We start from the raw sequence: 72089 nt of genomic DNA on the forward strand, positions 1-72089 counted from the left end.
ATATACTCGGGTCTATGTCAAAACTGTCACTCAAAAATTCAAAATGCCAACGCAATAACCATTATGAACTCATCTCACTGTCCCCAAACTCCCAAAGCTCTATTAAATCCCGCAACTTTGCTTACAACGTGATTGAGAGGTTCATGCGACATCTATCGGGGTGAATAGGCACTAAACAACTAGAGTACATCGGTCACACTTAATAAACGGTCTATATCGGCTCAGTGGGGTGACCACGCTCGAGTTAAGTTGCGGATAAGTCGGATAAGTGAAATAATTATTAGGATATTATGACAATATTTTTTGTCAAAAGGCTTTTGTTAAGAGTCCTGATAGCTGATGTGCTGTCCAGTGTCTGCCTCTACTATCCACGTGGACGCCTTGAATAGATCTTGTCGACAGCTTTGCCAAGAGCGAATCATTGGGAAAGAAGAAAAATCTAATTAATTATGTATAACTGCTTATTTTTTCTTGCAGAACCTCAAGGAAAGACTTCTGGTGCAGTTTCTGATGCAGTAAAAAGACAAGAAATATCAAGAAAAAACATAAGTGGAGACAGGCGTAAAACAAAATACATCACCAATAGAAAAATATGTAAAAAGACAGTGTTTTTAAAATGTTATTTTGTGTGGGCTTTTTAAAAATCTCTTTTACATGTCCCAGTATTATTTTTATGATTCTCCAATGCGTCTAAAACCATTGTCACCCTACTCAAGCGACATCTGCATCGACAATGGCAGTGATTAGCCGTCCGCGCTACATTGTCGCCTGTCGGCAGTCGTCTCGACATGGCGTGACATGATATCGTGTTTGGTGAGTGATGACTCTGTTATTGATAATGTAAAATGACGTCAACTTACCCATTGAAGGTAGAGATGAATAAAGAATAATGTATAAGTTTTGGTAAATGATGGGATGAAGTTGTCATGATTAAGTTCTTATTCTATTAAGATCTTGCAAAAGGTGTCCAGAACCAAATATCTCGGCATAATTGTAGACCAAAATCTGAGCTGGCAGCCTCATGTAGAAGCCACAATGAACAGAGTCAGGAAGCTGATCTGGATCTTTAAAACTCTAAGACATGTAATGTCGACTAAAGTCATAAACAACATCTACCTTGCCCTGGCTCAATCAGTCATTACCTCAGATCATAGAAGGGAATAGATGTGAAACGGGGGCGTGGCGCGTGTCTCCGCGATATGCCCAGAAACGAACATCGCCCGCGACGCCAGGTTAGTCGCGATTCAGTCGTACTGAGGAAATGTTATTGGATATTGTTGGATAATGCGTCGTAACGTGCAATAACATAAGTGAAACGAAGAACTACAGGAACAATGAAGTCATTTACCACATGTAAGTATTGCAAATCCATTGGTATTTTGCTTATAAATAAAAAAAACTAAACATTTTTACGAACGAATTCAGTGCCGTGACATTTACTGCGATATCGAAATTAGTGGTGATAAAAATTCAAACACGTTGTACATTGACGATTTAGTTAGCAACCACTTTATGTCATGCGTAACTACTGCGCAATGTATTTTATTTCTTCCGATATCCACTGACGCGTGAAAATACACAGTACGGCCGCATGTGCCGGTCGTAACATAGTGCAGGGCTCGTGTTCTAAAACGGTTTCCTATTATCGATAAATAGAAGTAAATTATTATTTTCTATTTTTAATTTTGAATGAAAAAATCATGAGTTGCTTGCGATTTTTAAGTTTTTACAAAAACAATAACAATAGTAGAAGGGATTAGTAACTGTCAACTATGTAATTACTATAAGAGCTAGTTGAAAGCCTAATATAGGCATTATTTTTGATAAACATAGGCGGTACGAATTTCGCCATAATTAAAAAGTTAATGCGCGATAGTAGTTAATAATAATTACAGTGATCCTGTTATTATTATTAAAGTAAATAATAATATATTACCAATATTGTAAATACTGGTAAAAATCGCAAGTACCTACTTAACCTATGACTTTTCATACAAACTTTGTCAGTCTATAACTTCTATACTCCATCGATAACGACATTGAGCTTTGGTTGGGGTAAATTAATATAAGGTAACTTCATTTAGTCCCAATAATTGATTCTGAGTTTTTCGTCCATACAAAATGGAACTGACTCCTTTATGCAAAAATCGTTAAAGAACTTAATAATAACGTATAATAATAAAAAGGTTTTCATACAAGCATTTTTTAAACCAATTTCGAGCCTTGCCCCCAGGATTTAAAGTATCGATATCTTATCGACTCCATTTTATCTTTCTTCTCTCTAATTGCTTTTTTCAAAGTGTGCGTTACGTCACGCGGCCATTGATTGGCCATAAGGCACGCCTTCTGGCCAATCACAGCACTTTTAAGCCGGATGCACATGTTGTCGTAGACTCTCAGTCGCTTTGTTTTTACACAGTTGAATGTGTGTGTGGGAGCTGTGGTGGGGGAAATGTGGGGACACTGGTTCTCGTTGTAGTTACGCGCGACTTCATATCTATTCTCTTTCTATGATCTGAGGTCATTACTTATTGCATCACGGTTTGGGGTGGCGCAAACAAAACCAACTTTTTGGAGATTGAACGAGCACAGCGGTCACTTATAAAGGTCATGTACTTTAAGCCATATCGATTCTCAACTTTTACTCTTTATAATATCAGCGGCCTCCTATCAGTGAGGAAACTTTATATCCTAAATCTAATCTTAAAACGACAAAAATTACTACCATACGACCACAAATCACAACAAAAGCGCAGAAATGACATTGTTGCCACCTCCACCCCTACACGCACTGCGTTTGCTAGAAGACAATTTGATAGTCAATCAACTTACGTTTACAATAATATTAATCGTATACTCAAAATCTACCCTATGCAACTATTTACATGTAAAAAAACGGTAACTGAGTGGTTAAAAACTTTATCATACGCAGAGACTGAAAGTTTACTAACTAGAATAACCTAACACACACACACTCACACACACACACACACACACGCACACTCATACACACACACTTGCATGCATTTACCTATCATAATTACAACACTCACTCTTTTGTACCTCTACAAATTGTATTTTGCATAAAGCTATGTAATTTTGTTTACCGTTTGGAAAGATGCGAGACATTCCCAACACAAGTATCTCCGATTACTTACTGGGAAGCCTCCGCTATTAATATTGTATAAAACTTTTTGTCAATAAATAATTTTTTTTTTAATTTAAGTTCAGCAATCAGCATGTTTTGATATCAACTGCTGGGTCTGGTGGATGACGTTTTAAAAGGTAGGTAGTTCAAGATTGGAATCCCAACATTGGTGTGAGAAAAAGAGAATGAATAGATTAATCTTTCACTAATTAATAAATAATAAACTGAAATAAAAAAGATCAACGAACAACATATTTTTTGTACATTCAATTTCCTCATTTTCAATTCTGTACTAAAATGCAAGAGGACAATGTTACTATAACTTCTAATTGAAAAAGTGTGTCCTCCCAAATATTTTTGTTACACCACAGCAAACAATTTTGAACAGTATCTTGGATTGAATGCTAATTTTCACGAGAAAACTTCAAAATATCATTTTTAAGGTCTCCCAAATATCATTATCAACAGTCAACAGAATTGAATACACATTATTGATGGGACCACCTTTTAGCGCCTCTGTATTTGGGTTCCTTTTGAACCCTTTTTTTAAATACATTAATCATTATCTACCTACTCCGAAAACGACCATCTTATAACAATTGCATAAGATTCAAAATAGAGTGTTAGATTGTTGTCCTTGTACAAAGACATCATCTGTCATCAATGGATGTCACATTAGGAAAGAACATATTAAAGGAGTCGTCTATTTTAAAGCAACAACTGAATTTTTGTATTGTCGGTACATTTTCGAAGTCCATTACTGAGTTTGCTTGAAAATGCTGGGCTTATTGTAAGGAAAACCGCAATGTAGTCAGTAATATATTACTCAACTGACAAGAAGTCGAATTCAAATCATTTGTATTGGTAGTATTTTTTAAGTTTACTTACCATTAAATAGAGTCCTAAATACTTACGTACTTAGTTGACTTAAGTACGAGTACAGAATCTATAACAGAATCTATACCTTAATTAAATTGTATTACTTAGTACGGGAATGCAGATAAATAATTTTAAGGTCCTTGGTCCACCTTGTGGGCAGATGTCCTACGTTGCGCTTGCAAGTAGGTACGTGGCCTCCCCTCCAGAAATTTTCTGCCCCATCGGCCATCAATTCTGCGTACTATGCGTCAATTGCCACTTCAGATGGCTAATCCGTCCTGTGGATAATAAAAAGATTCCAAATTCTATCTTCAATTGCATCGTACTGTATCACCGCAATATAAGGGCCCTCACTAACGTGCAGTGGGCGGAAATGTTCTTAAGCCTAAGCGGGGCCCGCGATTAGTGGTGGCTGTGTCGCTGCGCTCATTACGGCCTAATTGTGCCGCAATGCGCCCTCAAACGCGCCGCCTACTTTGATCTTGCCGACGCGGTGAGGCGCGGTGCCGAGCGGAGCGGTTTTGAGAGCGGAGCGATATAAGCGACTGCATTGACGTATCTAGGGATCTTTTTCAGTGGGTAAAAGTACCTATGGAAGCTGGAAACATTGAATTTATTGTGCTACAGCTAAAGATACCGTTTGAAAGAGCTCAAGAAGATTGGTAGATCTTTGTCAATAAATAAATAAAGAAGCACTCTCGGGATAAGTAACCATTTTTTCGGTATCTTGTATAGTTTAGAAATAATCAGTGAGATCACTTATCGTTTCCACCCTGTATACACGCCTGAGCGACTGTAGAGTCGATTTGAGAGCCCTCTGTGTTTACAGGTGAAGCTGGAAAAGCCGCCTATAGCCACCATCAAAGTTTTTCCGTAAATCACTGGATGCTTCGACTGTCGATATATTTTGTCGAACTTTACAGACAGCTCGAAGAAACTACAATCAAGTTGTAGAAACGAAGATTGGTGCACTACTCGTTGCATTACTCAACAAGTCATGGTCTTATTCACCATAGTTAGTGCCATCATCATACCAATAGATGGCGCTGTACGTACCCATACAAAAAGCTGCATCGCGGTGTCCAAGTTTTTTTTCCCGCCAAGACTACCCCGGCTCGAGTTCGACAAAGCATACTTACCTGGCATAGGGGACACCGTGATCACAAAGTCGGTTCCACCAGGGCGAGGCTCCTCCATTGCACTGCGGAGAGGTTGACCCCTGCGATTATCCCTAATGTGGATAACTCGGATGCGTAATTTTTGATAGTGGGGACTGCGTACTCGCCGTCCCCCCAGAGTGTTGAATAGTGCTTTTAAATAACACAGTTAAATATTTATAGGACCGATCATTGTTCAATTACCTTGTGAGACGCTTTTCTAGCAGTGGACGTCCTTTGGCTGAAACGATCGAACGTAACAAATCTAACCACGAGTTCAGGTTTTCGTTGTTACAAATAACAACATCTTCAGTCTCTTCCAATTCTAAAACATATTCCTTAATAATCTTTAACCAGGCTCTGGAAGCCATAGAGCCCACATCAATTTATAACTTTATGCTTTATGCTGTCAGATACGATTGAAAATCTTTGAAATTTTTTGAGCCTCTTTAAGGGATAAAATCGCTTCCGCTGCCGCTCTTACCCTCGCCTCTACTCACCTAAATACACAGACCATCTTTCATGCAAGCGAGATTTTTTCTCTCTCGACCTGCATCCAATTCTGGGCCTTATTACCCTTATGTTAGCATCTTCATTGGCATCCTACGTTTTGGTTGATTGCAAACGCAGTTTTGTGTTGTGGTAATTGTTTTTATTCATTTATGGCTCCCTATTGAGCCAGGAAGGTGGTCGTAATAGCAGATTTATTAGCATCTGAGGAGTTATCATCGTGTTATAGAGGATTTGTACTAATTTTATTATGTTAAAATCGGTTTTTAACTTTATTGGGTTAATCGGCGGACTCTGTCTTTAAAGTTGAGGGTATGAGGAAAAGTTGTAAAGGATTTAGTAATTTATTGTAATTTTAGTTTTTTGAAGTATGAGACTGATTAGTTTCTTGTTAGGTGGGTAGGGTAGGAGAGTTTTTTAAGTAAGTAGATATTTATTCCGAATTGGCTTCCTAACAACTTTGCGCGAATGTTATTTTCACAAAAAAAAAAACTATTATTTCTTACTAAAAGCATATATTTTTTGGAAAAATAGTTAAAAATTGAGGTGCTACTCTATCCTTTTACCAGTATAAATAAATTTTCGTTCAGTGGTTTAGTTTAGACCTGAAAAGTAACTACAAACAAAAGGACAGGCCTAGAGAGCTGTGCAAGAAACATTATTAATTATTGAAATATATTAAAATTAAATAGCCTTAGAAATAACATTTTGATTAAATGGATTTCTAATGAAATAAGCAGCCGCTGCAGAAAATGGTTTGACGTCGCGTAACCAGTAGTTAGATCATTCATCAACCTATTTTAGCCATGTTATGGTATACAGAGTGGAAACGATATAAGTAATCTTACTCGATTATTTCCAAACTATAAAAGATATCTAAAAACTATTTATTGATCTTGAAAGTGCTTCACGATCTCTATCAAACGGTATCAATAATAGGTTAAAAATAATTTAGAAATAATCGAGTGAGATCACTTATCGTTTCCACCCTGTATGTAAAAAATATCTATTTAATTTTAAGTTTCTATTCAATTTTATTCCATTACTCAAGAACTGAGTCCATCAACAAACATGAATGCTAAGAGCCCTCCACAAGAAAGGCTGTAAACCCACTACGAAACACTTTTCGTTATTACTCAACTGTGGATCCATTTCCACATCGGACCACCGTGGTGCTTCCACAAAATCGTGATATCACTAACATTAAGCTAGTGGTTACATGGGGCATGCACTCTGCTTCCTTCTGAATAGCCCATAGATCTTATGCCTTTGTAATAGAATTGAGAATTCAACTAGATTTCGGGAAAACAGGTCGCCTGTAGAGCGGTTCATAATTCATTAGATGTTGCACGTAGACATACTTTTCTGACTGCTGTGTGGTATTTTGGATAGGGAAGGAATGGAGGTAGAGTTAGTGAAAAACACACTTTTATATTCTGCTTTTTAGTGTTTTTTTTTTATTTAGGGAACGTTTGTCAAAGAAAATTAAATTACTTTAACGCACAGGTCTATCCTAAAATACTTCTCTTGGGTGAAAATTTTAGGGAATACTATACTTATTTTAAAGTTACATTCTTGTACGAAATTATCTATATCAGCTTCTTAAAAATAGACAAACCTTATAATTTTTAACATTACTTATGTAGGAGAGAACCAATTAAAGAATACTTACAGTGAAGACTGAATTCGTTGCGGCGCTCCTTCTCAGCACTTGCGTAATGCTTTCTCAAAGAGCTAGTAGGACTGAACATGGTGTATTAGATACATTTTCAGGTGAGGGTCGATAAGATTTTTCCTCATTAGTATCCGCTCCGATGTACTTGTTTTGACTTTTCTCGTATTTTCAGCGTGCATTGTAAAACGTCGCTTAAAGATAATCAAGTTTAAGCATGAATTGAACCAGTTCTTTTAGAAATCTATATATATAAAAATGAAACCCGTTTCGCGTTGTCACGGCATCACGTGTGAACGGCTGAACCGATTTCGATAATTCTTTTTTTTAAATGTTTGTGGAAGTCCAAGGATGGTTCTTACGGAAAAAAATATTAAGAAAATCTCTACGCTAAGGCGGTACGAAGTTCGCCGGGTCAGCTAGTAGTCTTATAAAAATCGAGGTAGTAAAAACGCGCTGGATGCAGGCCGCTACCAGTCGGCCAATCTGAAAATCATTGGGCTGCCCTCTGGCTGAAATGCTGATGATGATGATTTATTTCATGTTTTTATTGAATTGATTGAATATTTTCATAATAAAAATTTTGCTTTGTAGTAAAATCATGCTGCTCGAAAGCTAAGCGTAGGATTTAACGTATAACATTTTCAGTTAGCATTTCTAACAAAGGAATACCAAGGACCAAATGCGATATTGACAGCTTAGTATTACCATATTTCGTAGAGGCTGCGATCGCTATCTTGAAGCTGAATAGCAATCATAAAAAGATTCATTAAGACGTTTCCCACACGCTAGGGCGGGCGGGTTGTGCCTCTAATTGTATGAATGGGCTTGGACCACACACCCGTTGCTTAGTGAGGTACGTAGTCGATAAATGGCAGTAATATCGATAAATAAATATAAAAATCTACTGATTCAATGATAAATCTACAATTACATGCACATAGGCTCTGAGAAAATCCGTGCACACCAAACAACATCACAAACCAGTTACGTGTTATATTCTGACTTATTTTGGTTAATCTTAATCATACTCGTTCGTTTCAGCCAAATGACGTCCACTCCTGGACAAAGGCCTCCTCCAAGATTTTCCACATTGAATGGTCCTGCGCTGCCCGCATCCAGGCTCTTCCCGCAACCTTTACCAGATCGTCGGTCCACCTAGTAGGAGGCTAGAGCATATTATTGTTTTTTTAATTAGTCTAAGCTTTCTGCTCATAAGCTCTACATGATTGTTCATCTCCATTTCAGCTGTAAATTAGCTTTTAAGATCAACTAATTGAAGACTTGACCTAAATTAATATTACTGGTACATTTTGAAAAAAATAAGCGATTGTAGCATTCACTAAAGCGTATGTAGGTGGATAGATACTGTTAAATTGTCATTGTATTTTATTACAATGACTTCATTATCGATATTAAAGTACTAAACCCTGATAAACACCACTACACCACCGCATTCTTTGGCCTATTAACCATACACGTCTCTACATACCTGTAATAAATCATACATGCTAGAATTATGTACGAGTAGGTACACAAAATATCACTTACCTATGTACGTACGAGTGTTATTGCAGTGGTTGAATGAAAGAAGCGGATGTATGTACCTGCATGCGTTGAAATCTAAATATAACTCAAAGGTGACTGACTGACTGACTGACATAGTGATCTATCTAATAAAAGCATCAACATTATCAACGCACAGCCCAAACCACTGGACAGATCGGGCTGAAATTTGGCATGCAGGTAGATGTTATGACGTAGGCATCCGCTAAGTAAGGATTTTACGAAATCCACCCCTAAGGGGGTAAAATAAGATCCACGCGTACGAATTCGCGGGCGGCCGCTAGTGGTAGGATAAAAATTTCTGCAAACATGTATCTTGATCTGAATAAAAAATTCTAAATACCTGGGTTCGTTCCATCTTTTCAGCCAAATGACGTCCACTGCTGTACAAAGGCCTCCTCCAAGGATTTCCACAAAGACCGGTCCTGAGCCGCCTGCAACCAGGCACCTCCTGCGACCTTTACCAGATCCTAAACACCTGGGTAACATACCTTTAAGTCTTATCAATTTACAAAACATATAAAAAAACTACGTAGTGATTTATGACGCTCTATGTATCTGATAAGTAAGTATAAATAACAATTAGTGCATTATTTTACTTTCGAATTAATGTTGCCTCAATTGAAACCAATCTGTATAATCAATTAAAATCCAATTTTCAGTTCGTAACGGCAAAGGAATAACGTAAAAGCAAACAGTAATCAGACAATCCCGCCATGGAATCAAACCCACGAATTGATATTTCGAAATGGTATAATAGTTAATAGCGAAATAGTCGGCGTATCACTAAATAACTTAATGTTCTTTGCTCTATGGCCAGAATACGTTGCTTTATGATACCATATCGAAACTCCCTCTCTAAACCTTTTACAAAATTATGATTTCCCTACATCAAACAAAATTCTTCCTTATAGTAGCCCATGTAGAGTCTATCTAAACCGCATTTGTTAAACTGGTAGTTGTCTATAAAGGAGGTATGGGAGGTCAATTTACAGTGGCGTGTAATATCAAATCGCCCCCATTAAGTTCGCCTATTACCGCAATGATATTACCTACAATTTCGTATCATATCAGTAATAATACATTTAATGCGTTACCGTGTTGTTTTATAGCATTGTGGCGGTTTATGGACCTACCGTTTAGTTTGTAGGTGGTAGAGTCACGAATTTGTACCACGATTTACTTAGCTAATTCGATTGAGCTCAAAAGTGTAATCAAAATAATTTCGTTGTGCCATTAGATACGACAATTATCTTTCCAAATGCCAGCATTTTTGTTTAAGTATGGTTTTTCTGTACTATCAGAATCAGAATTACTGTTTTTATTTTTTTCGATGGCTTTAATTGTAAGATATTCCTTCGTGATGGAAAATATTATAGATTTACCTACAGTTCCAATAATTGTTATAATACTAACTCTACTAACATAGTCTCTAAGATCAAATTGTTACTAACCAAAATATGGACTGCTTTGTCTGATAATAAATTATTTTTATTTTATTTATTTAATAATAATTATCATACCATTTGGAAGACAAGATACCCACCTACATCCAATTTTAATTTCTTTTAAACCTGAAAAATAAGTTTGAGAAGCATTGGAATGCATGTCACCTTCGGTCATCTTAATATACCTACGAATGGTTTCATGCTTTTGCTAAATTGTATAGCCATACGTAGGCCCTATATTTTGTCCTATAATTACTCATTATGATTTTTGCATTTAAGAGTAAATGCATGAAACCATTCATAATTAAGATGACCAATGGTGACATGCATTCCAAACTGACTGATAATTTTTACATTTCAAAACGTGTCGTATTTTTATATAATAAAGCCGTAAAATTTATAATAACTGCTCTACCATGCAGTGCGCTATCTCTACTATCGTAGAAGAGTTGGTAGCTCGACCACTTTATTAATACTTGTGTAACACTTAGCTACAATTAAGTACCTACAGACCTGTTCAAGACCTGTAATTTCACTGTAGGAAAGACTGGATATGGACTGTCATTCCAATTAAAGTGTTTTTTTTTCGTAGCCAGATAACATCGGCTAAATGCAAATAATGTCACTTCGGAAAATATAAACGAAAAAAATACGTAGGTATGCTATGTATCATTGCTGATATAATTATATTTTTATTAAAGTCTCAAAACATTAATCGTGATATTCGTGAGTGATAAAGTGAAAACAAAAGAAAAAGCTATTTTAGGAGTGCCTCAGTCAATGAAAAGTCTCTAGTCAAAACTTTAGTTTTCTATGAAAAACAATTATATTCCACATACATTCCTACCCTGTATAATTTACACACATATTCATAAATCGATTTCAGAGCAAATAACTTTCGTCTCATTTTCTAATTTAAATCAATTAGTTGCAACACAGGGCCATGTGTCTTTATTTAGTCAAATTAAAACAACAAATGGGCTCTAGCATAGGCAACGCGTAGAGATGTTCCATAAATTGAAATACTGATAGCGAATAGTACCGATAAACAAATTTTAATGTTGTAAGCTATTTTTCAGTGGTTTATTAGGTAGAATATTATAATTGTTATGTTAATTATCTGACAAATAAATTGATCAATATAGCGACATTATTTTTCATTAAAAAAAGCTCTACTACTACTCCTTGCTCTTCTTCCATAATAATTTGATCTTACAGCCTTCGTGTTTTCCGATAAAAGCTTTAAATTTTTAGGCTTTCATGAAATTGAAAAACTGTATTTAACTGTAGTTTGAGCTTTTCATGGCATTCGTCTGTAAACAATGCGTCTGTATTCCTATTCACCCTTGACGAACTCGTCAAATAAGATTTTCCTTTTGCTAACGGCTACCAAAAAGCCAAGTCATACTATCAATTGTTTCTTTCCATCACTCATAAAACCGATATCCCAAAATAGCAAATAAATACCGATGCTAAATATACCGGTATCCACGTGTTACGGTAGTCACGGCGCGCGCGCAGCCATTAAAGATCGTTAAGGACGCCGACGTGGCGCGGTAATTAATCGTGCAATTTTAGAGACATGAATACCAAGCTTGCGCGCACGCAACATGCGTTACGATAAGTTCCTTTGCCTCATGTTTAATAATCTTTACTTAGTTAACAGTTAGTCCTGCTGTCTGTCCTGCTCACTGCATCGGATTTTAATGCAGTTTTCAGCATTTGATAGTAATTCAAGAAGAATAAGTAGGTAGAGGTTTTCTTGAGTAAAGTTGTTGCGTTTGAAAAGTATAGAATCAACACTTTTTGATCATCCACCAATGAGACACCCTGTATTGCCGGTTTTGTGTCTTACAAATTTTTGATTGTATAGGTTTTAAAAATCTATGACCATCCAATCCACCAATGAGACACCCTGTATAGTATTGCCGGTTTTGTGTCTTACAAATTTTAGATTTCATAAGTTTTTAAAACTCTAAAATCTAGTGATTTTTATGATCTGTTGCTTGCTTTGATCTTTAGAGCAAAGGACTACCTCATCCGTAGAAGCCTACCTCTTAACCAATTCCAACATAATGCAATAAACGCTTTTAAGACTATGAGTACGACTAAGGCCCAGTTTTTTGATTCGTAGTTAAAATAACAAATTGTTAAATTTTGCTACTAATGGTTAAATATTAACAAAATGTTAACTAGTAGTTAAAAAATGTACTAAAAGTCAAGCTAACCATTGTTCGAAAAACATTTTTTTCTGATATTTAACCACTTGTCATTTGACATCTGTCAAACTTGACCATTGGTTATTTTAACTACGAATCAAAAAACCGGGCCTAAGTAGTTAGATATTGAGAACCATTAGACAATGTCGTTGATGAACAGTTCAAAAGTGTTTAATTTATTTTGTTATGTACCAAGATACTTATAAAGTTTGTCATGTCCAGTTTATTACAGTAAATGCTTATTAATCTCCTCGGATATTAGTGGATTGGAATACCTCACGCTCTGATGGGAACTGCGACTAACTAATTAGCAATTAGCCTCTAAAATTAACGCGGGAATAGCGTTGATCTATGTTTAATTATAAACTTTGTAGCTGACATCTTGCTTTTATGTGATTTATTGGATATCTAAGTATTCCTTCTTTGAAGTAATAACGAAAGCTAAGGTTTAGTAATTTTGAAGGCACAATAAGTAAATAAATAAAACGAAAACAAATGAATACATACATAACTACGAATGTACCTAAGTACTCGTACCTATTTGGGATCGCGAAAACCGCGAAAGTTCTTCTTAACCAAAATGCAAATGGAAATGCAAATGGAAATGGAAATGGAAATCTTTGAAAATTAAAGAAAACTGTTTAATTCTATTTTTAGTACCAAATAAATATTTTTCTTTCTTCTCTCTTTCTTTCTAATTTGTGCTTTTTTTAATGAAATGCGATTGCTGTCAACTTTTCAATAAATTAATTCTACAAGTAATTTCTAAGTTAGACCTTAATACCTACCTGTTCCTACGCGTGGAAAAATATCCAATACAAACCTCGCTCTACTTCAATAATCTATCTAGAAAATCATTCATCACTATAATGACCTAGGAAACTAACTAGGTATGTGGGAATGTGGGTATTTAACTACAACCTTAGTTGCGCACGCGTCGCTGCCACCCGCGGGTAATGGAGTGGCGCTGGCTCGGACTAAGTAATTGGCCATTGGCGTGTGGCCAGCCGACTATGGAGCATTCAACACTATTAAAGTTAGTAATAAGTAAAAAAATCCCGTAAACATGCCTCTGAACCGGGCAGGGAAAGTATTAAATCTTGACAAAATCTCGCATTGCAGCAGTTAATAAAATCTTCTTGGTGAAGAAAATAAAAAACATTTGATTCAAGTACATAGGTAGCTAGCTAACAAGAACATTACATAGTAAAAAAATACAACTTGACTGAAGTCGTGTAAAAAAGCTTGCCTTCCATTAATAAGTTCAGCACAGCCTTATAACGCCATCTATTGCTAAATAATAGTAAGACTATTACTTGTACTTACTGCCATCTAGTGACAATATTTGAAACTTGCTATCATACAAAAAGCATGCTTCATATTTTGACAGATGTCACTCCTAAATGTGCTAAGATTATACGACTAAATTACATGGATTCACAAATTGAAAAACAAGAATAATGTTCAAAGCATAATGTATGGCTTCAAAGTAAAATGGAACACACCTTACGTACATTTGAAATTAGTCGGCTAGCACCAGAATTCGATTGACGTTTGGAATGTCATTTTTCATTGAAAGTTATCACAGCGGGAATGCAGAAATCTCGTTTGTTGATTCCAAGTGATTGTACCTGAGCGATACGCGCCCATATAAATAAATTTCGCGTTACAATGCCGCCAAGTAGCTTACGAGTCGTGTACGCGTTCGCCAGAGAAATGCACCCAAAAACTAGCGATGTTTTCATTCAATACGGAACGGCCGGATTTCGCACAAAGTGAGTAAAAATTTGACCATTTTTGGCTATTTTCGTCAGCTACTGCATATTGAGGTCGTTCTGAGGCAATTTATGTAATATTTGTGGCCCTTTCTCTAATATGTTGTAAATAGTGTCACGTAAGCAATTGATCTGTTACCAACGAATTGTCTTTAAATTATGAGTCATAAGATTTCCTACGTATTTGTAACGGGAAGTTGTTCGTCACAGCGACAGTGATTATGGTCAATGACTCCTGATAATGTTTTATTAGGCAAAACAATGACCTACGTCATAGGTTATGCTCACTTGCGGGCACGATAGCCGTTTTTGTCGCTTGGGACTTCACGAGTATAACCGTTGGGCGATGCCTACGACCTTGCATGCACAATTAAAATATGTCCACATAAATGCATGGCATTGTCATTAATTAAAAGTACTTACATTATTCATGGCTTGCTAGATTATCCATAATGAACAAGCATTTGATATTGTAATTTGTTCTTGCTAATAGATTAGAACTGCTGTACAGTTAACAGTTTAAAAACTTCGAACTCATATTTAAAAGTAAGTTTCATAACTAAAAAGATTTCTCTTAGATTCATAAATGACACCAATTCATCCCAACTAATATTATAAATGCGAAAGTAACTCTGTCTGTCTGTCTGTCTGTCTGTCTGTTACGCTTTCCCGCTTAAACCTCGCAACCGATTTTGATGAAATTTGGCATAGAGATAGTTTGAGTCCCGGGAAAGAACATAGGATAGTTTTTATCCCGGTTTTTGAAACAGGGACGCGCGCGATAAAGTTTTTCTGTGACAGACAAAATTCCACGCGGGCGAAGCCGCGGGCGGAAAGCTAGTGTTTAATATGCCAAATAACTTGCTCTACAAAAGATGTATTTAAAAATAAAGGTAAGCCCTACTATACTCTTTGATCTGGTCACTAATAAGTAACAGACTGACCTAATAACTGTGTCAACTGTAAAATATATTGCCGCATTTAAAAATACCACTTCGGAGCAACGGAAGTACCTTTCCATCGACCTGGCACCGAGCCAAGCTCTCCCAAACCAATACCCTTTATTGTTTGTTGTTCCGACTTTTATGTTTATTGGTTTTCCATTTATTATGATAATATTGATATTAAAACACTCTCATACACAAGATGCTTTAAATGAGTGTCTGTAAATCACTTTGAATGTGTTTATTATTTTACGATGATGCAGTTTCACCTTTATTATGTTCTACATGTAAATAGAAGAGATGTTTGCAACTAAAATGTTGTTACCTGATTGTAAATCTCATGCAAAATATAAAATAATGCATTTAATAAATTTCTGCAATGTTCAAATCAGGTAAGGGTAGTTAAACACATTCAATATTTACAAACATATTTAAATCATTATTTAGCCATTGCTTGATATCACTACAGGATAATACTATGATGTTTGACTAAACAAAACTTTAAATAGTGCATGAGTCTAAAAATATGAACCTACAATATAATATAGCTAATTATTAATTGCATAACAATAGTTGCTAATTGGCATGCCTAACGACCAGCGCATTGTTGCTATATTTAGCAATCATAATGGACTTGTTCTAATTTTTATATCCATTTATAAACAAAAATTGTTGTTACTAATAAAGTGATGAGTACTGGTTCTAGATCATTGGTTCCCAAAGTGGGGGGCGCAAAGACCTTTAAAGGGGAGAGCGGGCCATCTGTAAGAAACCGGCGACCGCTGAGAGAATGCATTCAAGACTTGATACGACTCTTGACTGGAGGCGGAATTTTTTGTATGGTCGAAAGGGGGCGCGTCTCAAATAAGTTTGGGAACCAATGTTCTAGATAATAGCTTTCTTATCACTTGCTATCAGTTCGGTTGTACAAACTAATTGAGGATCGATTGATAAGCAAGTAATCCCATTTTCTATATTAGATACTAGCGGACGCCCGCGACTTCGTACGCGTGGATCCCGTTTTACCCCCTTCATCTATCTTACGCGGTTTAGATTTTTTCATACAAATGTTTTTTCCCGCTAACTCCCGTTCCCGTTGGAATTTCGCAATATCCTGTTGTAACTAAGCTTTAAGTTTACTAAGGGACCTGCATGCCAAATTTCAAGCGTCTAACTTAAGCGGTTTAGATTTTTCATACAAATGTTTTTTCTCGCTAATTCCCGTTCCCGTAGGAATTTTGCAATATCCTGTTATAACTAAGCTTTAAGTTTACTAAGGTACCTGCTTGCCAAATTTCAAGCGTCTAACTTAAGCGGTTTAGATTTTTCATACAAAAGGATTTTCTCGCTAATGCCCGTTCCCGTGGGAATTCCTAAGTATCCTATAACCTGCCCAGGAGTATGAAGAATAATTGTACTAAGTTTCGTTAAAATCCGTCGAGTAGTTTTTGTTTCTATAAGGAACATACAGACAGACAGACAGACAGACAGACAGACAGACAAAAATTTTACTGATTGCATTTTTGGCATCAGTATCGATCACTAATCACCCCCTGATAGTTATTTTGAAAATATATTTCATGTACAGAATTGACCTCTCTACAGATTTATTATATAAGTATAGATGAAAGACAGGCAGTTTTGATTTTATTCATATTGCCATCCTATGCGAGTGACTTTTTATGTTTACGGAGAGCTCACAATATCATAAAATAATGTCTGGTTTATTTGCTGCAGATTTCAATCTAAATCTTTAAAAAATTCCTAAAACCATGGTGTCCATTGATAGCTATAGTAGTGTAGATAGCCTGTTTGCTATTCTTTTTAATAGAAATCCTCTTTGTACGTTACAGAGCCAATCTACTGGAACATGTAGTGTATCGCATGGGCCTGCTAGCGGTGATTCGCTCCCGCGTCAAAAATGGTAAGTTTCGATTAAATTCAAAATGAATGATCCATAGTCAAGCTGTTTTATATTAAAACTGTGCCGCAGCACTTTCTGTACTTTATTTTGTACTGTGGTCTGTTGTTGAACCTAAGTTAGACTTACGCCCAGAACAGCAATAAGTAGACCATTCACGCCAATTTATGAAACAGAGACAATGACATATTATTTAAAATAAAAAAATAAATCGTGATAGGTGTTCAAGATAGATCTTGATCGTTTCATCCACGAAAACGAGCCCCACAAATTTTTGGTCGAGAGAAGCGCAGGGTGCGGGGAGATTGATCCGATCAATCCGTGCGTCATAATTGTAGTGTGCGTGTGGTAAAAAATGCCCCTATAACAGGTGGTTTTTATTACTTTGTATTATTCTCTATCGTATTATCTTTGTAAAACCAAAAATCGCATGTCTCTATTTTTTTTTAGTATCGCCTGTTATTTAGCATTATTACTGTTTTTATTTTATCAGGATATACCGCTTAGTTTAAAAGTTATTACGTTTTCTTTACAATAAGTAATTGGAAGAAAAAAAAAATCTATAAAAATTAAAAAAAAAAACTTAAAAAAATGTTGACCTCTTTTTTGTCGATAAAAATAGGTCTAGTTTCATCTATTTTCATATGTACACTTTAACGTGACTCACACTGTATAACATTTCCGCAGGTCGCACAATAGGCATGATGATCACCGCCTCGCACAACCTGGAGCCTGACAACGGGGTGAAGCTGATCGACCCCGACGGCGAAATGCTGGAACAGAGCTGGGAGGAGATTGCCACCAGGCTCGCTAATGTCAGGTGAGCATATCTACAAAATTACCCCACTGTATGTTCATTTCTTCAACCAAAAGACGTCCAATGCTGGACTAAGACCTCTCCCAAAGATTTCTACAATCCAGGTGCTTTCTACGATCTTGCCCAGATCGTCGGTGAACAAGGTGAATAGATTACCTTATAAATGTTACAGAAAGGTTGTTGTTATGGGAATCGATCCCAAACCCATCCCCCGGACACGGCCTGAGCCGAGGTCTGAGCCTACCGTGGCGCCCTCAGGCCGCGTCCGTAGTCCCCTCGATCGGGCCCACTAGAGTGAGCCCGCGTAGGCTGGACTTTGGTCCAACACCGCGGTGGGCAACCCTCTATTTGGGTTCGCCACTGATCGGGAGCCTAGTTATGCTCTCGATACGGCCCGATCACGCGTACGAGCCTGGGCTTCGCACGCGCACCGACGATCGTCAAACGGCTAGAGTACCTTCTGTACTCGCCACTCTGCCCGGTGAAGCTGGAAAAGCTCTTCAAGCTACCAGCGCGCGTGCCTTCAAAAAAGAAATGAGAATCGACGTTCAGTAGCTGAAATGATGAAGTTAGCTGGGATTGGATGTTTCTGGCGGAGGCTTGGAAGACGGCCGATCATCTAAAGATAGCAGACCTTAGCTGAATGTAGATTGGATGCAATCTGAAACTCTAAAGGGAGGACAATTCCCGCCTATGGCAAAAGCCTTAAAAACAATTAAGTCCTCTTGAATGATTACATAAGATCAATACGAAACCCTGTACGAGGCCACAAGAAACAACGCGTGTTTGCTTTGCGGTCGGTAACAAATGTAGGTTTCCAGAACTTATTCCTTGAATCCATTGAAACCAGGGCGATGTGGTTGTTAAACTTTTATATGTGTAGACCTAGTTGAGCTTGACGATCTTTAGTCTGTGCTTTCCAAGACATTATGGTCACCTATATCCTGTATGTATTTTTAACCGAAATAAGGTCATAGCAGACTTATCAACTCGGAAAGGGATCAACACCGTATCGCCTTTCGCGTGCTGTCAACCGCGAGGCGTTTACGTTACGGTACGGATAAGTGTGCGTTGCAGTATGGAGTTTCATACAAAAACTACTGACTGCCTCGAGTTGATACGGTTGCGATCCCTTTCCGGGTTGATAAATGTGCGACGGCCTTTAAAATGGAGATTCTCAGTTTGACCCATATTAATGATTGTCCGTGACACGCGAGATGGTTCGTGTTTGGCTGAACCAATTTTAATGCGGTGTTCAGAACAGTATTTGTTATTTTTTGTGATAAAATAAATCCACAAACCACAATCGAAAAATCAACAACAAATCCTATCAATAGTACCATTAATGAGTGCAAGTGAATTAATAAATCTATACTAATTAGATGATAACAGTAGGAAAATTTACTATTTCAATTTGTATACGATAATGACTGAAATACCTAGTTGTCATTAAAAACATTAGTTCTATATTTATCCTATAAAATATTTCAAATACCGAAAATATTAATAAATTCAACACCTTTACACTGGCGGGTAGCCAAAATATGATTCTACGGCTGAACTCTTAACCCAAAATGACATAAGTCCCTATCTATGTCAATGGGGTGGAGGAATTTAGTTCTATTTCCAGTGCCTAGGCGATAAAACCGAACGGCCTAACTGACAGTAACGACTGCACCTACGGATAACAGACGATGGGTTAAAGTTAGGCGCCTGTCACACCGTCGACGGAAAAACGAATGACTATCACCATAGAGAGAGAGAGAGAGAGAGAGAGAGATGCCAACTAATGCGCAGAGTTCGAAAGCGAAACTCAGTATCGCATTAGAAATTCACACATACAAAGAAATCAAAATATGTGCTCATTATCCACTGCGGTATCAGTACTCAACGTTGGAATAATACGCAAGCAATTTAAGCTGTTTACATTATGACGTCACTACTGTCATCATTGCTTTCACGAGCAATGTGTTCTGTTTTTGGGCATATTGCTGCGACACCGGCCCCGCCTCCTTATCACATCTCCCTTTAGGTTTAGTTTCTGTGATCTGTGACTATCACTAATTTTTTGCTCATAAAATATCAGGCACATCAAATTGTCTAGGCTAATGTCAAGTTTCGATATAAGCGAGTGTGACGGGCGATTCCCACTGTATATTGACAGCTCTTGTCGCTGGAACAAGCTATAGTTCCAAAATACTGGACTGTCCTGTCGATGACATTGACAGTGGGGCGCCACCGTCAATACCGGATCGCTGGTTCAGATTTTTGCCATGTTGGAAACCATATAGTTGAACAATGGTAGCGCCCCCCTGTCATTGAGTTTGGTGGGACAGTTCAGCGTGGGTCATCTATAGAAGACTAATCACTGACACATAAATTCAAAGTATGATCCATAGTGTTTCGAATCAGATTTTAGCAACTGCATTAATTTTATCATCGTCTCGATTTACCAAACTTTACTGAAAAAAGTAATTTAGTATGTCTGCTACGTCCCTTATACAATATGGTTTTGCAATGTCCGTACGGTCATGCTATCAAGAACCAATGGATATGTAACTTTATATCTTTGGAATAAGGCTCAGAATCAATTCAGGCAACTTCTATGTAGACAGGTAGAATCCCGCGAGTCGGCCGGATATCTCGGTACCTATTTTTAGAAGCAGTTAAATAATTGCGCTGCGAAGACGGTGTTTAAACTATTAAAGGTATAAGACAAGACGTTTTATTTATAGATCTTTTAAATCTTGCAACTCTATGTAGGAAAAGTTGTGAGAATATTAGATTTTCAGCATTTATAAGAATCGAGAAAAAAGTTAATTTCTTTGTTGAATTAAATAAAACGGAGATAAAATTGTGTAAATTAGAATTGTTTGGGATTAAACGAAAGCCAATAAAAATCTTTTACGAAACTAGGTACAAAAATTCGAGCACCACAATCCCCGATTTTCGGATATAACAGTTCTTTTTTTCATGACAAATAATTCTGAAAAATGTAGAAGAAATGTTTTTATGGTTACCTAATATAACTGTTTTCTTTTTCACAGTGACAATGACTTAGAATCAACGACGGGCGAGGTGATCAAGCAGGTCGGCGCTGATATGTCTCTGAAGGCCAGCGTCTTCATCGGAATGGACACCAGGTGACAGTTTAATACATTATTATGATGTTTAATACATATTCTTTGTCTTGAAAGACTTCTCTTGCTTGAGGGATGCTTTGGATGCTCAATAATATACGAAATCTGGCAACCGTTACTTACTGATCTATCAACACATAGCTCTGAATGAATTGTGTTGAAATTTCTCACTCAGACAGATGGTTACTAAGATAGGATTTTCCAAAATTTGCCCACTAAAAGGATGAAAGGAAGGTCCAAAGTTTTTATGGAAACAAGAAATTGTATTCCACGTAAGCAGCTTATAGATATTACAGTCAAACTTAATGTACAAGTATTTTCAGTTGACGAGTTTAATAATAATTTTAAGTTACTCTCTATGATCTCTTTCTTTTTCATCTAACCCCTGCATATATGTATAAAGGTATAGTTTTGACAATGTGTAACACGTATTTACAGATACACAAGCCCTCGCTTAGCAGCAGCGGCGGCTAACGGCGTAATCGCCCTTAAAGGCACCCCCAAAGAATTCGGAATCGTCACCACTCCCATCCTTCACTTCTGTGTCAAGTGTCGCAATGACAATACGTACGGCACGCCCACCGAAGAAGGTAACCTTTTGCATTGTGTTATCTGGATGACCTTTTATTTGGCAACAATAAGCATTTAGATGCCAAGTAATCAAATGATATCTACAGACAACAGCATATCCGTCTAAACATTGTAGTATTTTAAGCAGTTGTGATAAGCGCTATTTTTCAACAAAACTATGTGCTGTCGACTATACCTACTTACTTTTCATTAGTATGAAAATCAGTGGCGTGACGTCATTTATTTTTAAAGTTACTAACACCCGTATTCACAAACGATACCTGCTTAAGTGAAGCAGGAAATCGAACGCACAGCGTTGAATACAGCTCTGTGGTTGTTCGAGTGTCACCCTGTGCGTCCACGCGCACTGTGAGACCTCATAGTAATGTTTGTGAATACGGGCGTGAATTTCGATCACTTGGTAAAAAAAATGTATTGAGATCATTTATTTTCTAGTCACAATAACTACATAAATGAAATAAACAATTTTATCTGGTGTCTTGACCCGTAGGTTTATATACGCGCCGCGATAAGCTTTTCTCGCATCGTTTTATCGATTTTACGTGATAACCCCTATGTTTGTCATCTAAAATCATCGATAGGATCTGAGTTTTCTACGCATGTAGCATAAATTATCTAAAAAAAAACTAGACAAAGAGCTGGTGACGCCAGACCTACGTCATTTTATAAAAGCTGAAAGTTTGTCAGCATATGCTCCCAATATAGGATAGAATGTTGTGGTGAATCATGAAGTTTGGGTCATCGTAACTTTGGCAGCTATCCTAAAAAAACTGTCTGGCAAGGAGTTGGTACTGTCAAAACTGTCTGGCTGATGTGGAAACAACTTCTAATCATTGCCCAAATATTATTCATAAAAATCTGATTTCATATAAGATTTGCTTAGTTAAGAACTAGATGCCGGTCTGTGAAATGTTCAAATAAGCTCTACATTCTATATTTATTTATAAATTTCACCTTACAGGCTACTACGAAAAAATAGTGGGCGCGTTCAAGAACATTCGCCAGAAGTTGCCAGTGTTCGGCGAATACAACACCACTCTATACGTGGACGGCGCCAACGGCGTGGGCGGGAAGAAGCTGAACATCATCAGGAAGAGCCTGGATGGCGAGCTGGATCTCAATCTCTACAACTTGGGCGGTAATGGAGGGAAACTCAACTTGAATGTGAGTAGACGACACAAAAGATTATTATAGCGCGCTCAACCAAAGTTGAGGCGAACACGCAACACATGGCCTCAACTCTCGTTGCGCGAACTATAATTAGTGGGCGCTTTCGAGAACATTCGCCAGTTTTTTTTTACCCACAACGAAGAAGCTCTTGGCCTGCATCTCACCTGGTGAATAGTGATGATCACGCTGAAGGTAGAAGCGAGCTTCACCCAGGATCCTCAACCACGGAGGAACTGGTTATCTTACCTCCAACTGCTGGTACACAACAATGCTGCTATCATTGTTGTTATGAGGGAAGTCGAACCTTAACTTCGGACTCCTCCTATGTTCTTCTGATTAATTTCGTTGCGGGTCCAATGACAGTTTAACTTTCCCCCGGAATAAACTTGACCTTCACTGGTTGGGTTTTTATTGGCAATCAAGCTGTAGATCCTGGCTACACAGGAGTTGCAGCGGTGGGAACGAGAGGTGGGAATAGTCCCGTATCATTGTTGTTATGGACAGACTTAGGTAAGATGGTGGTAGCTATAGCCTGGTAGTTACCAGTATTCGAGTATAACAGTTTATACTTGGACGGCGCCAACGGCGTGGGCGGGAAGAAGCTGAACATCATCAGGAAGAGCCTGGACGGCGAGCTGGATCTCAACCTCTACAACTTGGGCGGGAATGGAGGGAAACTCAATTTGAATGTGAGTAGACGAAACAAAACATTTATAGCTCGCTCAAGGAAAGTTGAGGCGAACACGCAACATATGGCTTCAACTCTCGTTGCGCGAACTATAATTAGTAGGCACGTTCGAGAACATTCGCCAAGTTTTAATACACAACAAGGAAGCTCTTGGTCTACATCTCACCTGGTGGAAAGTGATGATCAGGCTGAAGGTAGAAGCGAGCTTCGCCCAGAATCCTCAACCACAGAGAAACTGGCTATCTTACATCCAACTGCCGGAATACAGCAATGCTGCTATCATTGTTGTTATGGGGGAAGTCGAACCTTAACTTCGGACTCCTCCTATGTTCTTCTGATTAATTTCGTTGCGGGTCCAATGACAGTTTAACTTTCCCCCGGGATAAACTTGACCTTCACTGGTTGGGTTTTTATTGGCGGTCAAGCTTTAGATCCTGGCTACACAGGAGTTGCAGCGGTGGGAACGAGAGGTGGGAATAGTCCCGTATTATTGCTGTTATGGACAGACTTAGGTAAGATGGTGGTAGCTATAGCCTGGTAGTTACCAGTATTCGAGTATAACAGTTTATACGTGGACGGCGCCAACGGCGTGGGCGGGAAGAAGCTGAACATCATCAGGAAGAGCCTGGACGGCGAGCTGGATCTCAACCTCTACAACTTGGGCGGTAATGGAGGGAAACTCAATTTGAATGTGAGTAGACGAAATAAAAGAGTATTATAGCTCGCTCAAGGAAAGCTGTTGAGGCGAACACGCAACACATGGCCTCAACGCGATAGTTCGAGAGGAAATTACGTGGTTTGGTTTCGAGATCCTTTGCTAGCAAGGACGACAACGCTTAGTTATTTTCATAAATATAGTTATTTTTGTTATTATTATTTATTATTATATCTCAAAATTTTCATATTATGTCCCCAGTGCGGTGCAGACTTCGTAAAGGTGTCTCAGAAGCCCCCAGTGGGAGTCGAACACGCGCCTTTCCAGCGCGTGGCTTCCTTAGACGGAGATGGCGACCGGATCGTCTACTACTATCTCGATGACAAGTATGTGGCTACTTATTAACTTTTTATTTATTTTTATGGGGAAACCAAACCTCTTTATATTTCTGCCACTATCGAGTGTGAAAGGGTTTCCTTAGTAGCTGTTACCAGTTGGCGCCACTGGCGAGTTACGTAAATAGTAAGAAAAACAGTTACTTATTCTCAAAAGTCCACTAGTATAATAGCAACAACAGCTTCCAAAAAATCTGTTCCTAAAATTTTACAAATTTTTTGAACGCTCATAAAAAAGAAACTAAGCTTCATAAAAAAAAATGATGCACATCCATTCAGGTCATATAGCAGTACAATTAATCCAAATATGAACAAAATCCCAAACCTGACTTGATTTTCGCTGACCGCTTCAATAATTCAACAACCGTTTTTAGAGCAGTAGATAAGAGTTATCTGTCTTTGACCATCCCTAACATCTCACTTATCTTTAAACCATCATTTTCAGAGACAAAATGAACCTTCTAGACGGTGACCGCATAGCTACGTTATTAGCCAGCTATATCACCGAGCTACTAAAGGCGAGCGAGGCGACCGATCTGAAGTTGGGGCTGGTTCAGACTGCGTACGCTAACGGCGCTTCTACTAAATACATTACTGAGGAGTTGGTGAGTGTTCGTTCGTTCGTTCGTTTCAGCCAAATGACGTCCACTGCTGGTCAAAGGCCTCCCCCAAGGTTTTCCACAAGTGAGTGTGTTAGGCGATTATCACACTGCACCGCGCTCCGCCGCGGTCCGCGTGGCGACATATTATAACGAATCCCGCGCGCAAACGCGTTGTCAGTGTGTTGTGCCGCGCGTGTTTTCTATACAAACTGAGGTACTTGCATATAATGATTAAATCTGTCGTCCCGCGTACCGCAGCGGAACGCGGTGCAGTGTGATATTCGCCTTAGATTTACATTTCAAACGTAAATGAACTTAAGGATTCGTCGCTTGAAAGTAAAATAGAATATTTTAAATGTCAAGTAAATCTCTGTTCTGATCTGATCCAATTTTGGTGTAAAATAGATGGGTTCGATTCCCAGCTTAGGCAGTTCGATTTTTTAATTAATTTAATTTAGTTTGAGAAGTGAGTCTTAACACTAGGAAATATTAATACCTACAAGTTGTTTGCTAGTTAGTTAAGTTTTTACACCTAACTAAATACTCATCATGGTTAATCTTCCTCTAGAGATAGATGGGAAAAGTTAACTTTATGCCTTGTGGCAAAAAAGTTTAAAAGGCATGAGTGAAACTCCCCTACATAGATATTAAGATAAGCCAATATTCTTTATCTTTATTGTTTATTTATAATGATTTAAATTATTTTCCAGAAAGTCCCCGTGACGTGCGTAAAGACTGGTGTGAAACATCTTCACCACGCAGCTTTGTCTTACGACGTCGGCGTATATTTTGAGGCGAATGGTCACGGCACCGTGGTTTACAGTGCGCAAGCGAAGAGGACTATCGCAAAGATCGCTAGGGAGGGGTGAGTTAGTTATTTAGTTAACAGGTCACCCCAACCCAACCAGTTTATTTGCCTTTGGAGAGGAGATGATGATCACAATACCCTTAGCTATAGTTCGTTTCATCCACGAAAACACGCGGGGTCGAGGAAAGCGCGGGGTGCGGGGAGCCTGATCCGACCAAGCGCGTCTTCGTGGATGAAATTATCTCTATTAGCGAAATAACAGAATAATAAGAAGATTTTCTTCGCGAAGGTATTTAAAAAAAAAATATGCTCAATGTCGTTAACAATATGGTGTAATTTAGCTTGTCTCAAGAGTCGAGCACCATTTTGTTGACAAACGTCAGTGATCGGCACTGCGCCGAAGTCATAGGCACGGTAATATTATCTATACAGTATTCCAACTCGGCCATATTTTTGAAATAAATGTCAACAGCCGCGCGGTACGTCACGGTATGACAACATGCGATAGGGCTGCCCACCTGCAGACCCTATTTTCATTACATCTGCCTACTTAGAATTTCTATGTAGTTTTGTGAATACATTTTTTATTTTATTTTGACAAACAAAATACTTTATGAATGAAATAGGATAAAAATGCATGTTGTTTTATGATTACTAGATTAAATTAAAAAATATATTTGTGTTAGGATTTAGTTACAAATCTTATAAATTGCGACCATAAATGTATGCGCCTCGATTGAGGCCTACAAAATGCTTGATTATTATACAGGACTAGCTGTGCCCGCGACTTCGTACGCGTGAAAACCCGTTTTCGCAAGATTTTTCATTTTTGCTCTGCACCTATTACTGGTAGCGCGATGGTATATAGCCTACAGCCTTCCTCGATAAATGGGCTATCTAACACTGAAAGAAAATTTTCAAATCGGACCGGTAGTTCCTGAGATTAGCGCGTTCAAGTTAGGTAAATTGGTTTATAAGCCGACACTAGCCCATGTTAACATGTGCATATAAATAGTATGGTGAAGTCAGAAAATCGATATCATCATTTGAATAATGGACATGGCGCACAATTTTTGTTAAAGATGCCAAAAAAAACTACAAAAAATTAGAATGAATACTGTATTTTTACTTTTTTGATATCTTTAAAAATGACTGAAATATTCAAGCTCAAAGTGCGCTCTTCCGCTAGGAGCGATTTTCCGCGCGGATTTTGAAAATGTGACGTAGTAACATGAAAAGCTGCATGTAAGATATTATCTGTGTACAATGGTTAGAATGGTTAGTAGGGGAGCCGAAGCGGGGATTTCGGGACTTACTAAAGAGTGGCAGACTAACATACAAGGAAATACTTTGTACCTGGTTGAGTACCTCTAAGTATGAATTTTTGATATAAAATGGCATTAGTTCTTATGCCTCTCACCCAAAAAATACCTCAATTAAGCCCAAATTTGAGACCGCAGCCAAACTTTGAGGGACGATGGAAACTAGCCTAGATGGAGGACACATGAAATTGAACTTCTGCTTCTTCATTGATAAAGACTTATCATTTACCATACCTTATCATTTTGTATTCCATTTTCAAGTCAGTTTTTTTTCGCTTACTGTTTAAACAATACGTGAGATTTTTTTAAATCTCAGGTCTTTTGAACGCACATCTGAACGATGTCTGGTTTTAATTTCATCAGTTACTCCGTGACCATAGCGCTTGCAACAGTGCCGAAATATTGGAAACTCAAAACTAAGATACATGGTAGCAATCCCGTCAGTAATAATAATAGGAAAATGTCTTGAAAAATAAGTAAATCGTATATTACTTTATGTAACTAATTGTATTATGTATCATACTTATAACTAATCACTTCATTCAGAACTAGAAAACGAGATCATATGACAGAACTTATGACCAGACTATGTACATTGAATAAAATATTTTTCGTTTTATCATCAAGCTTAGCAGCCTAATAAGTTACTATGACACTCGAGTCAATCCACATTCAGCACCATAGCCTCCCCTTCTACAAGCCCCTTTACAAATGTCTAAACGTCACTTAACCCTTTTAGCACCAGTTCTTTTGTTTTTGAGAAGATCTACCCAAATTTTTATATCAATTAAATTATAGTCCAGTGTTCCGGGAGTTTTGAAAATTGGTGATTAAAATAGATTTCGCTATGCTCTCTGTTAGTCTGTTAGTTAAGTGTGATTGCCGCGCTCGTTGCGAAATTGGAAAAATGCTGCCTAAAAGAAGATTTTTGATAATTACATTCTTTCCTATTTTGTCGTTACAGCCAAATGACGTCCACTGCTGGACAAAGGCGAGAGGCCTTTGGGTTTTCCATGGGTTTTTCATAATTAAAAGTCCTGCGCTGCCCGCATTCAGGTACTTCTCGCGACCTTTACCAGATCGTCGGTCCACCTAGTAGGAGGCCTGCCCACGCTACGTCTTCCAGCCCGTGCCGTGGTCGCCACTCAAGAAATTTTCTGCCCCAATGGCCATCGTCTCTACGAGCTATGTGTCCCGCCCACTGCCACTTGATTTGAGCAATTCTGCGTGCTATGTCGGTCACTTTGGTTCTCCTGCGGATCTCCTCATTTCTGATTCGATCACGCAGGGAAACCCCGAGCATAGCCCGCTCCATCACCCTTTGGGTGACCTTGAGCCTTCTTATAAGGCCCATAGTAAGCGACCACGTTTCAGATCCTTAAACTTTCCTATTTATTTCACGACTAGCTTTTGCCTTTGGCTTCATCCGCGTGAAATTTAGTGTCACAGATCGGCATAAATAATTTATTATAGCCTATATGTTAATCTGGGTTACAAACAATAATATTGTACAGTTTCAACAAAATCCGTTGAGTACTTTTTGCGTGAAAGAGTAACAAACCTGAGACACAGGAATCTTCCTAGTTCAGGTATCAATCACCAACATTCTTATTTTTTGTTTTTCCTGATTGTTTGTTATCATAATATTATCTGTTATGTTGGTGAGAAATAAACATTACTTTACTTTATTTTAAACTTCCAGACATCCAGACATCCAAACTTTCGCATTTATAATATTAGTAGGATACAATTATGTAATGTAGAAACAAACAAGACAAAAAAAAATGTATACTTCAGCAACGCGATTTTTTTTATACTTACTTCAGCATATTTAGGACACCCGGCAGCGTGTCCTGCCATGATCAAAGAAAAAAGAACTCGCAATTTAGCAGGTACATTAAACGAGGTCACAAAATTCGGAAAAACAGCGAAATCTATTTATTCACCAATTTTCAAAAATTCCGGAAAACTTTCCAAGTAAAATTAACAAATAACTGGACTATTTACTCGTTATTGAGCACAGAGACACAAACTTGGTTATTTTTCCAGAAAATTTATATTTAAGTGCATAAATGTAAAAAGGCTTCATAGTGCACAAAATTGGCAATAGGTGGCATAATAATGGTTACATTTTAGCGCCTAGTTTGAAATGTGATTGAACGATGACAACTAACAATAGTTGTCAGATAGGTAAAATTTTATTTTAGTTGGAAAAAGACAAAAAGTGGTAAATGGGTTAACGTGCGGGGGCTGCAAAATCATGTTGTGACGTCACGCGCGAATATTGGAAATTTTTGAAAATTTTAAAATGTCCGTAAACTTCTCGAGGCTCTATCTTCGGTAATACTGGATGGATTGAGGTGAAATAAAAACTAGTGTAATGTGTGTGATCTAAACTTTAAATTAAGTCATAATTTAACTTAATATTACAACTTATGCGTGTTGTCCATTTGAATTTTCATACAAATCTGATTTTATAAACTTTATTTTGTATGAAAATTTAAAAAAATAAAATTATGATATCACTGACTTCACCATACCATTTATTTATATGCTTATGTTAATATGGGCTAGTGTCGGCTTATAAACCCATTTACCTAACACCCTGTACAAATAGGTAAAAACAACACATCGTCCGTTTATTACAGTGGCACATTCGCGACACCCCCGACTTTTGCATGTCGAGCGCATACCGAGATTTAAATTTCGAAGGAAAGCTTGCGTTTCGTCCGTTTATATTAAGTTACAATACTGTATGATAGTATTACCGTGTCATAGGGCTGACTTCGGTAAAATGATGTGACGTGAGGTGCCAAACTGCGGAAAATGGCGGAGGAAATACATGAATAAGCATGAATTATATTTTGTGTTTCTATTATTATTCATGCAGTTAAAATACTGCACAGTATTTATTACACCACCGTTTTTACAAAATATATTTTATTATCTTTACAACGCAATGGGTGAAGAAGACACGTGCGTGCGTCAACACTCGCTCGTGATTGTCCTGTCGATTAGGTATCTCAGGAGTGTTTTGTTTTCGATGCAAACTCGCGGAGATGAACAGGCCTGGCGAAACGATAGATGAATGTATCACTATGAAGTTTTAAATAAGTCATTCCCCAAGGATTTCCACAACGACCCGTCCTGCGCTGTCCACATCTAGTAGCTTCTCGCAATTTTCACTAGATCGTCAGTCCACCGATTAGCTATGGCCTGCTTACTACGTTTTCAGTTCCGTTGCCACTCAAGACCTTTTTTGCCCTAAGGATCAAGTCAAAATTATACTTATCCATATATTTTTCCTACAGCGAACCAGAACAGTGCAAAGCGGCGCAACTGCTACTAGACTTCATCGACATGACCAACGAGACGGTCGGCGACGCAATCTCCGACCTCTTCATGGTCGAAACAGTGCTATGTGCGCGAGGAATCAACGCCAGGCAGTGGATGGAGGCTTATACTGACCTGCCGTGCCGCCAGCTCAAGGTTACTGTTCAGGTGAGACTATTTAAACAATCTATTTACTCATTAATTCGTGCTTACGTCAGAAGATGAGCTCACTCATTCGTTCTTCACATGTCAGATGATGTGCTGATTATTCATTCTTCGGTCACGTGTCAGTTGTTCGCTGAAAGCATCACGTAAGTCAGGTTTAAGGCTTGATTTCCTCCTACGCTGACGTCGGTCGCGTACATCGGTCGAGCGTACGAATAAACACAATGTTCTATGAAGCACCGCACTGCAACGCCGTCGTCAGCGGCAGATGATTACATAGAACTAGTGTGTAATCGTGCACGCCGCTGACGTCGGTCTCCGATGTCAGCCTAAAAGGAAATCAAGCCTAAATATAGTCCATTCATTCATTCGTTCACATGTCAAAAGATGAGCTGATTGACCCTTTGATTTGACTTTTTCTTCGACGATACTCTTGGGTGTCTATACTGTCTATCCCAAGTAACTTTCACGCAAGCTTTGTGGTGTTACGAGGATTCTGGAGCGTTCTAAGCTTATGATGTTATCGCCCTTGCTCATCAATATAACATGACCAACGAGACGGTCGGCGACGCAATCTCCGACTTATTCCTGGTCGAAACAGTGCTATGTGCGAGAGGAATCAACGCCAGGCAGTGGATGGAGGCTTATACTGACCTGCCGTGCCGCCAGCTCAAGGTTACTGTTCAGGTGAGACTATTTAAACAATCTATTTACTCATTAATTCGTGCTTACGTCAGAAGATGAGCTCACTCATTCGTTCTTCACATGTCAGATGATGTGCTGATTATTCATTCTTCGGTCACGTGTCAGTTGTTCGCTGAAAGCATCACGTAAGTCAGGTTTAAGGCTTGATTTCCTCCTACGCTGACGTCGGTCGCGTACATCGGTCGAGCGTACGAATAAACACAATGTTCTATGAAGCACCGCACTGCAACGCCGTCGTCAGCGGCAGATGATTACATAGAACTAGTGTGTAATCGTGCACGCCGCTGACGTCGGTCTCCGATGTCAGCCTAAAAGGAAATCAAGCCTAAATATAGTCCATTCATTCATTCGTTCACATGTCAAAAGATGAGCTGATTGACCCTTTGATTTGACTTTTTCTTCGACGATACTCTTGGGTGTCTATACTGTCTATCCCAAGTAACTTTCACGCAAGCTTTGTGGTGTTACGAGGATTCTGGAGCGTTCTAAGCTTATGATGTTATCGCCCTTGCTCATCAATATAACATGACCAACGAGACGGTCGGCGACGCAATCTCCGACTTATTCCTGGTCGAAACAGTGCTATGTGCGAGAGGAATCAACGCCAGGCAGTGGATGGAGGCTTATACTGACCTGCCGTGCCGCCAGCTGAAGGTCACTGTACAGGTGAGAATAGTGTTCCTTTCTCGGACTTTCCCCCATTAGTTCATTCACAATTCACAAAATGAGCCGAATGATCCACTCACTCACTCATTCGTTCACAATATGTCAAAAGGTGAGTTAACTGGTCCGCTCATTCGGTCAAATGTCAAAAGGCGAGCTGAATGACCTATTCACTCGTTTGCCATACATCCATTCGAAAGGATAAAATGAGAAGTAAACCCCCCAGGTAACTTATGTAAACTATTAAGGTGCTACGAGGTTACTGGGGCGTTCTAAACTTCATCTCAAGCTCGCACTCTAAGATCGTTAATATATCATGACCAACGAGACGGTCGGTGACGCAATCTCCGACCTCTTCTTGGTCGAAACAGTGCTATGTGCGAGAGGAATCAATGCCAGGCAGTGGATGGAGGCTTATACTAACCTGCCTTGCCGCCAGCTGAAAGTCACTGTACAGGTGAGATGAGTTTCATCTACTATCGTAATGCCATAGTATAGAAACTGACCTGAAGGATCCATTCACTCTTTCGTTCGTCACTTGTCAAAAAATGAGTTGAATGACCCAGTAGTTCGTTCACGCACCAATTCTTCTTTGAAACCATCACACCGTACTATGCGCGCGTGGTATAAATGCACATGTCGAAAGATGAGCTGAAAACTTCACCAACAGATAAACTGATTAACCAGTTCATTCATTAATTCGTTCACGTGCTAACTCTTCGCTGAAAACGTCATTTAAGTCATGTATAGTCCTGTGGACAGAACTGAAGCACTGAAGTAGTGATCGTCCTGTATAGTCTGGTCTGCGAGCACGTAGAATTTTGTCCAATGACCCCAAGCTACCCATCCTCATCGCACACTCACTGCGGGCGCCCGTCGCACAGTCGCGACAGCAATATAATTACGCGCGAGCGATAAGGATGGGTAGCTTGGGGTCATTGGACAAAATTCTACGTGCTCGCAGACCAGACTATACAGGACGATCACTACTTCCAGGCTTTAGCTGAAATGATGATGAGCAATTTACAGCAGTTACATTGAGAGAGTCACCAGGCATTACCGCCCATTGTATGTTTATTTTAATTAACAATTCAATCTTATTCCAGGACCGCAACGCCATCTCAACAACGGATGCGGAGCGTATCTGCACGGCGCCCGAAGGCTTACAGACCAGAATCAACGAGCTTGTAGCAGGATACAAACATGGCCGCGCCTTCGTGAGGCCTTCAGGCACTGAAGACGTTGTACGGGTGTACTCGGAGGCTGATACACAAGAGGTATGTGTTTTTTTGACCATACCGAAGAAACTCTTGTAATGTTTTAAACTTTAACTTCCTTAGATTTTAAACGAATAGACAAAAAAGCTCTTGTCCTGCACCCCACCTAATAGAATAGAAAGTGATGATCAGACCGATAGAAGAAAATCGAATTGCTTCTTTTCTTCGCTCGTAATTATTAACCACAGAGGTATTACGTTCTTGCCTTCAGCTGCCGAAACAATGTTGCCAACATTGTTATTATGGCAACAGTATAGTTCCGATAGCTGCAACTCTGCTGCAGACAGGAATAAAGTAACGTTTGTGATGGCGGAGATCGAAACCGCGACATAGTCGTCCGGAAACGCGAACCACCAGGCTAATGGATGTCTTAAAAATAGAGTGTGAAGCCTAAGCTTGGCACAAACATTCTATAGGTCTAAACTCAAGCCAGTGAGGTATGAGAGCAGCATGGGAGCATGGGAGGGGTGACATTGACATATCAAGATGCATACAAATCTGAAGTCTCGATGACGTTTGACCGTCACAAAATCACCCTCCTGCCCCCCTAGACAAAACACACTTTTTGATCGAATCGAAAATCAAATCCGTCAAAACTCCATACAAAAAAGGGGCTTTTCGACTGGTTTGCGATTATAATTTGCACTTTGTCTAGACCCACTGTTATAGTTCCAAAATACTCCTATGCATGACATTGACAGTGGGGCGCCACCGTCAATACCGGATCGCTGGTTCCGATTTTTGCCATGTTGGAAACCATATAGTTGAACGATGGTAGCGCCCCCCTGTCATTGAGTTTGGTGGGACAGTTCAGCGTGGGTCATCTATAGTACCGCTCCCATACCTCAGGCACTGATCACCGTCTAAAATCTGTTATTTTTAGTCGTGTTTGAAGTTTATGAGTGTGTTGAGTGTATACTTATTTTACCATTTTCTTTGCAGTCAGCAGACAAGTTAGCTGCAGAAGTCGCGCAAGCAGTTTTCGACTTGGCCGGCGGCGCGGGCGAGCGGCCAGTGTTACCCGCATAAACGAACTGTGATCGCACTGAGTTTGGCCACGCAAATACACACCTTACCCCGTTGAGATAGGCCGCTGTTTAACCTGCATGAGTTACCTAATTTTATACTGGCGCAGTTACTTGAGAAATTGGCCGAGACAAAACGCGAGCACGCACTCTGAAGTATTGGCGATGTACTATCGGCAACAGCGTTAACTGCCCATTGCTTGTCATGTCATCTCGTTCTATCGCAAAGAATCACCATTTGATGACAGCGAGAGCAAAAACGGAAATGGATAGTTAACACTGTGGCCGTGTGTACGGCGAAACTAACTGGAGTCCGTGTTTACACTGTCTCGATCAATTTCCCGCATAATGTAACTACGTCGTTCATTGTAAACACAAAATAATACATAAAGAATAGTTACATTGATAAGATTAAGTTCATCGATCTTCTTATAACAACCAACTCAGTGCTGGAATCATAAAACAACGCACTTGCTAGTCCATTGGTTTTATATAAGTTTTATAACAAAATCTCAACTTTATATTTTTTATTATTCCCTTAATTTTGTTATCAATAAATATTTTAACAATAAATAATGGTTAACCAAAATAATATAATGGTCCAAATAAATTTCTAATCTAGATCTATCTTGTTTTTGCAAGACTCATTCACAAAATAAATATATAAATTAATAAATAATAAACTGTAGAAGCTTCAAAATCGATTGAATGCCCGCGTTTTTAATAATTGTACCTTCACACTGCCTGAATTAGTCTTAGGTAAACTAACAAATAATATTAGTCAATAATCATATTATTGAACCCTTTTATAGTAAAATTAACATAGTTATATTTTGAATGTTGTAATAAGGAAAAGTTAGGAGAGCGAAATATTTAGATGTGTTAAGTACAAGAATGAAGGTAAAGGGATATTTTATAACTTAGTAAAATGTGTATAAAAACTTCCAAAATTATATAAATTAGAGAATAACTTTGATAGGTAAGGAAATATTTAGATCGAATTTGATAAATATATTCTTAACTTTTTATCCCAAGGATATATTAGTTGGAAGAGCCAACATCTTAATAAATTTATATGATAAAATATTACTTAGCCTTTCAAATTACTCTCGTCCTCTCTACCATTAAAATTTATATGTTAATGGAAAAATTACTATGAAAATTCCAGTTGTTCGAAGTTTGTGATGCGAAATGACTTGTTCTTGTCACCCTTATAGGATAAGAGGGAGTAAGATATATTCGAGTGAGATGCATATTATGTAAGCGCCGTACCAACGTTATTGAGATTATATTAGTAACTATAAATGTAACAAAAAGGGAAAATATTGTATAAATAATAAATATACACAAATGTAGATATTTTTTCGGCTTTGGAACACAGCAATGCACCGAGTTTATGTAGTAAAGGGTGCAATGAAAAATTTACCAGAAAAGTGCTACTTTATGTTAAAACAAATTGCATACCTATAGGTGAGCCTCGATAGTGTAAAAACCATGACATTTTTATTATGATGTTTAGTGCATAAACAGATAATATTAATAAATAATGTGATAATACACGAATAAATTCCATATTGCATTTTCAGGTGTATATTAGTTTTATTTTAAACGAGTGTAATAATTATTGTGTGTAATCGCTCAAATTTTTATTCATATCGAAAGTTAATTTTACGTAATACGAATTTAGTTTTAACTTCGTCGAAAACTATGTATTTGGTGTTCGTTTTTACTTGTGACTTAATTTTACGCTGTTTTTTCGTGCAAATATCATTGTTTTCTTTTTCTGTAATCGTCATTTTTCGCAATACCATTGTTTGGATGTTGTAAATTGCTGAAATTATCTTATCTTACATCATGAGTAGGTACTTCATTGAGCGTCCAAATTGATACGCAAAAAATTTCAACATGCCCTGCCGGTCGACGAACTATTTCGTTCGAATCAAGAATTCAATAACCTAAATAAAATTACATAAGGCACACTTAAGTTTTTGTAATTATGTAGTTTTGCTATTATTTGTTTGCAAGGTGCCTAGAAATGTGAAAGTACTGTATTCTACTTTAGTGTGGACCTTATTTGTTGAGCTGTTTGAATTGAGATTAGCTGTTATGATAGGAGGGGCATGCAATACCACCTGCCATACAAACGTAAATTATGAATGGGTACCCCCTTGGCATAAATGACGCCACTGCTCGATAAAGTTCTTAATATACTTTCAAATCACAAGTTATCTAACTTACCTAGACTTCTTGACATCATGGTACGTGCATTTGATAACATATCAAAGTGAAAATGTTAAGATAATCGCAAGTGTGTTATTGTCAATAGTTTTTATTAAAGAAAACAAACGCAAACTATGTATTAAAGAACCTATAAGTTTTTTAATAAAATCTGTCTTCTAAGAGAAAAGTATCAAGGACTTTCAAGAGTTTTAGAATGCTTAAATTATTTAATATCATCATTAAAGCATCATCGCTAAAAAAAATCAATTAATAAGTCAAATCTCAAAAATATTGTCATCCATCGTCCTTGATAGATTTTGGTGCTGAATATAGTATGCCTTATCGGATCGAAATGGAGTAAATTGAATTAGAAAAGACAGCTATTTTAACTTGCTATTTTATTACTGCAATAAATAATCTATTAAATCATTATTATTTGTGCAATTACTGTTATGAATGTGTGAATTTCCTTTATGCTATTGTTATCTTCAATATATCATTAATCAATTACTAAGATGTTTTTTATTTTTGACCAACCTTTACCTACATCTGTAATAAGAAGTGTGTGTAAGCGTTTAAATAATATTCTAGAATTTTATAGACGAAAAGGTTTATGAGAAAAAAAGAAATATTTAACAAATTAAAGATTTTATTAACAAAAACATCAATACTATGCCCAGAAAATAATCTTAAACTAGGTAAATTCTTTCTTAAATAAAACAAAATTGTAAAAACACAGTAATTAAAACTAGAAAATTATGATTTGCAACAAAATAAAACACATAATTTAAAAACTTACCATCAATATAAGTTCAAAAATGTGGCAACAGCATTTTATGCTTATTTCATTAATTAATAGAGATCAAATTTGCTAATTTTAATTTTTTGTGCGCCACTTCATTACAATTTTATAAATTACGTAGCATTGATTGATGATCTTTAACAATATAATTGTGAAATTGGAATGTTCAAAATCTTTAGTAAAATTATTGTAATGTGAAAATGAGTCAAGAAAAAAAATAAAAAAATTATTTCATGGACATGGACATTTACATTCAGTAAAAAGTTGTTTGAATTAATTATTAATTAAACTGCCCAGTTTACAGGCATAATAGACATTTGAAAGTGTTCAATACAACATTATGCTGTCACACAATATTTTAAAATGTAATTGGTGAATAACAGAACACTTGAATTTTAATTATTTATTTAGGATTATTTTCCACCATTTAAACTTTCTAATACATGTACTCTTATCTACTTAATGTTATTTTAACATTCAATAGAAATACTTTATTTAATATAATTTAGGGCAAGTCAAATGTATTTTTTACACAATAGTAACTATTATCATAGAACTATTGAATTACATTAAATTGAATGGCAGAATAATACAGTAAAAGTGAGTATAACATAATTGTAACTAAATACTATGGTAACTACTTTTAGTGCATCAAAAACAGTATCGACACACTTATGAATAGAATATAATACATATTAGAATCTGTTGAAATGAAGGCACAAACCCATTTGAACTATAACAAACTTTACGGCAACTATTAACAATTATTAAATTCATATTTGTAAATACATTCCAATCATGTGACAATATGTATTTAGGTACTACTATTTTTCCAAAGAGCATTATTGTTTACTACATACAATAAAGGATCTATGTAATGATTTAAAACTACTATGGAATTTACTATTACACATTAACATTAGAACAATGTAGTCAATAAATTTATTTTAACACACATTAACAAGTTTTCACTAAGAACAGTATTAAAAATTTTAAGTGTGGATATAATTAACTATATTGCAACTGCTGGCATCAATAATCTTTGTCACATAACAGCTATTCTATTATAATCGTCTGATCCTCATTTTAATAAATGAAGCACAATTCCAGAACCAACATAGTTCCAAGCCTGTGATTGATTGAATTCAAATATGTAGACAAATCACAACTTTAAAAGTATTCTTGTGCATTTATGCATGTGTCATTTCATAATACTTAAGTTTCAAGTCAGGGAAATGTAGACATCAGTGACTGGTCAACACTGCCACATAATAATGTGGAAATTATGTACAGAAACAAATTCTCATAATTTAAAACAATATTACTATTAGCACTACCAATATTTGTACCTAAGCCAGTATCGGCCCTAAATACGGTGCTTGATCACAGTAAAAACATCTTGGTACATCGGTTTCTTGTAATTCAACTACATTAGTACTTATTTCATTAGCTACTTGGTAATAGCGGCATCTTCTAGGTCCAATGCCTTCGATTAATGTATCATAAGGCGGAGAGAGGATGTCAAAAAATGCTGCTGGCATATCTAAAGCTTCTATTTCGTGGTAGTTTGACACTGTCGGAGTCAGTGTGCAAGTTTCAGAATTAGCTCTACATACACTGTTGTTGGTTACTTTCGCGAACAATCGCCTACGTTTGTGAATACCTTGGGCTAGCCGCGCTGCTTCGTGCCTCGCGCGAACCACGAAGTCTATGGTGTCCACTGCCTCTTTCAGGGGATACTCCGTGAAACTTCTGATCTTCACAGCGCCAACAATCACTTTTAACAGTCCGTGCATGTGCGGGTGGTCGTGTAAAGGCATTCTGAATCCCGGTTGCAGCACAAATATACTCATGTTTATTTGACTATTCTGAAACACTTCTATGTATGTACACGGGGCCTTGTTCGGCCTGGACCATGTCGATGGATCACCGAGGCTAGCGTCGAAGCCCAGGTCCTCCGCTTTTAACGAATCCATCATAATTTTTAACTTGCTCAAGTTGGTCGACAATTCGTTTTTGAAATTGTCATCGAACGTCCGCAAGGCATGCCGGTATGTCGAAATGATTGGAGGTATGTTAACAATTTCCATTGAGGATTTTGCTTCATTCCTAATATCCATATGAAATCTAACTGCACTGATACACTGGAATTTTTGTCTAGTAAAAAAGGTGGAAAATAATCGGCTCGACGATAACAAAACGAACTTGTCAACAAACGTCATTTTTACTTTTTGTTTTTTAATTAAACCGTTTCTTTCCACAGAGCCTGTTATCGATAGTGTAACAACAAATTCCTAAACAATAAAACGATTAAATTAATTATGCTTTAAATAAGTAAATAACCATGAAATTCATGCAGCGTTAAAATAAAGGCTTTTTATGGCTATATTCTATATTTTTTTCATATTAAGCCGTTCCGTTTTGCACAATCAGGTACAGTGTAGGTAAAATGTTATGATTAGCGCCATCTAGCGTCTCAAATCTATCAAAGCAAAAGTGTGTCTAAGTTATAAATACTACAATAGATGGCGCTACACGCTTATTTGCAACCAATTTTTTTTTGCAACCAACTTTTCCCAACAGATTATGGTCTTGAAAAAAGAAGAGCTAAGAAGAAGTAATGACCTTGAATGAATACAATAGTCCCGCTAATCCTTCGTTGTAAGCTAAATAAATATTATTATGTTTGTGTTACGAGTGGGCAGGATTCGAACCCGCGTTCCTCGGATCTCGATTTGACCATTTCGACACAGATACCGTTGGGCTAATGTCAATTTAAACTAATTAATTATACAACCACGTTAAGGATGCCTCGTAGTAAGGAGCTGCAATGGGAACAGAGATACTGACTGAGCCATTCTACTCATAATAACTAAGTACTACCTACTTACTTACCAATATGGGAGCTATGGAAGTTGCAAGAAGACTTTCAGTCATAATACTGCCGAACATAGGCCTCTCTCAATTATTTGTATAATCCGATTGGTAGCAGTCTACATCCAGTGCCTAATCCTGCTACTTACCTTTATGAGGTCGTCAGTCCACCTTGTGGGTTGTGGGTGAACGCCATAAGCAGCGCAGCTACCGAAAAGCGCAGAATTGGAACATAATAGTAAATAATAACCCCCTTACTAATAAAAAGTTACACAGTTGTTGAACACTGTTTTAAAATGACATTTCCATACTAATAAGCGTCACTTTAAAACACTGTTCAACGAGCATGTAAGTTTTATTAGTAAGGGGGTTAGTATCTATCTACTGTGGTAACTAGGTAGGTACCTACCTTCCTATTTTACATTATTTATTGACAATACATTAACCTCAGCAATAACCTGATATTTGCCGCGTTTCCACACTTAAGTACACACACGGCGTTTCCACAAACAAACATTTTGTACAATGGCCAACGGATTCTATTTAAACAAACGTATCTACTGATGAATTTATCTATGTTTAGAGACGCGTTAATCTGTTAAACATTACTGTCAATAAAACGCAGACAGTTCTGTTGGAAGCTCAATAAAATGGGCTTGAAGCTAAGACTTCTATTGAACTACTAGACAGGCCGTGTTAAGCTTAGTTCAGGAAGCTGCTCCTCTCGTAAGTCGAGAAAGTAACATTAATGTTTAACTTTCATTATAACGTGCACATTATGCTAATCTGCTGGGTTGCACCATCTTACTCTAACTTTGACAAACGTCAAAAATCTGTCAAACTCCATACAAAAATCACATGGTTATCGTCATAGTTACCGTTAAAGTTAGGTAGTGCCTCAACAGCCCAATCTGTACTAAGTATTCCCACGACCTTCACCCAGTTGTCGGTCCACCAAGTAGGCTTGTCCACATAGTTTCACATTGGTTTTGTGGTACATACTTAGTTGGAAGATTTAGACAAAACCAGTTCTTAGTTCTTCTAAGCTTAATTAGTTCGGAACCAGATGGCGCAGTGTATGTCCAGGATAAATTTCTTTCTTCAGCCTGTCTAGTAGTTTCTTTAGAAGTCTTTGGATTAAACAGTTCAGTGTATGTGGTATTTGTGTAAGTGCCGCAGCCACCCAGGCCAGCCGACCACACCGCGACGTGGCCACCTTTATGGGACGATGGTTTGCGAAGAGTCGTTAGGATGGCATGAGGAAGCGTAGGAATGCTGCTTATTTTGGTCGATAGGAATCTTTAGATTTAGGAGTAGCAAGTAATGGGCATTGACGTAACGGAACAATCTTCTTGTGGTTGGGTTGGGTATAGCAACTGAGGTAACAAACAAACCGTGTAAATTAGAATGCTTAGGCATTACATAGTGCTTAGGTATGCGGCCTCCGTGGCACGGAATAGGCAATAGTCAAAGTATTTCTACCTTTTCGTGTCGAACTCAGAACCTCCAAGTCGAAACGATGAAGTTACTTAATCAAGTAAAACGCTAATTCCAAAGCTTTGAGATAACTACTTACTTGAGGTAAGGAACGTTCTAGTACTTAAAGGAACAGTACTTATGTTTCACTCCCAAAGTCCAGCCTTACGCTATCAGGGAGGCTTTAACAGAATAACGTTCGTGGCAGACAGTGAAGTATATAAAATGCACGTCGTATTAGGTATAATGTCCGGTGTTCCTTCATAGCTAACCCCTTTTGAGATATTTCGAACTCGAGTCGATGTCTCTCCGAAGGGATGCGCGATGCCACAACAAGGGCTCTCGCGGAAGACCAGTTTCTTGACATGCCCTTACGAGCATGTCATGATAAATGGGAGCCTATTGACGCAGTGGCCCCACTATTTTCTATATTCATTTTGTGTTGTTATTGTTTATAATTTGTGCTTACTGTGATCAATAAATTCTATTCTATTCTAGGTAATCTAGTAACATATCAAGGTCGTCGCACCGGAGCGAAGCGATTTCGGTATTCTGATATCTTCTATCCCTCATGCATCGTACAGTCAACAGCACATCCTAACCACATAAATATTGCAAAACAGCATCTATAGCAACTGCATACTACTGACACTGTTTAGGCTGTACTTTTATGGCAATTCCCAGCACTGCACACCGGTGAGTATCCAAGCGCTACCGGCGCTGGCGATCGTCAGCGCGCTGGGTGGCCGCACTTCCAAGAAATTGCTGGAAAAGTGCGCTGAAGCCCTCACGATAGGGTTGCCATACCACATAATTTCCTGCGTTAAAAGCTTTGAAACTTCATCATCATCATTGCAGCCACAGGACGTGTCCACTGCTAAAATGACCTCCACATCGCACGGTTAGCCTTCCTGCTACCTTTATCAGATCGTCGGTCCACCTTGTAGGTGGAATGCGTAAGGTGAAACTTCGCCTTACGCATATTATAAATTCGTACTTATTAGCAGATAAACTATGTTTTCACTTCTTCCTGAATGATGAAACCTTTGATGAATTTTAAGCCTAGTGACTTCATTACATTTTATCACAAAATTCACTTTAACTGGGAACTTTAAATAGGGAATGAAAGTTACAAGATGAAGTAATCAGTAACCTAAGAGATAGATGGATTGTAGTACCTACCTACCAAATAGGATGTAACATGAAAGGAATGCTTAGCAAAGTTTGGATAATTTTAATGTAAGATTATGTTTTCCACAGAAACTGCGAACCTAATAAATGAATTACACGAAGTAAAATAAAATAAAGTTAACAAAATACAAACTGCTGAAAATTAAATAATGCGACAGCCCTGAGATTTGTTTGAAAAATCCCACAAAAGTTCATTCCGCCAGAGTAGAGTCTGATACGTTTCGTTAGACGTGGACGTAAATACTTACTTAACGTTACGGCTTCCAGTTAATCTACGGGGTTTGGTTCTACTTAGTTTTAGTAGTTAATGTTTATAACATGTAAGGAAGGTACATTAGGAATATTAGTAAGGAAAAGTTTCAGTGAAGAAAGTAGAGTCCATAAAATTCCACATAATAGTTTAAAAAGGCAATAGTGACTGAGTTTTGCACTGACCCATTTATTGCCCTAAAGCAGTGGTAGGGTTAATATTGGGACATGTAAAAGTGCTTTTTGCCCTTGGTCTCCACCTCATGAGCATGACCCTCTTTAATTTATCAGACGCAAATGGAGGATAGCTATTATTATTATAGATTACTACAGGGTATTAGGTAAATGAGTGTATGAGCCAACACTAGCCCATGTTAACATGGTCATATTTATAAATGGTATGGTGAAGTCAGAAATTTGATATCATTATTTTAATTTTTTTTATTTTCAAAATAAATTAGATAAAATCCGATTAGTCCGAAAAAAATAGTGATACAGTGAGTATAACACTAGAAGAATAATATAACAGTGAGAAGAGACAAAAGTCGCCTCAAAAAAACTTGGTAGCGCACTGCAGCAGACGAGGCGAAGAAAATCAGCAAGACTTGGAGCGAGATCAAACGCGAAGCTCAAGACGGAATTCGATGGAGGACGGTTGTGGACGCCCTCTGCCCCATCTAGGGGACAAAGGACATTAAGTCAATTGGAGGATTTAGTTATTATTATTATTAACGACAGTGTGAAGAGGCGAAAGAGTGAGGGGTACCTAGTTGTAGTCTAATCTGCTGGAGTCACACGCTACAACAAGCTTAAAAAGTTTGCTGTTAAACTAAGTAGAGGTTGTTTCACGAGATCGTCGTGACCTCTTTTCTCAATAAGCTATAATATCCAATTTCAGTAAACATTATTAAAACGTCAATAGTATTTATTTGAAATCATTGATTTTAGTTCGGCCGACATCTGCAATTACAAGTGAGGTTCCGGTTACATGATGACGTGGACTGTGTTGGGCAACAAAGAACCAAATATCCCACCTAAATTTTCATGAAAAGTAATTTCAAGATGAGTACACATCTGGTCATAATTAACTCTCATCGTAGCGTATGCCTTCTGCTACGTGAAACCTAGCCTAGTTTTTTCAGTACAAACTCTACACCTTCGACAAAATGAGGGATTCGCTAACTAGGTGTAACTAAATGTTGAGTAAAAGTACAGGGATATTTTATTTTTAAATGGCAACTCTCAAGTCACGTCAAAAGTATAATACTTCTTCTTCTAATCAAAAAAGCGCCTAACTCATATCCAACTCAATTTTGTTATTGATATGCATAACGCAATCCAGTTCATCTGTCGAATCAAAAATTTGATGGAGTGTGGTCCGCAATAGCGAGTTTAATACCACCTACACAATCGCCATCAGTGCATTTCTTCTTCTTCTGCTTCTACAGCACTCGTACTGTCAGCATCCATGCTACGTAAAGTGGGAAAGTTTTCACGTCTAAAGCGCTGAAACAATTTTTAGACCTTGGGTATAGGATAGCCGATAGGTCGCGGGAGGAGCCTGGATGCGGGCAGCGCAGGACCGTTTATTGCGGAAAACCTTGGGGTAGGCCTTTGTCCAGCTGTGGACGTCGTTTGACTGAAACGAACGAACGATAGGATAGGCATTGAAAGACAAGGCATAATGGACACCAGTCCATCGGGTCTCTACTAGCCATCTTCTTGATGTCGTTGGTCTCAGGTGGGCGTTTAACTCTACATTTTTCGAGGCGTGTATGGCGATATGAAACAAACAGTGTCGCTATTTTATACTCACAGGAGAACTATTTAGAAGGCGAATTTAATAACTGAAAGTAAGAGGGTAAAGCAAAAAATACAGACATCGTTTTCAGAAGTTAGCCTCCTTTAAAACTGAAAGAAACCCCACTCCAAACCACCAATTTCTCGCTAATCTTGTACAGACGCAATTGAGAACCTGTTAAACCATTTCTTAGTACGAGTAGGTGCAGATATCCCGTGGGATGTGGAATAAACAGATTTTATGTCTTTACGAGCGCACAACGAGGCTTAGTGGGACATTAGCCGGGCCTTGTGATCCGAATGGCCTATTATTGCACCGTAACACAGTGAAAAGAGACGTCAGTAGTTCAGGTTACAAAAGTTCTTTGACTTGATAAGAAAAAACCTTCACCTCGAACTCCTCCTATGTCCTTCTAATTAATTTCGCTGCTTGTCCAAACAGTTACTTTAAAAACTTAGATCCGGGAAAAACTTGACCTTCACTGGTTGGGTTTTTGTTGGCGGTCAAGCTTTAGATCCTACACAGCTACACAGGAGTTGCAGCGGTGGAAATAGTCCCGTTTGATAAGATAAATCTGACAGCCACGCACAAAGTGAACAGTCGGCCTCATTAAAGGTTGCAGAAAGCCGCTGGATGCATGCCGCTGCTGACCGGCCATTCTGGAAATTGGGGGAGGTACTTCCTATGTTCAGCAGTGGATGTCCTGTGGCTGAAATAATGATGTCACTAACACGTATTAGCTCCAGAAAAAACTTGAAGTGACCTTTCAGCACATTACTTTTACTTCTTTCAAGATTTATTTGTTGTGTTTGTTATAGTTTTTGTTTAATGATAGATTGAATAATCTGTAGATTCTGACTACCCAGAATATTAAAATAGAGAAACACGGGTCTGAACGCGACATTTTTTTTTAATCCTATACCCTGAATATAACTACGAGAGGCGGGAATAGTTAGTTCCATAATGAGAGTCTAATTACTGATTGATTTTACTGTGACCATATTAAAACAACTCTAGAGGTAGTTGAAATAGAAATAAAGTGCGAATGAGAGCGTGCTATTTCCACCGGTGAGATCCACCATAACAATAAAATGGGTTCTTGTAGCGGGATTTGATGTTTAAGTGAAGCCATTTAGTCTTGTTTTCCACCAGAAAAGAGCTAATAGTCGTACCAGATTTATCATCAATCTAAAATACAACTGCAAAAAATTAGGTAAGTACTAATCATATCATCGTCATTTCAGCCATAGGACGTCCAACTTTCGCTGAACATAGGCTTTTCCCATAATTTCCACATTGCCCAGTTGGTACGGCGGGATCAAAGCAATAAAAAGTGCAGTATTCATTTATCAATTTTGGGGTTTAACCTGTAAGAACAAGATTTTTAATTTAATAATTAGTAAGATTTGATTTTTCGCAGCTTTGATGATTCAAGTGAAAAACCACTACCCCAAGCAAACTTTTAATTAAAAGGATTCGATACCTTACTGCTTCTGTATAGGTACCTAACTGCATATTATCAAACTGCAAATTGTGCTCTACTAAGCTTAAATCAAAACAACTGCATTGACTCAAAAGACGTTCTGCCAAAGCTAAACATAGTTTTCAAAGGCAACAACAACATCAAGACCAATCAAAAGAATTCTAAATACAAACGTCAAATCATAGAACACTTTAATCAGCAATTTGTGCGTAATCAGTGCGTGCGTGGGAGTTGAAACGGCCGGAAGTGCACGTAACACTATTATACTATTAACAGGTCGAACAAAGCCACTGTTTGCTTGCCGTTACCGAGAACACTGTATTACGGGGTGCAGAGCAGTTATGGACAGAGAGTACACAGGGAAAACTTAGTAGAACCCAAGGAATGAGCAGTTACGGGCGAAGAGTGCACAGGGAAAACAATGTTTAACTCAAGTAAAGGAAAGGTTTCGTATCAAAATCAAAAATTAAAGTTCTCCGAGTCTTTCGATGTATACAGGGTGTTAGGTAAATGGGTATATGAGCCGACACTAGCCTATGTTAACATGGTCATATGGTGAAGTCAGAAATTTGATATCATTATTTTTTTTTTTATTTTCATACAAAATAAATTTTATAAAATCCGATTTGTATGAAAATTAAAATAATTAAAATGAAGATATTAATTTTCTGACTTCACCATACCATTTATATGACCATGTTAACATGGGCTAGTGTCGGCTCATATACCCATTTACCTAGCACCCTGTATATCTGCAGGAGCTGCAGCAAAATCACCCATGAGGTTCTGAAATAAACAAGAATAACAGCTTATAGAGTTCACTACATCTTTGTTGTAAAATATGTAGTACTAGCATAATTATTATTTTTATTCCTAAATTAACAGGTAAACTGCCCATCAAAGATATTGCATGCATTAAATTACTTTTTTTATACTTAATGATAAATGGAGTAACATTCCAGTCGGGATCATGATTTATTATTTTTTATTAGGTCGCGATGAATAAAATGACATTCGACATTTTTTTAAAGAAAAAAGGGTATCTTACACTTCTGCTACTTAGCGATATGAGTGTATTAATGAAAGTTTTCTCTGAATTCCACATTACCCTGTATTTTCAGGAATCAAAGCTCTGGCGGTCGGCCAGAGGGGATGGGGCCCAGCGTCACCGTTTGATCACTTGTCTGAGGAGACTCTTCGTAAATAACTAGTTGCTTCAGTTACTAGTCCACTAGTTGTGTCTTCTTCACTGCGTTACGCAATGGGTTAATAAAGACTACATTCGTTTTTCCTTACCTCATAAACTTACTAGCGGCCCGCCCCGGCTTCGCACGGTTCGCAAATAAATTTCCCGGCTTTTCTCTTCTATAATATGCATGTTTTATACATATAAACCTTCCGCTTGAATCACTCTATTGAAAAAACCCATCAAAATCGGTTGCGTAGTAATAAAGATTTAATTTTCCCCGTTTTTTCACAATGATGATAATAAAAAGTGAGCTATCTAAAAGCGGCACAACTAGAATAAAACAAAAAAAAATGTTTTGAACTCTTCCACCGTATCATTTTTTACAACGTAGCCCGTCCTGCCGTCAACTTTACACCGTACCGTTTTTCCATAGCGTTATTATTATAGCTTTTTATTAGTTTACAACGGTAATTAACGAGTTACCGTGAACCGCGCCACGTGACGTTTAATTATTTTATCGTTATTTTAAAAAGGATTCAAGTAGCATTTTTTCAAAATAGTGACTTATACTGTTTTTCGTCGCAGCCCTTTTGGTAGTTTTTGTCGTTTCTGTTTGGTAAAGGAGGCGGGTTTGTTAATAGCCGTTTAAGTTTTGGAATTCTGGTTTTGTTTAATTTTGGGCAGGTTTCAATGTGGCGGTGTGAGAGACTGTCAAGGGTTATTTAGAACTTAGGTAGGTACCTACCATGTAAATACGACAGCAAGTTTAAGGTTAACACTAACTACATACAACATATTGAGCAGAAATTAATATTTTGCAAGTGCCTATAGTTCGATGTGCTGACCACCAGGGATGTTAAGGATATGAAGTTTCGGTTATGGATACGGTTACGGATATTAAACTTACTGCCTAAGACCTAGGTAGGTACTGCCTAAAGACGGGACTTATACTGCCTAGTAACTACCTACAGAATAAAAAAAAACTTTGACTTTGATTCGCAGTTTGTTCTAGTTCCGCCTTGTTAGCTCTCTCTATCATTCAATTAATGGACTCGATTCCTAGAAGACGAACTGCATAAACTTGTGATCCCCTACCGGATTGCGCGGAAGCGATGCGAGTGCGTTCAGATGGTCGAGTTCACTTGCTTAGGATTGAGCGACAATGCATGGGCAGACATTGCAACTGGTTTCTGAATTGAGCTTTTTAGCTTGAGCATGCTCATTTCCTACTTTTAAGCTAGGTATAGTCGGCACAAAGCGAGCATATCGAGAGTGTCGTCACATAGAGGCCGACATAGAGTTGTTTATAATACGTGATAATTATTAAAATATTAGCGAGTGTGCATCTCTGTTTCAAAAATTACTTATGGCCCCGTCAGCCACGAGTCTTTGCGTCGAGTATAACTGGGGTTAGTCTCTATTGCAAGAGGACCTTCTCTACCAGATTTTTTTTGTGTCTAGTCTAATTTAGTACAAGCAACTGGAGGATTTAGCCTCTACTCGCTGGATGTTCGCATATTTCTCTTTCAGTCGGCTCTTACGAGTTACAATATCCACGGCTAGATTCTTCTATACCAAAACCCACGACAATCTTACGACATCAACTAACTTATCATTGCTGTAATATTCAAACGATTAAGTCCAAAAATAAATAAATTTGAAATGATGGATTGAAAAGCGTAATCCTTGAAGTGATATTACGAGAAAACGCTAAAAACTCTCAGAAATGATATTGCAAAAACATAGCCTTCTTTCAGCAGTTGGGTAAAAACAAATGGCAATCTAACACTGCGACAAGTGAACGCGCATTCAAAAATCGAACGAGTTGTCTGTGGCAGGTTTATTTTTAATCCACGCACGTGTGTTCGGCCAGTTAAATCGGTCGGAGTCTGTGGTCTCACCTAATTGACTTTTAAACACTCTATATTGTCTGTGATCTATTGAGTCTTTGATTTCAAATTCCAATTTTGAATCGATTTGTAATACAGTTATCGGAGATCATAGAGATGATTATGTGTTTATTTGAGCTTTTTTAATCTAATTAAGAAGATTAAAGCAAAAATTAGAAAGAAAACTTAAAACAGTCTGAGTTAGTTTATTTAAGTCTTAATTTACATTTTTTTACCTTAAACTTACAAGACTTGTTAATGGGTCATAGTGGTTTTTATTAGTTTTAATTACCTAAGTACATGACCAAGAAATCACAGATTTTCATCAATATTACCTTGCCAACTATTACATTGTCTTATTTCCTAAAAGCACGTCGATAAAGGTAGGTACTTACATATTAATATCTTCTAGTTAACTACCTACTAACCCTACTTAATCCTAAAAATGTATTACTTAACTATAATGCATTTTACAGGCACCTGTAGTGTGAAAAATATTTTAATCAAAATTCCCTGTGAAAAGCTCCGTCTCCAAAACTGATTTTTCTTCACCGATCAATTTATTTTTATTCAAAATCGACGCGTAATTGTTGTAATGGCCATCGCTATTTATTTTTTGGGCGCGCGTAGGTTTTTATGGTGTAATCACCGACGTCGGAAGTCATGTTTACGTGGCCCACTACATCCAATTTTATTAACATTGCCCGTTGAAATATTAGCCAAACATAACATCGACACTGTAAAATACCCAATTTGTGGATCTATTTTCTTTGCTAGTCATCCATTGACGAGTATCTGCAGGGCTACTCCGAAACGCCGTTTATGTAGTTTCGGGTCTATTGTACGTACTATCTGTCACTGTCGCTCATGCTAGCATCTCGCTTTGTGTGAAAGGGATGGAAGCATTCGAACTTCGGATTACGTTTTTCGGAGTGGCCCCGCTGCAGCGCTGCTGAAAACTATAAGTGCTAGGAATAAGCGTCAATGGTTGCTGAATTTATTTCAAAAGTCGTTTCAGTGGTTTGGTGAAAGGAAAATTAGGTATTTTTATATCGACGATTAATTAGTGATGGTTTCAGGCTACGCGATTGTTGAATGTGGAAATCTTGGAAGATGTCACGGTGATTCATGCTTGGAATGGGTTGTTTTGACCGCAATTAATGTACGTTTTCATTAGAATGCCTATCACAGTCACAGTTAAATTCGTGAATGATGTGAGGAAAATATTTTTAGCTCTGAGTATATGCTTTGTATTTAAAAAAGCTCAAATTCAAATTCAAATTCAAATATTTATTTGCACAATTTTGGGTAAACATAGTGCTCTTTCTAAAGGAAAAATTAAAATAGAATATTTACTATTATACTGGACTAAAATTGGCCTATGAATAAGACGTTTATGTTAAAGACTATCCTACTTCTACACCACCTTACTGTCCCCCTAGTGTGGGCAGGCCCACCACTAGGTGGACCGACGATCTGGTGAAGGTTCGCGGGAAGTACCTGGAAGCGGGCAACAAGACCGGTCGTTATGGAAATCCTTGGGGGAGGCCTTTGTCCTGCTGTGGACGTCATTTGGCTGAAACGAACGAACGAAAATCTGCACCACCGGTCTTGGTTGGTGATTCGCGCACCGAACTACGTATGAAGACCGCAGGTTCTACTCGACAAAATGGAGATTTTCAATGTGGTAAGTAGGTAGGCAATATGTATAATTACAGAAAAGTTTTGGAGTCTGTACCTATGCACATAAAAGCTTCGCTTACTATGGAACTAATTTACTAGGTCCATCCTTAGTAAGTAGCGAATTTTAACCGACATCAAGGGAGGTTCTCAATTCGCTGGTTACTCCTACTATTAAATACTTCGCACTATCTTCGTTACGCCAAACCGAAATGATTTCATTCCCACAACTATAAACCGCGTTCAAACCCAAAATTATATTAACCAGAACAGATTGCCGGTTTAATGGCCAACAATCGCGTACCGCAGTGATTAAATAAACCCAACACATTTTACCGCTGTAAAACAATAAAAACTGTGAAGCGACAAACATACTACTTGTCAAAACAAACATGGCACACGTGAGCGTCCACTAAACAAAATTTAAATGTTTTCATAGGCCGTTAAACGTTGAAAAAGTCAGATTACGACTTTGTAAAGGTAGATTTTGGGCCGGTTAGTAAAAATATGGGAACACTACACTGAATAGAGTCAATGAAGGTTTTATTTTATTTAGCACTGGCAGTGTGTCGCCATTTGCGCACGATCGGATTTAAAAACCATTATGCAATTAAAATATCTATTTGAAAAAAACGGAATCGTTCTTTTTTTTTCTTATTATTTTATGAATACAATGGCTTCAGATTCTATCCAGCCAGCATGGCAGCAGTTTATAAAAATCGCTAATTATTTATAGTCCAGTCAATGAATGCCTTAACGACGGTGTAGAGAGAAATCCGTGGAACACAATTTCTGACCTCGGGACTTTATTTAGCCTAGTTAGGTGGTGAACATAGCAAAAGTCCCCGCCCTTAGCCCTTGAGCCGGCGGGGAGAGGGGGGTTTAAAGGTACCACTTTTCGGTTTTTCGCTTAATCCTCGGAAACTATGCGTCCTAGTGACATGACTACTATGAACCAAAAAAAGCTTAATCAATTTGCTACAGGTGAGACCGTCAAGTTTTTCTCTATCTTGTATAGTTTTTGCGGCATCTGCTCTAGAAGGTCTGTATAATTGGAAATTTTATTGTTGTCTTACATGTTCCTTTCAGGAGAAAATCGACTAAATCAACATTGAGCAAACACTATAGACATGCGGGAGCATGTTGAGCCTAGTTCCAGGGAGGGGACTGCACCGTGCGTATATTTAGACGAACCAATTAGAGCCACTTTTGCCTCCTCATCATTCAAAAACTGCTGTGCATTAACACTTCAAATTTGGCTCATGTATTGAGACTTGCAAGATATACATCAGCTTTAAATTTCATAAATATACCTCAAACGGTTATTTAGGTATTGACGTTCAAAAATCGATATTTAGAGCACTAAAATCTATCTATCACATGTGAAATGTTAAAATTTACTGGTTTTTTATTTGTTCCTATGTATTTACATAACTACCTTTCTGGATGCCAAATTTGAACCTTCGAGGTCATCTGGAATTGGTTAGAATTTGGTCTATAGGTCAGACATGTTGATTTTTGAACGTCAATATCTAAAGAACCGTTTGAGGCATATTTAATTTTATGAAATTTAAAGCTGATGTATATCTTGCAAGTCTCAACACATGAGCCAAATTTGAAGTATTAACACTTCAAATTTACACAGTAGTTTTTGAGTAATGAGGAGTCAAAAGTGGCTCAAAGTGGTTCGTCTAAATATACGCACGGTGCAGTCCCCTCCCTGGAACTAGGCTTAACATGCTCCCGTATGTCTAGAATGATTGCTTAATGTTGATTTAGTCGATTTTCTCCTGATGGAAACATGTAAGACAAAAATAAAATTTCCAATATTACAGACCTTCTAGAGCAGATGCCGCGAAAACTATACAATTTATAGAAAAACTTGTCTATCTCACCTGTAGCAAATTGAATATGCTTTTTTTGGTTCAAAGTTGTCATGTCACTAGGACGCATAGTTTCCGAGAATTAAGCGAAAAACCGAAAAGTGGCACCTTTAAACCCCCCTCTCCCCGCCGGCTCAAGGGCTAAGGGCGGGGACTTTTGCTATGTTCACCTCCTAACTAGTCTAAATAAAGTCCTGAAGTCAGAAATTGTGTTCTACAGTTTTCCATCTATAATGCTTTATTGACTGGACTATTACATACTTATATACTGATTTTTTAATCTTCATTTTTAACTAATTAAGGTTTTTGCCCATGAAAAAAAAACGATAGGAAGGAATATAAAATTGTTTAGGGATGGAATTTTTAAATGATAGAAGTCAATATTCCCTGATCTTTAAATAACTTAGATAACTTATTCACAGCTAGCTAACTTAATATTTTTCATCTTTATTTTTGTTTCAAACATTTGCACTGCTTTCTCCTTACCCCAGCACAAAAGCGCGTAGACATACAATATTTCAGCATTAATTACACAAATAGTCTCTCAACTGAAGCCAGATGAAACGCTGTTTACAGTTATTGTTGCCTCCTTCCGCCTCCGTGCGTCGGCAATTAAACGCGCCTCTGACATCCGAGTAAACTCGCGCTACTGGACGTTCATGGAGGAATGGGGTTGGATGTGGCGAATTCATAGACCGACGGATTCATCGTCATCATCATCATCATCATTTCCGCAATTGGACGTCCACAACATAGGCCATACAGCTGAACATAGGCCTCCCCAAAGCTTTCCATGTTGATCGATTGGTAGCGGCCTGCGTCCAGCGCTTCCCTGCTACATTTATGATGTCGTCGGTCCTTGTGGGTGGACCGACGGATTAGAAAGAAAGAAAAATTGTTCAGTTAGACCAAAATCAGCAAGCTGACGTGATGTATGTAACAATCAAGAGATAAAGCTTTTATTTCTCAGTTCTCCGTAAACGAACTAAAGTCGCTGAGATAGCCCGACGGATTAGCAAGCTGAAGTGGCAATAGGCAGGTCACATAACGCGCAGAACTGACGGCCCATGGGGCAGCAAGGTTCTGGAGTAGAGGCCACTTACCGGCAAGCGCAGCGTGTGACGTCCACCCACCAGGTGGAAAATTGTCATTATAAAGGTTGCGGAAAAGCGCTGGTTGCAGGGCGCTGCCAGCCGCCCAATCTGAAAATCGGAGGTTTGGTAATTATAAATAAAATTAAGCACTGATTTTCTTATAATTTTATCATTTTCCAACATTCATTACATTTCTATTCAAGTTCTTTCCAAATCAAAAATTACCGTGTCCACACCATCACAACTCGTTGTACACAAGCCTCCGCATAATATTTCTAATTTCATTGTAAAAATGCTTTACAAAAGCTTCAAAAGGCTGTCCAAACGACCACAGTTTATATGTCCGTCACGCTCCGCTACATACCGGTAAATATTTTGATTCTATATTTTGATTGTTTTTATTGACTATTCAATAAAGTGCATTATAGTAGAAAGTAGTGATTGATTGATGGATATTTATTTTGCTGTAAGCCGAATGACTGTTTGATATGATTTGAGTAACTTAAGAATAATGGGTAGGGAACACATTAAGCTCGTAGGATTCGGAAGCAAAGCTCATGCCGATTGCAGATCAAGGGCTAAAAACTAACACCCGTAGATATTCACAAACGATGCTTGCTTAAGTGAAGCAGCAAATCGAACGCACAGCGTTGAATAGAGCTCTGTGACTAGTTCGTGTGTCACCCTGTGCGTCCACGCGTACTGTGAGACCTCATAGTAATGTTTGTGAATACGGGCGTAAGTTAGTTTAGCTTAGATCTCATAGCTAACACAATTTTCCATAGTTGTGTGCACACTGCAAACTATACAAACAATATGCAAAGCTTAAGCTTAGTAAGGGAGAGTCCGCTAATTTGGACCAGTTTTATTCAATCCCATTTTACACATAGTTTTCTCTTGTTTTTGCTAATGTCCATGGTATATAATAAAATATAAATTATTCAACTTACTATTTCATGAGTATTAATTAACATGATTGTTGTATATTTAGCACAAATCAATAAAGTACGAGTTAAGAGCTTCGGTCCAATTTAGCCAACCGGTTCGATAATTTGTACGACAGGGTTACTAAATTGGATTTCAATAAATTTCAAGCCTATAAAAAAACCATGGCAAAATATTATACGATATATTCTTAACAAATCAGGAAACGAAAAGGAACAGTAGTTAATAACATAGACAATCGATATTGTTTTACACGTTATCACGATTTTGAGTACAAGTTTTGTAATTCAAATATCGTAACGCACACTTGTACCTAATCTACTTTGCCAGTCTTTTGCTTTCATTTATTGTTAGTCAAACATAACTACGCTATTATAACTTCAAAATATGATTTACTAAAAAAAATTTCAAAATCCTTTGGTAAAGTTCCATACAACTTGATGTGGTACAATTTAGCCGACTAGGTGATAGTGCTTTTAAAAAATCGGTAAAAAATATAGCTTATAAATACCGAAAAATGTTTAAAATAATTGTAATCCACACTAATTTACGCTTCTAAATAATATATTAGAAACACCCGGTGATTAAATTTAACAAAATTACAAACTAAACATGCATAGTCAAAAGTTACTTGAAAACAATGAAAAAATATTTTTCTAAATAAAACACACGTGTTTGTTGTCACGGCAAAAACCACAAGGCCGATATTAATTGAATTTAGTTGTGTATCGCTGAGTGTTGCAATTACAGACATTCAATAAATACTTTACGAAATATGAGGGTGGTACAATTTACCCGGCGGTACAATATACCGAACTCTCCCCTATGAGAGCAATAAGGACCCAGCCATTTAACAATTGCCTAAAACAATATATTTCACCGGGTTCATTTGATTTACAATCAAGTATTTAGGTTTAAATAACGCAAATTGCTGACGTCGATTCGATCATTTATGTTTTTGAACTAATTACTTATTTTATTAACCTTTGGTCAAAACGAAATCATTACAAAAATTCAAGTTACTCGGAACAGCATCTTTTTATAGCTTTAAACTCTGTTTTACAGATTGATTGACGAAAAACTGTTGTGATTGAACGAATCAATGCATTAGCGTGTTTGCGTGTGGCTGATTGATAGCTGCATTGTTCTGGGTTCGATGCCCGACGACACAAATATTTGTAGGTGGAAATAGACAATATTTGTGGACCTATTGTTCCGTTAGTGGGAGTTATGAATTTAGTTTTGTCCTTGGTTATTGTAAGAACGTTATTGTCTTTAGAAATTGTACTGAAACTAACATCTTGTATTTTAATTTGATGAAACCAAAATAACTTGGAACTCTACACATTCTTAAATTATTTTCTTTCAGAAAAGCGTGCCTGAAAGTAATTGACTATAAGTTCCTTATTTTCGGAACTGTCACATTATTTTCATTATAATAAATTATTATAATTTTCGCGGGAGGTACCTGGATGCAAGCGGCGCAGGACCGGTCTTTGTGGAAATCCTTGGGGGAGGCCTTTGTCCAGCAGTGGACATCTTTCGGCTGAAACGAACGAACGACGAACGAAATTATTATATTGGTATAATAATAATGTATACTCGTAAAATTCCACTTTATGATATGAAATCACATATTTTTTGGAAACGAATACGCAAACTTAGTGAAGTGTACCAGGAAATCGAAGGCAAATCCAGGTAAATACTAGCAAACCTTATCTTGTTCATAATAAGTGTAATTTCGCAATAAAAATGTATATAAATCGCAATAAAAAGCCTGATGTGCTATTGTGTGTAACATCTATTATATTATTATTATGGTTGGTTACGTGGTTACCTTCCACCATTAACCCGAATGCACGAGTGTGGTCTAAATGTGGCCAAGACTTGGGGCCAGGACCACTTGAGTTTCGCTTGCCCAATTCAGAGCTACTTCTTAACGGACTGTCGGGGTCACAATTGCTTATTTTTTAGTTAAAAGTTTTCAATGTCTGTTAAATTTCATATAAAACATATTTAATAGTAATTCTTAATTATTAACTAAGTAATTTGTTTTCTACTGCAGGTGCACGACGACCATCTCTACCCGAAGTAAATGGAAGATTTTGTGTACACTCACACGCTTGCTAAGTAAACGGGCTGGAGAAAATTGGCACCTCTTACAACATCTTCGTAGAGTTCCAATAATTCTGCTCTATGGGAACCACACGTGAGTACTTACAATTGTGCCAGATTTTTTTCACTATTAATACACACATAAAAATTACATGAAAACGAATTAATTAAACTAATAAAAAATAAACTGTGTGTCGAAAAGCCCGCTCAGTTTTAGTCAGTTTTAGCACATAATAATAATGTCAATCGGTTTTAGTTATAATATTTATAACTAACTATAATGTCCTGGCACTGGGTTTCAGCGGGTAGCTCTCTTCATCTCTACATAAGTATTAATTAAACATGTATCAATGAGCATGCTAAAGCAAAATCTCAAATCAAGGGCTATAAAATAAAATGGTCTACTCTAGCCCTGTTGTGCTCGACTGTACATAGCTGATTCTTTTGGCAACAGCGGTGCTTGGGCGCATTTTTGTGCGCAAGTGCGGCGTACTTATCGTATATCAAGCCAGCTCAATTATTGGTAATCAAACTCGATGGTGGTATGATCGGGATAATCATCATTAAGTGATTCGTCATTAGAGCCAGATTGCTGTGTTATTCAAAGCAGTGCTTAATGATCTCTACAGTTTTATATTTCTTCAAGGGGAGAGAATAGCCTATTAATATTTTTTTATGTACCTACCTAGTTTATTAATCCCCGAGAGTTCGCAGATGACCGTGTACTTAACAATTGATTTTAACTTTTGTACCTATCTCGATTCGCGGGGCTTGAAGATCTAGGACTATGACTCCACTTAACATCAGATACGGTTGCGGTTTTGCCTTTAAAGAAATCTCAAAAATTTAGAGACACCTGTATAGCACTTCAAATTACATAGTATGATTCCTTTTAATCATCCCCAATCCTAAAATGTAAACGTATTTTTAATACGATACGAGTAATGGTGACTATCGAATCTCCCTCATAAACTATAACAATGTACCTGCAATCAACTGTCCAATATATTGCGTATTCGATTAATTCAAATAGCTCAAACCCAACTTCAAAAACGTCAGATGCCCATCGAAAAATCTATACCTTGAAATCTTAACACAAGACACGTCTTGGCGAACACTCCTTAAACTAAAAACGCTCAATACGGCCAAGATTGGCCGGGAGACGTGGGCAATTTGCCTCAAACGGGAAAGAAGGCTAATCAAAAGAGATTCAATAGGCGGAAGGCATTAGGGGAGAGTGGGGGAGGGGGGCGATCGACGGGAAAAAAGTGGAAATAATTCGTTAATCCCGTAATTGCGACGCGCTACCGAACCGGAAAACAAATTTCCTATTATTGCGGGGCAGGGCTGGCGATTGACATTGTGTTTTCAAAGAGCTTTTTCAGCAACATTTTGTTAATTTATCTATTTTAATCATTAATTACATATTTAACAGTACATTTTCGATTTATAATTGAAATACATACTTACAGTAATTGTAAACTATTATTTTGCATTTTTACTATAAATTATCACTGTCACGGGATTAATTAAGGATTCACTTATTCAAAGCTCCAAGAGCTTAAATCATGTTTGACTTTGACTATTTGAGTTCGAAAACGCGCTACAGCGAGTCTTAAAAAGAAAAACTCGAAATAACACCTTGTTATTCCCAGTTCTTTGTGATGTAGACACAACCCTAAGCAGAGAATAGCCGAGTCGCCTCAGAAAGTGTAGGTAGATAATGATTAGCGACTCATTAGGAGCCGATTGTCCCCACCCTCCCCTCACACCTGACCGCCTATTGGCCATCGTGGGCACTTTTAGATTGTAGGGAGGTTTCTTTTCTTGATTGGTGCTGATTTGGAGGTTGTGGTTTTTTATTAATCTGATTTACTAAATGGATGAGAAAGAGGAGTGAATTTTTTATTTGTTTTGACTTCGATTGATTGTATTGCTAAATTCGATTTGCCTAAAAATGCTAAATAAAAACGCAACCAAACTTTAATCTTATAAGACAAATCGCACTCTATCTATGTTTGAGAAGAAATGATGTCTGCAAAAAAGTTTTATGATAAAGTGTTCAGGTGGTTAGAACTTAGAAAAAAACCTTTATTTTTTCAAAACCATACTTGTTGAGGCTCTTACTTATGTAAGCATAGCCAGAATTATCAAGCCCAATAAGAATGTCCATATTTGCAAAAGTAAAAGTGAATCATAAGAACATAAAGATTGTGTGTTTTTTCACGGAAAGAGTTTTCACATCGCCCTATATCGCGTAGGTATCGAAAAAAAAAGCAAATCAAGTCAAATGGACATGTTGCAATTAAGTAAAAATACTATTATTGTCTATAATCATGAGTACATAAGATTTATATGTGCTTTTTACTTCACTGAAAGAGTTTGCATAATAATATTGCCTACTGAAAGAAAGGCACTTGATATCTGGAGCATCTATTTCGCCAGCTCCTGTGTCGTGTCACACAGATAGCAGCTATAGGTGAAGTGCTTCACTTGCAAGTTGCCCTGACAGGTTGAGTGATGTTCAGCATGTGGTTGATTTTATCGATATCGATTTTTGGTTTCTATTTTTACAAAATGGTAGAAAATAATACGTATCCGGATACTTATACCTACTGTACCTACGTTCTTCAGGAAAGCTTCTTCAGTTCCATGAGTTAGCCCTTTCAGCTTAATGAATTTTTCTGCGATACCTTGTACAGTTTTATGGGGCAATAAATCAAATGGCTTACTAAATATTAACTTTTTTATTTTCGCAACAGCCTATTGGCAAATAAGAAGACATCTGATAGAAAACATGTTTCATATTTAAATGTGGCTTTAATAAATATTGGCGAAAATTAACTTAAAAATATAAGCTTACAAGGATATTATACTTTATGAAGCTCTCCTCTAACCTTATGTGCGTCATTTGGCGAGCTTCAGCGGAAAGCTTCGCCTGTTAGGTAGTAATAAAACTTTAGCACTGCATAAACAAGTACCCTTCGGAGCACATCATATTGAGTTGGATCAATATTTATCGAGGCTTAATAAATCATTACACTTTATAAATCATCCCAGTATCGGCCGGAACTGGCACGGAAATACAGAAGTTTATTATGTTTATGTATCGATTTTCCTTCTTATGTTTACTTTATGATATTGCTAGAGATATGTTTGTATATGACTAACTATGGAAAAAAATGGACTGAGCTTAAATGTTTTTAAAAATGTTGCCTCTTTGGTACAAATAATAGTGTAATCGTCATTACAATAAAATTACGTAACGTGATTAGTATGTCCTGTGGATGACATTGTGATGGTGATGTTGATTTATATTATGTCACACTAAGTATATTTTTTTAGTATTGTACCTAGGTTTTCTAGAAAAAACCTTCAAATATAACTCTACGACCAAAGCTCTATCAAAATCGATATCGGTATTCCATGGCTGCCTCATCCCTAGCGTGCACTTGATTAAGCATCTGAGTGTAAGTGGGCAACCCATTGGCTTATCTCTGTCTGTCTGTCTTGAGAGCAAGGATTACTGTGTATTTGGGAATGCTACTTACCCGCCAAAGTGGGCTGCACTTAGGCCCGTATGATGAGACGAACTCACAACTTTATTCAAATCTTGAACTTCGAATGTGCGCTAAACTCAGCTTGAATCGAATGTTGAGCGTAATTTTACAATAAGATGAGATCCGTGAGGCACAGACCCATGACAATAATGATTGTAATAAAGCTTCAGTAAGTCTTCAGTTTCCTTTTATAAAAATCAACTTTTTATGACTCCAATGGCACATAATTTATGGTGCTAGACAGGTTTTCTATTTGATGCTTGATGTGGTATTAAACAAAATTGTTTCAGTTGAAGTTGTTCAGTTGTTAAATGAAGTTAAAGTACATTTATTTGTCGTTAAAAACCATACATTAGAAAAGTTAAGTAAGGAACAAAACCAGAGGGAACTAGAGTTGTAGGTAGGTATTACTCAATGTTTTCGCAACGGCTATCGATTATTTGAACACCATAGACTCGAAAATAGCTCAAATTACTCCTCATCCAAAGATTACTTCGATATTAGAAGCAATAACATCGCTAATACAGCACAAGTGTTTTGAGTAAGAAGTGCGCTTATTCAGGGGCTAAACTTCGCGTTTCTATTCTATATTTATTGTAGCTAACGTTTACTACATTAACCCCTCGTGCTAAACTTAAAATGATTGTGAGAAATTGTGGAAGTCCCTTCCATTTACATTTCATTTGGTCAATTAAGTACATTAGATTGTTCATTTTGAAGCAATCTAATTGGTGTGCAAAAACACACAAATCCTATTAGGCCAGTAGAATTAAACACAAAAATTGATTAAATCGGAAATAATTCCTACAAAAGATTTTTTTGCTTTAATGGCTTCATTGGTTGCCCATTAAGACTCTCCTAAGTTTTCGACTTCGACGGAGTTGTGCTTAAGTGGTGGGGGCCCCCGAAAGGGGCGTTTTTTCGGTTTTCCGGTTATACCGCGTAAAGGACTTACCCTATCGAAAAGTGGTCTTCATGACGGTTGAAGGGCACTTAATCCTGCATTGAATAAGACCAAATTCAAATGTTTTGGACAAACCGTTCCCGCGCTAAAGTTCGGAAAAGTAGAAAATATACGTATAATTAATGACCCTCTCCACGTCCAATGGCTTGTTACCCACAGGCTTCCAAGTCTTGAAAAGGGCCACCTCAACCAATGTAACCCTATCAAGGCTTACGAGCTTAATGCGCCTATCCTTGTGCGTCCCAGCCGTTCCTTAACTGCGGTTGGTGCACCTCTTCCTTGCACTCTCCTGAATGACCCTGTGTTACCTACTGTGGCTGTCCCTCTTCCTTGCAGCCTCCTGCACGACTACGTTGCCTAGCCGTATGCCTGGTCCAAGGTTCGACGCCACAAAATCAACTTCGCACGCGTGAAAATAGTTTAAATACTATTTTCCGTGCTTGCAACATTTTTCTTTACTGCTTCGGCTCTATTAGTCGTAGAGTGATTGTATATATCCTATAGCCTTCCTCAATTTATGAGCTATTCAACACAAAAATTATTATTTCAATCAAACTAGTAATTCTTGAGATTAGCGCGTTCAAACAAACAATCAAAAAACTCTTCAGCGTTTTAATATGAACTTGTTGTTGTTGATTTTTGGCGTCAAACCTTAGACCAGGCATACGGCTAGGCAACGTAGTCGTGCAGGAGGATACAAGGAAGAGGGGCAGCCACAGTAGGTAACACAGAGTCGTTCAGGTGAGTGCCAGGAAGAGGTGCAGCAACCGCAGTTAAGGAACGGCTGGGACGAACAAGGATCGGCGAATCCAGCTCGTATGCCTTGATAGGGTTACACTGGTTGAGGCGCTCCTTTTCAAGACTTGGAAGCCTGCGGGTAACGAGCCATTGGACGTGGAGAGGGTCATTAATTATACACATATTTTATACTTTGCCAAACATTTGCACGAGAACGGTTTGTTCAGAACATATGAATTTGGTCTTATTTAATGCAGAATTAAATGCCCTTCAACCATCAGGAAGACCACTTTTCGATAGGGTAAGTCCTTTACGCGGTATAACTGGAAAACCGAAAATGCGCCCCTTTCGGGGGCCCCCACCACTTAAGCACAACTCCGTCGAAGTCGAAAACTTAGGAGAGTCTTAATGGGCAACCAATGAAGCCATTAAAGCAATAAAATCTTTTGTAGGAATTATTTCCGATTTAAAAGCTAATTCTACTGGACTATATAGGATTTATAGGACAAGTACAATTTGTAAAAAGTCGTATGCAAAGTAAAAATCTTACCTTAGCTCTAGCTAGATCTTTAATCATAGTCATAGTCATTTTCATAGTCATTTATTCCATAAACAATTGCCAAACTATCCCTCTGAAAGAAAAACTAACATTATTTTACTAAAAAACTAAAAAAATAATAATTACTAAACATAGAATAAATAAAACATATTGTGAGAGAACCTCCTCCTTTTGTTGAAGTTAAAACACATTTCTAAGCCGACACAAAGCTTCCGTTGTCTCTAACGTTTCTTCAAACGTTAAAGACTGTAAAAACCGCGTATAGACTGAGCAGTTTCTAGTTTGCGTAACCGAACCGCCTGCTATAATAGATCGGATCCCGGCTGAGTGCTTGATGGATGAGTCTAGACTCGCATCCAGCCTAATGTATGCTGGTTTGATGGCCAATTAGTGGTAAGAGCTGAACGATTTCATGTGCTATCTGATTTGCGATTGGTTAAATTAAACGTTTGCATAACACCTTTGTAAATCCAAACAACACAATAGTAAGGCTGGGTAGTAAATCCAAACAACTATATAGAAAACACCGGCTATCATCATAGGGTGAAAGTTAGTTGGTGCAACTCAGCCTTAGTGTTTTATGGAAGTCAACTATTTTATTGTGAGTCATGCAGCATTATGAGTAGTGAATTTATTGGATCAGTTATGCAATTCATATATTATTGCATTTGATGGCAATACAGGGTTTGTAATAAAATAAACAGTTTCAACTTTCAACAGGGTGTCAAGAAAAATTCGAGGGTTTTAATTAAGTAAATAATAAACACATCATTGCGCGTATGTTCTAGTCATAGTCATAGTCACTTATTCCGTAAACAATAACATATTGTATCGTATCGTATCGTATCTCATCGCGCAAGTATGAACGCAAAATCCTCACAACAAAATTAATATCTAATTATATAGTTTTGTCATTAAATGCCAGACATTATAAAATAATTTACTGTTACTATGAACAACGCTTCAAAGCGTCTTATTTATTTGACTCCCTTAAATACAGTATGTAATTACACTGACAATAAAGCTTTATAAACCATACTAAGAAATTACTACACTCATACTTTATAGCCAATAGACTGACAGGTCCAAGTGCAGGTCCGACCTCTGGGTTCAAGTTCATCATAATGACCCGATAGCGGGGTCATCATGCGCTACTTACACGCATTAGCTCCCTCTGTAGAGTGCCCGAGGGGTTAAGACGGTTAGACAAGGCAATGTGATTAATTTAACAAAGATTTTTCAGTGACTAATATTAATTACGTGATACGAGTACGACTGCATTTGTGAACACAAAGCTGTCTTGTTTCTATATTTTAGGTTCATTTTTACGCAGTCGCGTTTTTTGTTTTCTCAATTATAATTTTATTATTTTAGTTAAATATTATTAATTTATTTTGATACCCCACTATAAAAATATTTATTGAAGACATTTATGACGCTTAAAATCGGCCATTTTTTTAACAATTTTGATAGACTCAGTGTCACTCTCACAATCTAACGATTCCTCTCACACCGAAATCGATCAAACCGTTTACACGCATACATGCACTCGAAAAAATAACCCTCCTTTTGGCGTAGTCGGGTAAAAAGACAGATTCACAGTGATTCAGGGTCCTGGTAAAAATCCGTCAGATTTGTTCATTGCTCGGGGCCTCTATCAGTTCTATAGCCGTCAAAATGTCAAACACAGCCGTGGGAGCCTGACCATCTCAATACCGTGTTATGTGCCCTGCACTTGAAGCGGCTCTAATTTATTACCTACACACTATTGAGCCTATCGAAGAAGATAACAAAGTCACTCGATAGATGAAGCGAACGACAGGTTCTACTAACTTGAGGATTGGGACCTTTTTGTTTGTCTAATGGCGCAAGTACACTATGCGGGAAATTGGCCGAGACGCAATAATGTGAACACCATCTCGGTTAGGTACTTACTCACCTGTGCATCGCCCATACTTCGGTGTGCGATCTAGCGCTTCGTCTCAGTCAAATTTCCGCATAGTGTATTTGCGCCATAATAGTCAGTGTGGGATGAAAATGATAGTTTGTAAATATTTGTATGAAGTAATATCTGGACTAATATTAGTTTGATTCTGAAAGTATTTATGTAATAGAGTAGTCTCACTTGCCAAGTAGCATATTGTTTTAATGCACAGTTCAGTACAAAAGCATGACTGATTATCATCAGTCTTAGATGGTCTTACTTTGACTATGTATTTTCGTATTCTTCGTCTCATCATCATATCACTGCTGAACATAGGCCTCCTCCAATGATTTCCAGATTGGCTGGTTGATAGCGACCTACATCCAGCGCCTTTCGCAATCTTTATAAGGTCATCTATTCTTCGTCTATAGGACCTTAACATCTGAGATTACCACAGGCACACTCCAATAAGATTTAGAGTCTATAGGTAGGCTTATAGAAGCCGCTTCAGACGTGACGATCGAGTGACAGGCTTGTAGTAGATATTACGCAACTATCGTACACTTCGAAGCATACAATCATCCTTATTGACCAATCTTTGCTATAAGCTTGCAATATCAACTTACCCCACTAAGTATACGAGCAAAACCATCGGCTGAAGCTTGTACTCGTATTTACGAAACGCATTACGAACCTGACACCGCAGCCCAATTTCACGAGTCTCTTAAAAGCGGGCCGAGTGATTGTTTGAGCGCAGGCAAATCTGTGTGCTCTGCGTCATCCATCACCAACAGCCACAGCTTGGGCTACTCCAGGGGACAGGGTGCTAGCTAACGGCAAACAATTCGTTGAGAATTTCTTGCTTTGAAAAGAGTCCGGGAAATTGCGGCGAATTTTAACGCAAAGTTTACGACAAATAAAGTGGTCTAGTTTTTTTTTTTTTTTTGTTGGAAGTATACTAATAAAAGAGGGAATTATTTCAATTAAACGGTTTATTGACGTCCACACGGACGGATCGGACAGAACACAGAGAATACAGAGTTAGCATCATAGACAAAAGTATTAACTTTTTTACTATGGCAAAGGGCGGTGTTTATTTAAATCCTACATCCTCCCTTAAACACAAACCCATTTGCGATACACAGTATTCTAATTTTGCATGCGTCGTTGCCTTGGTAAGTGCATCTGCAACCATCATGTTGGTTTGTACATAGCGAACATCAATCACTCCACTTAGTACCTTGTCTCGGACAAAATGGTGCCTCACGTCAATGTGTTTTGTTCTGGCATGATACCCATCGGTACCTGCAAGCTTGATTGAGCTCTGGTTATCGCTATAAATAACCATCGGTTCACTCTTCAACTGTGGCCAAAATGTTTCTTGAAGTTGTCTCAGCCACAAAGCTTCTTGTACACACGATGACAGCGACATGTACTCCGCTTCAGTCGTAGATAACGCTACAGTAGGTTGCCGCCTCGAGTTCCAGCTAATCATTCCTCCCTGAAACAAGAATGTGTAACCTGTGCAAGAGCGCCGATCATCTTCTGAGCTGGCCCAGTCTGAGTCACAGTAGCCATGCGTCATTTTCTCCTCTGGATTCTTCTTATAACTCAGTTTGAAGTCTTGAGTACCCTTCAAATAACGCATCACTCGTTTCAAAGCAGCCCAGTGTTGCTGTTGAGGTTTGGTGTTGTACTTGCTCAACATATTGATCACAAAACTAATATCGGGCCTGGTGACCTGTGAAATGTATAATAAACATCCAATTACTTCCTGATAAGGAATGTCTTTCAATATCTTACTTTCTTCAGTATTTTCTATTCCTTGAAACTTGAAGTTTGGATCAATTGGAGTTTTTACAGTTTTGCAATCAGCCATTCCATATTTGCTCAACACCTCCTGTATATATTTTCTTTGATCTAAATACAGAGTGCCTTTATTTCTATCTCTTTCTACATGTATTCCAAGACAATACCTCAGTTCACCTAAATCCTTCATTTTTAACTTGCTGAATAACTGTTCCTTAATACGCGCCTTACTATCTTGATTATTTGTGAACAAAATAATATCATCTACATGAATAGCCATAAAAGTCATGTCATTTTCATTCACAATGTTATAGTAGATACAAGGATCACATTTAGCTTGTAAAAGACCCAATTCTTTTAATGCTGCATCAAGCTTCTTGTTCCACTGCCTGCTAGCCTGTTTCAATCCATATAGAGACTTTTTCAGTCGACAAACTTTCTCACTATCTGTACTATCAGTGTTGTCATACATAGGAGGCATTTTCATGTATATCTCCTCCTCTATGTCTCCTTGGAGAAACGCTGATACGGCATCCATTTGCCACATATCCATATCGTACTTGGCAGACAGAGCAAACAAATATCTAAGTGAAGTCGTTCTTACCACTGGTGAAAATACTTCCGTGTAATCAATGCCGGGTTTTTGAGAACAGCCCTTGACCACAAGCCTTGCTTTGTATTTAACAATTTCTCCTTTCTCATTCGTCTTCGTCTTAAAAACCCACTTACATGGTATTGCACGTTTGCCAGCTGGTAGCGAAGTAATTTCCCAAGTTTTATTTTCTAATAAAGACTTGTACTCTTCATTCATAGCATCCTTCCAAAATTCAGCCTTAGTACTTGCCATAGCTTCTTTCACAGTTTGTGGATCAGTCCATTTTTCGTATGGTGTTACCTCACCCAGTACTCGCGACGGCGATCTGTTGATGACATGAGCTGCAGCAGCAACAGCCTCAGCCCAAAAAGTTTTCTTCAGCTTTGCTTCAAATAGCATGCACTTTGCACGCTCGACAAGAGACCTGTTCATCCGCTCGGCCAACCCGTTCTGCTCAGGTGAGTACGGAGAGCTCGTCTGATGTTTGATGCCGGAAACTGCTAGAAAGTTAGTAAAATCCTGGTTACAATACTCCTTCCCATTGTCACTTCTCAAAATTTTGATTTTCTTGTCCAGTTCATTTTCAACTTCTTGTTTATACTTTTGAAATACCGATCGAATGTCAGTTTTGCTCTTCAAAAAGTATACATAAACTTTGCGTGAAAAATCGTCTATGAAGGTTATAAAATACTTTCCTCCTCCAGCCGATGTCGTTTCCATTGGACCGCATAAATCGGTATGTATTATTTCCAACAGCGCATTTGCCCTCGAACCAGAATGGGGAAACGGTGATCGAGTTTGTTTAGCTTCACAACATGTGACACAAACATTATCAGCTTCCTTGTTACTGATAGTTATACCTTCAGCACATACCTCTAATCTCCTCACATCAGCCATGTTTAGGTGCCCCATCCTCTTATGCCATGTAGTAATATCTACCTTACTCTCATTATGAGAAACTGTATATGCACTATCTGTAACAGTATTAAGTTTATACATGTTATTGCATAAATTCGCAGTTGCTACCAGAGTCTTGTTGGCATTGAATATGTTGCAGCCCGTGTCAGTGAACTCTACCTTACAGCCACTCTTGGTTAGTTGACTAACCGACAAAAGGTTTGTACTCAGATCAGGAATATACAAGACATTTCTCACCTGGATTGGATTCTCATTCTTGCAATAACGGGTCTGTATATTTACTTTACCCATACTGTGCACGGAGACTGAGTCACTGTTCGCCACCATTATTTTATTAATCGGAGGTGCTTGCAGGTCATACATCCAATTAGAGCGTCTTGACATATGCATAGTAGCTCCCGAGTCAACATACCAGTCGTCCTGATTTGACATGCTGAAAGCTGAAAAAACGGCTGAAAAGGTGTTATGATTATTCTTGTTATCATTATTCTTCACTGTAGTAGCTTTGCATTGGCTCTTGTAATGCCCATAATTGTTACACTTAAAGCAGCGGGGACCTTTTCCTTTTGGCTTTGTGTTAGAGGTATTCTTGTGCTTTGTATAGAATGCAGAAGACTCGGAGACTTTCACTTCTTGTAAAAGTTTTGTCTTCACAAAATCTGATGAAATCTTTATGCAGGAACTTTCCAGACCCATGATCATCGGTTTATAATTATCCGGTAAACCTGCCAGCATGAGTGTTCCCAGCCATTCATCACCAACTTCGAAGCCGATATTCCGTAACTTGTACGCAGTACTCATAATCTTATTCACGTATTCCTCGATACTGGAGCAGTTGTCTAGGGTGGTGTTTATCAGATCCTTCAATAATCCGACTTTTCGAGATAGCCCGGAGTCCTCAAATGCAACCTCAAGTCTTTTCCACACCTCTCTGGCGGACGAAGCACTTTCAATATGCACGAAATTTATTGGTTCTACCAACAAAATCAATTTCGACTTGGCTTTGATATCTTTCTTCGGATCAACGTTGATTCCTGGATCAACACACTCCCATAAATCTTCGTGTTCTAGATACGATTTAACTGCAAACTTCCATGTCGATTAATTTTCCCGACCGGCCAATTTTTCCAGTTGAAGGTTCGCGGTAGCCATTTTCGATCGGGAAAAATTTTCAGAATATTACTTCGAAATGTGATTCTCCGATTTATCTCAATAAATTGTCGAAATTCTCCCTTTCACTACGGGTATACGAGACGGCCCATAACCTGTTGGAAGTATACTAATAAAAGAGGGAATTATTTCAATTAAACGGTTTATTGACGTCCACACGGACGGATCGGACAGAACACAGAGAATACAGAGTTAGCATCATAGACAAAAGTATTAACTTTTTTACTATGGCAAAGGGCGGTGTTTATTTAAATCCTACATTTTTTAATAAATTTTAATATCCTTGGACATTTAACACTGCGCTTCTAGTCCCAAACTAAGCAAAGCTTGTACTATGGGTACTAGACAACAGATATAAACATACTTAAATACTTTTTTTTTGTAAATACATACTTATTATACATAGAAAACACCCAGTCCAATACAAACAAATATGTTCATGAACACAAATGTTTGTACTGTGCGGGAATCGAACCCGCTACCTCCGGAATAGTAGTCCGTTTCGAACCACTACACCAAACGGCCCGAGATGGTCGTTGCTTTTCGCGCCTTTCATCTGAACCTAATATAACCCAGCATAAAGAGACGTCATAGTTATCTACACCAATGTCGATACAAAATAATGTTATTCATGAAAGAAATGAAAAGTCATTACATATTTTCATTGTCATTTATTTTTAACATCCGTGTCTGATGCAAAAAGAGGGCTTATTTAACGTGTCTGTTGCAGCTCCTAAACAAATGAACCGATTTGAATTTAGTTTAGTTAGAAAGATTGAGATGTTTTATTTAAAAGAGGTTCTTTTATAATATCGTAACTGTAAAATAAATGTTGCCAGTCCCCTGGACTAAGCAGCAAGCGGGGAGCTCTCGGATCTGCAATACAACACTTTAATGCTTCTTTTATTGTCTTTATTGAACACTTGCGAACTTGATAGGATCACTCATCCATGTGGGGTCTAAGGGATAAGTGATTTCCCTTTATTTGTGTGACTATTCAATTATTGCAATTTCAATATTTTTAACTTTCTACATTAAGTGATAGTACTGAATAATATTATACAGGACACCAGAGAGTTTTTATTACATATTACTAAAACAATTGCACCTGGATACATTATGAATAGTGTCAGAGTTTCTTGCGCTGCTTCTTTTCAGCACTGGCCCATTTATTGCCCCGAAGCAGTGGTAGGGTTAATACTGGGACGTGTAAACGTGCTTTTTAAAAGCTTGCTTGCAAACAAAAAAAAACAAAAACTAATCTAATTAAAAATTGTATGTTTCGGAAATGAAGCTCGTACATTATCTATGTTTATTTAATTCACCACTCACCGGCCACTGAAAACTTTAAGCTTCAGTAAAAAGTTATGACGATTGAATTAGACTTATATCATAGAATACTCGTAAACACTAAAATCTAGACTTGGGCATTGGCTAATGACTAGAACTAAACATAAAATCACCAGTAAAATTAAAACTACACGCTTACAATGATATACAAACATGAATTTTAACTCAAAGACACAAGACACAAACTCCCCTGAACAACCTTAATTCAATTAGAAAACTTAATTATCGAAATAAATCCGCGGCTTACGAAATAACTCATCTTTAACTTCCCGCTCGTTCATTGGAACAAAATATAATAATTAATAAATTGCCTCAAAAACTCCAAAAAAATCAACACTATGAAGATCCTTAGCACAATAATTTAATAAGAGGTTGTATTAGAAAAAAGGTACACTGAAACTAAAAGGTGTAACTAATTGAACAGATTCTCTAAATAGGCACACACAGCATAATAATTACTTAATTGAGGGCTTATTAAAAATCTATTAACACTTTTCTCCTCATTTATTTCTTTTCACACAGGCTAACAGTTTCTGTGTCGGACGATCTGAGGGCTTAGTGTGAGTTTACATCAAAGTTAAACCTCCGCACTAGTGAGCGCGTTAAAATTATGAAAATTTTAGTTCTTTAACGTTTCCGCTAGGGGCGCTGCTGTACAATCTGTCATACATTTAATGTAATTTTTACGCACTCACAAGTGAGCACGTTTAATTTAAACTCACACTCAGCCCTCTGAGGAACGCTGATTCCAACCCCATTAGTACTGCTGGACTATTTAATTGTGGTGAACCCACTCGCAATCGTAACACAAGCATAAAAGCTTAGCACGAGGGGTTAACGGGACTATTAGTAATTTTTGCAACACAATTTAATTAATTACATACCTATTACTCGTTTTTATGTAAAGTTTTTATAACGACACTTAAAGGACTGAGCATTTTTCGACGTTATTGAGAGTGGTCGTTAAATGTAGTATCACGGTAGAGCCAGCCAATAGAAAACAAAGTAAACCAACA

At 37.7% G+C, this 72089-nt stretch overlaps 2 protein-coding genes and 1 non-coding gene across 3 annotated transcripts; 2 read left to right on the forward strand and 1 right to left on the reverse strand.

The window, feature by feature from the left end:
• The first annotated feature begins 5158 nt into the window (after positions 1-5158).
• On the forward strand, positions 5159-5320 carry LOC135084008 (U1 spliceosomal RNA). Its single transcript, XR_010259757.1, has one exon. It is a non-coding gene; the product is annotated as a U1 spliceosomal RNA (small nuclear RNA).
• Positions 5321-14138: 8818 nt separating this feature from the next.
• LOC135083751 (phosphoacetylglucosamine mutase) lies at positions 14139-37329 on the forward strand. Its single transcript, XM_063978491.1, has 12 exons — positions 14139-14374; positions 17172-17242; positions 17927-18059; positions 21104-21199; positions 21635-21786; positions 22749-22951; positions 24562-24686; positions 25141-25300; positions 26008-26162; positions 30739-30928; positions 33400-33570; positions 34513-37329. The coding sequence occupies exons 1-12, from the start codon at positions 14271-14273 to the stop codon at positions 34597-34599; spliced, it is 1647 nt and encodes a 548-aa protein (XP_063834561.1). The 5' UTR covers positions 14139-14270; the 3' UTR covers positions 34600-37329.
• Positions 37330-37446: 117 nt separating this feature from the next.
• On the reverse strand, positions 37447-39829 carry LOC135083852 (2-aminoethanethiol dioxygenase). Its single transcript, XM_063978591.1, has one exon. It carries the CDS (start codon positions 39735-39737, stop codon positions 38967-38969), a length of 771 nt encoding a protein of 256 aa, XP_063834661.1. The 5' UTR covers positions 39738-39829; the 3' UTR covers positions 37447-38966.
• Between the last annotated feature and the right edge of the window lie 32260 nt (positions 39830-72089).

The sequence above is a fragment of the Ostrinia nubilalis genome, chromosome 24, assembly GCF_963855985.1.
Source record: "Ostrinia nubilalis chromosome 24, ilOstNubi1.1, whole genome shotgun sequence".
NCBI classification, from domain to species: Eukaryota; Metazoa; Arthropoda; class Insecta; order Lepidoptera; family Crambidae; genus Ostrinia; species Ostrinia nubilalis.

Bases quoted from the DNA above. Each gene is read 5' to 3' on its own strand.
- LOC135083751 (XM_063978491.1), top strand. From the start codon at position 14,271: ATGCCGCCAAGTAGCTTACGAGTCGTGTACGCGTTCGCCAGAGAAATG. The intron at 14,375-17,171 runs GTGAGTAAAAAT...TGTACGTTACAG, and splicing joins ACGGCCGGATTTCGCACAAA to AGCCAATCTACTGGAACATG. The intron at 22,952-24,561 runs GTGAGTAGACGA...TTATGTCCCCAG, and splicing joins GAGGGAAACTCAACTTGAAT to TGCGGTGCAGACTTCGTAAA.
- LOC135083852 (XM_063978591.1), bottom strand. From the start codon at position 39,737: ATGGATATTAGGAATGAAGCAAAATCCTCAATGGAAATTGTTAACATA.